The following is a 60,948-nucleotide window of genomic DNA, read 5'->3' as shown; positions in this document are numbered from 1 at the left end:
CTCACAGCATTAAAAGTACGGATATTTACTCCCTATAAGTCCCCTTACACTCTTCCTTCTTGCTCTAATCAGACTGATAATGTTGGCCTTCAAATGTTACTTGTTTATCAGTCTACGAAGAGGTTACTTCTGTTCTAGTATAGATACAGGAGACTTTATATCAATAGATTCCAGGGAGGTAAGCAGCCTGTAGTATTCGTGCAGGACTGTATGTAAAAGGTATATGTAACCCAGAATGGACAGAGATGTCACATTTGCTGCCTCACAGAATGCAAACGTGCTCAAGCATGGATAGAGCAGACCAATTGGTAGGAAGGCGAAAGCTACACGTACCATAGCATGGATAGTGGATGCAGAATAGAAGCTACCAGGAAGGTGTCTGTATCCAGACAGACTGAGATTATAAGTGGGACATAGTTTTCAAATAGTGTTGCCATTAGAGATCAAAGGAACAAGTTCCTGTGGTGTGCAATATATCAATGCTCACTATTATAGTGGAAGCAACACTATAGCCAGTGAAACCATGAGTGAGGCTGCTTTGAAGATCCTACCCTGAGAAGGAAATCTCTTCTTCCTACCACCCCTTCCACTCAAATGGCCTACATAAGAAGAAAGATCAAGTAATGGGCTAAACGATGCCACCAGCATGCGAGGAGGCACACTTCACAGAAGACAGTACAGTAATGTACGAGATATAAGATGATTGATAGGATCACTGCATTGTCTGCTGGCAAAGCCAGGAGACAAGCATGAATGGTTTGGTTCCAAATTCTGATACTTGTTCATCTCTTGGACTAACAGTTTATGCTCAACGTTGGAGGCGATTGCCTAGGTTTTACAACACTTCATCTGAGCACACCAATTTCTAAACCTTCACCATAAGGATGACATGTTCATTTTTATAGCAACCCCTATCTGGTGCAGGTACATTGCTGATAATAGCACCTGCTGTGCTGCAAGACCAAGTACATATGCAGGTACGTTTCTAAACTTCAGACATAGGAAAGGCTCAGCCAGCCTTACATGAATGTACTATTCTAATCTTGCATAGGGACACATATCATTGCAACGAGTGCTTAACGCACTGAGCTAACTTCTGAACCATTGTGGCACTCAATTTACCAGTATGCATTTCAAATGTGGCTATTGCACATGATTAACATAATTCCCACAGAAAGGAAAGAATGCTACAGGAGTTGTGCCGCAAGGCACACTCAAACTATATATACCACAGTGAACACAGAAAGCATTACATGATGAATTGATTGAGGTAAAATGTACTTTCCAAAACAGACAGGCAATAGGTTTCGAGCCTCGGCACCATGCAATACAATAATCTTGTGTGTGCTATTTAAGTCTGGTGAACAAAGGAATCTTACTTCTTTAGATCAGGAGCCTTGCGGGGCCCCCTCCAAGGTGGGGGCCCTGGGCAAGTGCCCCTTTTTGGCCTCCCATAAAAACGTCCCTGTCTGGGGCGTCACCCTGCCTCCCTATTGCACCCAGCCATTTTAAAAATATTCAGCTGGCTTATTTGTTTTTATCAAAATATGGTCTTTTTTTTGGTGTTTTTTTCTCCTAATTTGTCTATTTTACTGTATTATCGCTGTTTTTTTAAGTTGTCAGTCGACGAATCCATGCCTTACATAACTCTATGATTGTCTTTTTCAAACTCGTATAATGCCAATGTATAGTTACGTTGGATTTCCAGCCTATAGAGTGAAGTGGAAAAGCCCACGGGGAACACCAGCGCTTATGGAACCCGACACGTGACTAAGCAGCCCCCGCCGCAGCCGAAGGATGGCAGAGGGGAGGCAGCTGGAGTGGGCGCTGGTTGCGACCATCAGAATGCTTGGAATACAATATAACGTTGATTATTGCCTTCAATCCCAGGATCCTGACCGATTGCTGAGCCCTCCAAGTCTCACTCCAAGTACCAATCTTGTGAAGGACGCTGGCCCGGGCGTTATAGCCTTTCATCTTTATCAACTGAAATGGGCCCAAACGCTTTGGGGGCTCTACTTAGCAGCTTTTCTCCAGTGGGCATTTCGAGCTACAGCTCTCCCCCTGGCTGCCTTTCTTTGTTCTGCTGTGTAGGAACGGCCCCTGATAATGGAGTTCAAAGTGTGGCTCATGTAATGCAACCCAAATGATACCAAAAAGGGCCATCAACGATCTGGACTTTACATTGGGCAACATATTCTCTGTTAGCATCTCTGGAACACACACCTGCCTCACCCAGCATAAGTCCTGTATCTGCGCTGCACTGAATTAATTATTCTTAGCATATAAGATTGATGGTGCTCCAGGGAGGCAAAACAACATCAACTGAAAATGCTGTTTGCCACATTTTTCCGCCACCATGTTGCATTTGGGAACCTTAAACCACCCCAGATGAATGCATGTTTATGTTACCATGTCGCCTCTTTGGTGATGTTACTTACACCAAGGCCTTGCCTTCGTCCCCAGTGGGGTGAGGAGATGAAATGGCCGGACAGTGCAGGAGGGTGACGCACTGACGCTGCAGGCGCCACTGTCTCTTTAATGCTCACTTCCGCCCCTGGCGAGTCTCTGGACTTTGCTGTCCCGCGGTGTTGTGATTTGTAAGGGGCAGAGTCCGGACTTTGATTATTACTCAACAATATGCCATGTGTACTGCCCGATGGAAGCGAAGGGAACCGTGACGTCTGCTGAATGAATATCAAGACTCTCGGACTTTGCTTTGCGAGGGGCCCGGGGATATCAGAACGTCCTTCCTTAGGGCAGCTGCGTGGCCGGGATTTCCTTGAAAGCACCGCGCGTGCTCTGGAGAGCTTGCTGTCTCACACCAGGAGCCCCCTTGCTCTCACCCTCCCCCCTGGAGTTTCCCCGGCACCTCCATTGCCGTCATGGAGTACCTAAAGGCAAAAGAGTACCTCTCCCCGTCGTCCTTAATCAGGTGAGTCGCTGCCTGTCTTCGAGTGGGGAGGAGGGGGCTTCTATGTGTTTAACCACATGCCTGACATTGGAGTCCTGCTTCAGGTCAGAACACTTTTTAACAGGGGTGTTGCTAGGTCTGGAAAAGACTCGGGGCTACGATAATGTTGGAACTGTCTGGACTGGGGGTTAGCTAGCCTTTTGGTTTTAGCTCCTGAGATTCTATCTGGGGCTACAACCAAAAGACCGGGGGCTATAGCCCCCTTAGCCCCCCCTCCTAGCAACGCCCCTGCTTTTTAAGCACCTCTGTAAACTAAACTCCCTCAGGCCTAGCTGATATAAAGTCCAAGGGGCTGATTCGCAACCCCATTGGAAAACGCTCTGTGAATCAAGAGTACATAGATATTGGTCAAAGATGGTATTGGACCAAAACTTCATGCGTTAACAGGAAGATCACAATTCTCATGGGTGGGTAGCTTATTAACTTCAGAGGGGATTGCAAATGGCAAGTAGAGAGACTCTGCTCCAAGTCGTGAGATCCCCCCACTGTCTGAGTCTTGAGGAGCCTGTATTTGACAGTAGACAATACAAGTAAGCCGGTCTAGATTTAACGGTACTGGTAAAACCGTACCGGCACCGTTTTCCGGACCGGCTTACTACGAGTTCTGCGGCCGTATGGTGTTACACCAGTCAGGTCTGACCTGGCGGGCGTAACGCCACCAGACACAGACAGACGCGGAAAAAACACTGGCACCGTTACCGCATGGTGCCAGTGTTTCTGCGGTCCCCATTCCCTGGGGAAAGGGGAGTAACGGAATGCCGGCGCCGGAATTACCACACCACTGGGGCTGTAATGCCCCAGTAATTCCGGCAAGTCTGGCGGTGGTAATTCCCCACAGGTCCGGCAACAGCCTGCCGGTTTTACTGGCACGGCTACCGCTGGCCTCGTAATGTGACCCATTGTCTTTATAGCCTGCCCTGTCGCGAGAGAGGATGCCAGAGTCTCCCCTCTGCTCAGAGTGAGTATATTGAGTGCTGTTCTTGTTGAGAGGGAATCTTTTCGGTTCTTGAGTGTACTTCTAATTAACTGAAGTAGCCCCCAAGCCTCACTGCCCGAGAGAGTTCTTTCCTGAGAGAGATCTTTCCACTTTATCCTTTGCCTTAGTTTAACCCATCCGCGTCACATCGTCAAAATGTGGAGTGAGCTCGCATTTCCTGAAATAGGCCTAAAGCTTGCTCGTGGCCTCCTCCGATTTGAATACTCAAAATGGTCACTCTCCATTCTGAGAGGGTCCAACAAAGTGCTATATTCTTATGAAAGAAGGCCCCCGGTACATTCTGTAGGGACCACAGTGTGTATTCATGTTTCTCCTTTGGAAAGGTTGCGCTAATTAGGAGAACTGGAGAGCTGTACACCCAGGGTCCCTCATCAGAGCTTTATTCTTCCCCTATAGCAAGGTTTGGCCACCTGCGGTTCTCCACATATTCTAAATTGCAACTTCCCTAATCCCCCACCATTGTCTATAGTGGATAGGGCTGATGGAGTGGAATGTCACTTGTGATTCATGTCTGATAGAGTGCCCAGGGCAGTGTGCCTTTTATTTAGGGACTTCTGTCTCTTTCCCACCCTTCAGAGTACCCTTGACCTAGATGGGACGCTAAGCAGGGCGCTGCCTCCTACTGAGAGTGCACCCTGTGTCATTTGACCCTTGGCGATGCCCGCTTCGAGGTGGAAGAATGCGTGCCAGCCTGACACCTCCATCTGCAGCGGCTGCGGTAGTTATTGCCCCGCCCCTTGTCGTGTTAGGAGAGAGCAGCTTCTTACTATAATCTCTTCGAGAGAGCACTCACCCAGATCCATTTCTATCTGCGTGTTCCCCATGTTCTCCTCATCTTTTTAGAAAATGATCAATAGAGTTCCTCCCAACTCCAAACCCAGTACTCAGATGGATCCTGTGTACTGCTAAGAACACAATCACTCCCATCAAACATGATTGTTAATTCACACAGTTCCGGACACATTCCTTGCTTTGAGCATGGCACACCCTTTGTTTTGCAGAAGCATTCATATGGGTAGGTAGGGTGCCCACATGGGCTTCCCCTCCTGGAGAAATACTCCATGAGGAAAAGTCTTCCATTAAAAGCCAGGTTTCTTGTATCGACCTCCTTCTGCAGAGATTTGGCTTTTAGAGATGGGCGCCCAGAGTAGTCATGTCTCATGGCAGAATTAAACAGCCTCTACCTTCCCGAGACTCCCAACACAGGCATGTTCTTCAGCTGAGAGAGCAATGATCACAGAGCAATACTTGCGTAGGAAGCACCTTCTAACTTGACATTCTCCGAAAACCCTTCTGGGCTCTCAACTAATACTGAGTGAGCACTCCCAGAGCTCACTGGTGTCTAGTCTCATTCTCAAGGCCAAATTAAACAGCATGAGCTCCAACAGGGGCATGTCCTCCAGCAATGCTCATGCCTCAATACTGGCTTAAGAAGCACCTGCTAACCTGAAATCTTGTTAAAGTCCCGCTGGGCTCTCAACTAATATTGAGTGAGCACTCCCAGAGCTCACTGGTGTCTAGTCTCATTTGCAATGCCAAATTAAACAGCATGTCACTTCTTGAGAGTTCCAACAGGGGCATGTCCTCCAGCTTAGAGAGCAATGGCCATGCCTCAATACTAGCTTAAGAAGCACCTGCTATCCTGAAATTTTGAAAAAGGCCCACTGGGCTCTCAGCTAATTCTGAGAAAGCGCTTGCAGGGGGCCTCCAGCCATTCTAACAGTGCCCTCAGAGGTTTCTTAGCTCTTGCTGGAAAGACCTCTGCCAAGATCTCCTATCTTTCTGCATGAATACTCCTTACGGTGCCATTGCTTTCCGAGAGAGTGGCCCTCAGGGAGTCTCCACCCAGGGTATCACATCTGTCTCGGAGAGCACTTCTAGGATATCTCCACTTGCTGCAAGAGTCTTCCTATAGAGTATCTGCGCGCTAGGCGAGACTCTCCTCAGTATAACGGCTTTCTTCCCCTATCACCACTTATGCAAAGTTCTAGCTCTTCCTTGTCCCCTTGACGGGGAACCCTTGGTTCATATAAGCGGTAATCAGGAACTGCTTCATGCAGCTGTTGCACATGGCTATGTATACAGTTATGTGGTCTCTTCCCAACAATAAACACCTATTAATTTCAATGGATCATGACTTCCTATAAGGGCGGCTGGGAGAGGGCGAAGTGGTTGGCGACACCCATCTCCCCTTTCACTAACTCACTTTGAGGTTCTGATGCCTTTATATGTTGGAGACCTGTAATCCCTGTGGCACTCTTTAATTCCCCCTCCTCTTCACGCCCCTCCCTCCACATGTCCTTGTCAAGCCCCTGGGCGCCACAATATTTGAATCCACAATGACGTGACCTGCAACCTTTTCAAGTGGCAGAGAGGGAGAAAAGCAACTAAACAACCCCTACTAAGACCTAGGTAATTCGGAGTAGACCATCGAGGTTTGCATACCTGTCTCACCCCTACACTCCCACCAGCCTCACCCAATGCAGTCCAAGTCCATCCCTCTCTTTTCTTAGTAGCAGAACGTCAGTGACCAGTAGAATCTCCACACACACGCGCCGTGTTACGCTTAAGTACCTTACTGCACGATGTCACAATCCAATGTAATCCCTGTGAATTGGCCAAGTAGCCATATTGGCTAACAGGCAAATTGATAAGTGAAGAACATCTGAAGTAAACATAATGAGAAGACTGTGAACTCTCTTTTGAATGGGGTTTGTGAGGATGTGCGGGCGGTTCACCTACCTTGTATTTTTATTTAACCATGACTTTCTAAATATCTATCATGTCCAATGCCTGCGATCTGGTGCATAGAAGCTCCATGCCATTCTAAAAGTCATCAAAGGCTGTATCACATTCTTACAGGTATCCAGAGCTGCTGTGCATTTGCAAGTTACTGATAAAACATGGCCCCCCTCCCTGGGCAGTTATATTTCCTATGTTATTTCATTGTTTTGCTTGCTCACTACTTTTAAGGAAGGGTCTAGAACTGTGCTGATCAACACCACTCAGTCGCTCTGAAAGCTCATCCAGCCAAACCTTTTGCCAAGGTATGAAGTGACTAAGTGGATAGAGACCACTAACCTGCTGCCCGTCACTCAATCATTGTTCAGGAAAGGCCTGTTAACATCTGTTAATTCCAGGGTTGTCTTGCAATTTACCCAGAAGGTAGTCACAAGGCCATAAAACCCTTTATCTAGCAATGGTGGACTTCACATCTGCTTTTGACATGGTAGAGAGGGAGAGGGTGTGGACAAAGTTGTATTCATGGGTGATAGTTAACTATGATAAGGACCCTTTATTCTGAGACTATGGTGAGAGTCAGATTAAGCATGAGGAGAGAGGTCACAAAGGAGGCTGAACCCAGGTGTGGCCTAAAACAAGGTTGCATTTTGTCATGATGGTTTTTGACCTATGTGTCGCGGACCCCCTAGAGGAATTATCTGTACCTAAGATATCCCCCCCTCCAAGTTAGGCTCTGTTCATATTCACTTTCTGGCTTTTGCCTATGACCTTTATTTTTCTACACTATTCAGAGTGGTTTAGAATGGTCCTTGGACTGCGTGTATGCATATCCCAGTTTAAGCTTTCTGACGATCCATGAAAATAAGTCGCTAATCCATTTTTTGAGCGGTCAAAACCATTGAACACATTGGTTTTTGGGCATTCTGCTTTGCAGGTAGCCACCCAAAGTAAATTATTGAGAACAATTATTCACCCCATTTTAAGTTGGAAATCATTGAAGGCCATAGACATCTGTCAAGGCCATTCAGTAAAGTCTCTCCAGCAAGGGTTGGACATTTATTGAAGATCTACTGTGCTTGTATATCTTAAATGTGAAAGCCAAATAAAGTGTTAATACTACTACCTATGCGTCTCCTTCATGCGAAGGACTTGAGCCTATCACTTGAACGAGAGTTGTCCCCCCACTTTTTCCTCGTTGCCTGCACACATCTTTCTTTAGATGAGTGTGCCACCCTACAGTGATTTGAAATATTACCCTGATGGGATGAAGCCTAGCATATCCTCTCATCCGCTTTATTTATTCTGATATGCAAAGCCTCTGGTGCACACAATGCAGCCACCAAATCCTCCAGTGACAGGTGGAGGACCTTGTACAACCCCTCCAGAAAGTATCAATGCCGATTCCACTCGGGCTGGAGCAGTCAGACAATCAATTGCAGTTTTGGGGCTGGAGCAGTCAGACAATCAATTGCAGTTTTGGCCAGGTAGTCTTTTGAACTCTATGTTCAGCATATTGGAGATTATTCCCATACGCCAAGTTATTGTAGAAGAATTATGTTGCGTTCATGTTGACTTGGTACTCCTAATCCAGGTCTCCTTCATATCCATTAATAAAGGAACAGTGGACCAATGGATAAATGATGACAAGATACTATATGTATAGGATCACACTTTTTCACCATTACAAAATATTTATTTCATTTTTAAGTCACAAATAGTTCATATTATGGGTCACAGAAAACACTCACACAACTTTTTCCACCTCTCAAACTTCTTTCATAACGCATACATACCTTGTTCATACTAAACAACTATCCTTCACATAGGTGCCCGTTGTCACCATAACAAAATACAAAATGTATTCAAAATCAAAACTTATTTGTTTTACAGATGTGTCCCTCTATATGAATTTAGGGGATATGTGTATGTCTGTCGACACGTGTTTCGGTTGCAGTTCACTGTGGGTACAGAATATCTTGCCCCAGTCGTTTTAGCCAACCTTCCTCAGGACGGAGGTGTTAAGATGGATTTCTGGACTCTGACCTGGAGGGGCAGAGGTTCAGAAGGCCAGCCTAGTTTCTTGTTGTACTCTCTGAATCTTTTTAAGTATTGGGCAGGATCTTTCCAAACTTTAAGATGAGAGTTTGCTTCAACATTGCAAAATCTCTCTCAGCTTTTGACATTTTCATAATGGCACTACAGCCAGAATGGGGCAGTCTGCTAAGCAACCAGGCAATTTTATCAGCATTGTCAACTTGTTGAACTTCACATGCATACCCAAATGTATTCAGCCAGTCCATAATATCATTATTTTCCTAATACACACTGAGCCGATCCTTAGGAAACCTTGGATGAGAAGAGGACTCAGATCCATGTCCAGGACCCTTGGATCCATTGGCAATCTGAAGCTTGGCCAGTTCCAACTGGTGATCCCTGTATTTCTGTTTTTCTGCCTGCTCTATCTTCAATTTGGCCATGTTAAATTGAAGCTCCTTCTGCCTAAATAGCAGTTCTTGTTTCTTGAATTCAAGCCTGGCCTCACCTTCAGCACTGGCAGAGGAAACATTAGACATTACATCATCCAAATCCTCATGGTCTCTATGAATCAGTGCAACAACAGAACTTCCAGTTCTGCCAGTGAGAGCAGCCTCACCTCCTTTTGCACTGTCATCAGAAGCTATGGCACTAAGCTGAGCTTCTTGCCAGTCTATGATTCTTTGGATCATTTCATTTTTTTTGCCTTGAGCAGAGATACCTCTCTCAGCACACATCTTTCTCAATGTTTCTGATTTAGAAGCATTCAAAGTTAACAAGGTACTTGTTTCCATATTGTTGGATAGGGCTATGGCCTTTTTCAGTTATACTACAACAATTCACTATGTGTCCTGGTAGGAATAACTCGAAATGCCTTCACTAGTATGCAACACAGGATACCTTCAGTCCTATCCCACCGCTGCCACCCATTTGTTAAGATGGATTTCTGAACTCTGACCTGGAGGGGCAGAGGTTCAGAAGGCCAGCCTAGTTTCGTGGAACAGGGTAACCTCTGGACAAGCCAGACCAATCTGGTTAAGCTATGGCAGGCGGTCAAGACTAAGTCTCAGGAGGGGTGAGGGTGACTGAAGGACCTCAATGACAACACAGAGCAAGGACACTTACACATTATTCTAGACAGGTTTTATATAAAAAAAATATAGACACATTTATTACAAGGCCTTTGTAACATAGACCATAGCAAAAGAATCACAGTAACACTAAGTAAACCAACAAAACACTATCAATAAAATGTATATACAAGACCATTGGGGTCTAAAGGGTTAAATGCACAAAATATGTCGACAACCTAGAAGGGAATGAAACAGGCAGTGCAGATAGTCTTTAGGCCCAGTTCAACATCAGCAATTCACCTAACTAAGAGACAGTCCAAGCCCTAAAAAGAGAGGAGCCTTGTGCTCAATAGTACATGCAATGCAAACGCATGCGGTTGTTCCAATGGGCAGAACAGGGTCTCTTCAGGGGTCTCTAGCAGCTCAGGAAGGTGGGTGAGGCAATGCAGAACACGTTTCCACTATTCAAGAAAGACCTCCACTTGAAGGCAGAGGCAGTTCGAGAGTTTGGGATGGAGTCGCTATTTCACAATAGCAGTGGAAAGGATAGGGACCCCCACGGGCCACTTGTGCATAAAAATGGGCCTTTACGCTAGTGGCCACCGGTTGGGGTATTGAGTACTCACTGGTCCCCGACGCAAGCGGACCCAAACTTCGGCAGGTCAGTCCACTTCGCTTGCAGGTTCGAAATGTGGCAAAAAGGACATCTCGGCACCTTTTAGTTCCTGAGATACAGCGATGATTCCCAAACGGGACAGTGCTGATTTCTCCGCTCCGGGTGGATGAATCGACCCAGTTTCACTGCAGCAGGCTTCAGTGGCAAAAGGGTCACAAATGCAGCGGACTTACAACGGACGTTGCCGCAGCAGGGCAACACGGTAACCGCGTCTACTCTGGTCCTGGCGCACTCGTCTCACTTCAGACCTGGGAATGCCAAGTCTACGAAATTCGGTGTGAGGGTGCCGTGGATACAGAGCTAGCAGTATACCAAGTTTCGAGGGCCTCCTCGAAACAGCGGCAGTGACAGAGGAAAGCAACTGGGTAAGCTGGTCAGTCCACTGGTTGGCCCAGGGACACTTCAGAGAAAGCTTACTTGCAGAGTTTGATGAAGGTTTCAAGAATAGTTGGTCCCACTATTCCAATGGGTCGAAGCGTCTTCGCAGACCTTCTAGGACGACCAGATGCAGAGGGGTCCCACTGGAGGACAGCGGGCTCAGAGTGCCAAACCTTCCAGTGGGTCACCAGTGGTTCCTCGACTCGGCTTTTTGTTGCAGGATACTTGGATCCTATCCTTTGTTCAGTGAGAACTCAGGAGATTGACCTGGTAGTGGTGTTTAGTTCCCTTCGTGCCAAAACGGAGAGGACCCAATGGGATATCTGCTCACAAACACACACTCCATACGTGGACCAATCACGGACCACAGTGGTCCCAGTCATTCATGGCACTCCAGACTCTCTGGCACCCACAATGTGTTTTGGAACCAGACGTTCCAGTCCACATCCTGGAGGCACACACACAAGGCATGCAGAAGCCCGCGAAAGCATTGGGATTCGCGGGAAAGTTCATGACCAAATAAGGACTGACCCTGGTCGACTCAACTTGGGGAAGGTGAAGAGGCAAGATGGCCAAAGGACAGGGCAAAGAACCTCGTGGCATGGCCATTTTGGAGCCAGGCCACCTATTCGTGCCAAACGCGGTTAACATGGCAGGAAAGGGTTAGAAAGAATGCGAAAAGGTAGCTGCCACCAGTCCTGTCCATGACCCATTTGCACAAATCATAAAAAATTCAGCGAGAGTATCTAGGGCCTTTGGAAATGACTATAGACCCAAGTGTGCTCTATGGTAAAATACATTGCACACTGGTTACATGTTGCACCAAAGTTGCAACATGAGGAAAGGACTAAGGGAAACAAAGTCTCCCAGTACTGACTGTCTTAAGGGCATGTCAGTTTCTCCATAAAAAGTGAGCGAATGCCCAGAGGAGTGCAGCTGAAGGCTGTGCTTCTCAGGCAAAGTCAGTCAATGGTGTCTAAACAGCAGCAAAAAGTTTGGGGGTTAACACATTGAGGGAAAATTATATACAATTATGAAATATTTCCTAACAGGAGGACAACTGACAATTACACGTTGCCTCTATGATGGATGGGATGAGGTTTGTGACCTCCACAATAGTTTCAAGTGGTGATGCTGTTATGGTAGAGTCAATCCCCATTCAGGTTCTCTCTCTCAGGAATTGGCACAGTGTACCCTATCCAAATCACTGGCCATCAAGCTAGTGAATAGTAAAATTCAAAGAGTCTTAAATTTCTTGTTGCGGCACTAGGGTTGTGTAATCCCTCTCGCATAGTAAGTTTTCCAGTCATGTGGAATTCTTATAGCTCTTCTTCTCTCGGCATCATTCCCATACACTCGCACCGGTACAGCGGCCCGCTACAGAGTTCCAAATGGATTCGTGATTCACGCTCGTGCTTGCCGAATGATGCCGAGAATGTCCCTCAGAATTTTTTACGTAGGAATGACAACAAGAAAAGCGAAAATTCGCTGGTCGGAACACAAGTCAAACATTAGACTAAAGAATGACCGCTCACCAGTAGCCCAGCATTTTTTGAGGGAATCACATTGAATAGCCTAAATCAGATTTATCATTTTGGAACATGTAACACTGTCAAGAAGAGGAGGAAACATGGCAAAATTATTGTTACAATGTGAATTATTTTGTATTGACCGATTGAACTCCATGCACCCGACAGGAATGAACGTGGATTGGGATATGAGCTGTCATCTTTAAATGGCCACAAGGTAGACTCTCTGAGAACCGGTGACTGTACTTCACGAATACTCGGCTGACATTTCTGCCTTCGAGCACCCAGAACCATAAATTGCAAATAGACGATAAAATGAGAAAGTAACACATTCAGAATTTTCTCAACAATAGAATGAGATATGCACTAGTCCGCATTCCACTATGAGGCGAACAACGCTACTTTACTGACGCTAAGTTGGACAACAACACAGAATCCCAAATTGCAGATTCACTTTACCTGTAGCAGAACAATGAAATAATAAGTAATTAAATAGATTTACAAATTGTCACAGACAGCAAACTGAGGAAAGATTTTATTCACCGGATTAACACCATCAATTGCGATAACACTCCAAGATGGTGCCCTGAAGAAAGAGGAAACACAATGCAAGCTGTATTACCCATGAGCCACTACCGTTTCCCGGACAACAGCATTGTCAAGAACAACACGGACAGAGAACTCTCGCGTCTGGTCTTTAGAATACACGGAAGCTGTTACTCGGCTTGTTGAACACGATGTACGAACGCTACGCCAAAGAAAAAGAATAGAAGGCATTGAAGTATCAACATTCTGTGCGTCAACACGGACTTGAAGAAGACGAACAGCTTGAGTCCTATATTACATACCGAGTTCAGCATGTAAGTCATCAGGGAATTGATTTTCCGACCGCACCGCGGCATTTTTGAAAGAATGCTATCGGCATCACGCCATTTAGAAAATTCCCCAAGACAAAATATTTCAATTATTTAATCTATACACAACCACTTACAGATGTGATATCCATTCGAGGCAGCAAACAGAAGTCACGGAAATTGAAATCAATATAATAAGACACCAGATAACCATCCATGAGTGCAAATCAATATACATCATTAAGTCCAGAACCACCTTGAAGACGGTGAGTAGACAGAACTTTATACCTTGTAAAATCAGAGATTACCGTGGAGTGAGAACCAGCGCTTGTTGTTGAGCGACTGTGTCCCACTCACGGTTTTAAAAAATTGAAATTATGACACGTGTTAATAAAACATGCATTTCTCTACTAGGTGGCAGCTTAACATATTGTTGTGCCCCAGATAACCCAAGAGTGTATTACACTCCACCGAATATTTCCCAGTCACAAGTGGACATGTAAAGGACACAGGTCAGTTCTTTGTTTTCAAAATAGAATTAGCTACTAAATGAACAATATTGAAACATAATTCAAGACTGATATCGATTTATTTTCTTTATTTTCAGAGAATTAAAATTGGAAACTGTACCTGATGAAGGGCTAGTCCCGAAACGCGTCGTACAAATTTACGATTCCAAACTGAGAGACATTGGTTTACATTGAAAATGAAATGAATTTTCAGTTTGTTATATACAAAAAAATGATGATCAAAAGTAGAAATTGTTCACATGTAAAGCTTCAAATCAAATTATGTTCTCTTTAAAGCTATTTTGTAATATTTTGTTTCAAATTCAAATGTGCATTTTTTGAAATATACATTTATATTTACTTAAATGATACCATTGTGGCATCTTTAATCAAATTAACATTATACTTGTTCTGTTGAGACTTTCTTTATGGTTACGACTGGCGGTAGTCAGACAAAAGTGTGCCCTGTGTTAGCCCACCTATTTCTAGCTGGACCATCCTCCTTTTCATTTGTTATATAGGTCTTGTGGCCGAGACCCACACAGGAGCACCTGAGTTATATTATTAAATTAAATAATCTAATATTGAACTCATGAATCAGTTATCCTGAGTGCACCTCTGCATCATATGTTCATCAGCAAGATATTCTGTACCCAAAGTGAACTGCAACCGAAACACATGTCGACAGACAAATATCCCCTATATTCATATAGAGGGACACATCTGTAAAGCAAATGAGTTTTGATTTTGAATATATTTTATATTTTGTTATGGTGACAATAGGCACCTATTTGAAGTATAGTTATTTGCTATGAATATGGTATGTATGAGTTATGAATGAAGTTTGAGCGGTGGAAAAAGTTGTGTGAGTGTTTTCTGTGACCCATAATATGAACTGTTTGTGACTTAAAAATGAAATAAATATTTTGTACTGGTGAAAATGTGCGATCCTATACATATAGAATCTTGTCATCATTTATCTATTGGTCCACTGTTTCTTTATCAATGCGTATACTCACCTGGAGGACCATAGAACCACACCAGGTACCCTTTTGATATTATATACTCCTTCGTATCCACGCTGATCCGTTATCAGATGTAAGTGGTTACTTTGAAGAGAACTGCGATGATGCAGTTAGCGGAAGTGGAATTGGCGATGAAACCCATATTTTGCGCTTTGAGGCCTGTGGGCGAGTACCGCTTTATAAAAACTATAAATAAATAAAATAAATAAATATGCACATATACACTGCATGTGGTTGCACGGCTCCGACACGTTGCGTATAGGAATTAATAACTATGGTAACTTGTGCGAGAGTCCCAGAGGGTATCACTGCTTTCTCAGCGAGTGCTCTGAGGGCATCAGGGCTGACGGAGACAGAGCTCATTTCCACTTTGTGAGGGTTCTCCTGAGTGTATCACTTCTTTTTGAGAGTGTGCTACTCAGTCTGCACTTGATTTTTGGCAGACTGCTACCCATGGTGTCATTGCTTTTTAAAACAAACATTGGCAAAGCCAACAATTTAGGCTTTTGTGTAGGCATGGGATAGGCACTTGTCAGACATTGTCACGATTCTACTAAGTGGCCATCAAAAGGACACAGCCGGAAAATCGTGTGGTTACGTGTGCATAAGATACCACTGCCTGGCAAATGCCTATCTACTACTTAAGCACAATCTAGAACTGATGGCTTTGTCAATGCGTGTTTTCATCAGGACTTCAATGCAAGAAACAGATGTAAGGCACATTTGGTTTAGACATTTTTATTTCACCCGTAGCACATTTACAGTTGAAATTGAGCTATTAACTCTAAGCAGACTGCTTAGAAATAACTCTATCAGGCCAAACATTGATGTTACTGATTGATAGGGTGTCTTTTAGATGATGAGGGGTGGGTAGGGATGACCATAGGGTTTAGAATGTTAATGGGATGTGAATGGCACTGGCGTAACGGGGGCCCCTGCAGCCCATACGGTGCAGAATGCCCCATGCTGCCCATGCCCAGTGGGGGACCAATGGCAGTGTGGTGCGGGGGCCCCTCAGCAGGGCTTGCAAGGGTCCCCCACATTTTGCGTTACGCCAGTGGAATGGGTGTGTAAATAACCAAACAATGCTCACAAGCTGTGCCCCCCTCACATGTCACCCCCGTACTATCTGTTCTTCAATGCAATAGTAATTTATAAGTAATTAAAGTTTAATTTTAACTTAGAGGTGGTGCTTGTCACCTAACAACCAAAACTGAAAAGGGCTTCTCAGAGTATTGATGATCTCTCAAAGAGGGCTCCTGCAGGATGTCTGAGTGAGTGGGTGTGTGTGTGTGTGTGTGTGTGTGTCCGCAGGGTGTCACAACTTTCTGAGTCTTCTCTCCAGAATACCACGTCTTTCTGATTCCTCCCAGAATGTGATGCCGTGCTGAGAGAATCTCCAGGGCTGTCACCACTTTGTGAAGGGGTGCTACCATGGTCTCACTGTTTTCAGAGAAGTTCCCCTGCCACTGTTCTGAAAGTTTGTTTCCAATGAATCACCACCTTTGAGAGAGTGAGTGCTCCCACCCAGGTGGCCACTATTGAGAGAGTGCTCCCACCCAGGTGGTCACTATTGAGAGAGTGCTCCCACCCAGGTGGTCACTATTGAGAGAGTGCCCCCACTCAGGTGGTCACTATTGAGAGAGTGCCCCCACCTTGGTGGTCACTATTGAGAGAGTGCTCCCACCCAGGTGGTCACTATTGAGAGAGTGCCCCCGCCCAGGTGGCCACTATTGAGAGAGTGCTCCCACCCAGGTGGTCACTATTGAGAGAGTGCCCCCACTCAGGTGGTCACTATTGAGAGAGTGCCCCCACCTTGGTGGTCACTATTGAGAGAGTGCTCCCACCCAGGTGGTCACTATTGAGAGAGTGCCCCCGCCCAGGTGGCCACTATTGAGAGAGTGCTCCCACCCAGGTGGTCACTATTGAGAGAGTGCCCCCACTCAGGTGGTCACTATTGAGAGAGTGCCCCCACGTTGGTGGTCACTATTGAGAGAGTGCTCCCACCCAGGTGGTCACTATTGAGAGGGTGCCCCCGCCCAGGTGGCCACTATTGAGAGAGTGCTCCCACCCAGGTGGTCACTATTGAGAGAGTGCCCCCACTCAGGTGGTCACTATTGAGAGAGTGCCCCCACCTTGGTGGTCACTATTGAGAGAGTGCTCCCACCCAGGTGGTCACTATTGAGGGTGAGAGAGTGCTTACCAGTGCACAATCTACTGCAGACTACTCAAAGACTGCTCAATACGTTTGAATGTTTGTCAAGAGAGCTCAGACAAGCATTAGACTACACAAAAAATAGACTCTGGCCCTCAACAAAGTCTCACAATTACAAATCGCAATCTGTGACTCACAATAAATTAGTTGAGTAATACCTGTTGGCACATATTTTTTTTCAAATGTGTGAAATGGTGTATTGTAACCCGTTTATTGCCAATAACTTTAGTTATATCTTTCATCTTCACAGTGCACTATGCCTTTAAAGTATTGATATACCTAGTTTCCGGTCACAATCAGCTTGTTACCTCTCTTTGGGCGCGTACCCAAAACATGATTCCACTGCTGTCAGCACGTCTAGCACCTTTACTGGGGAGTTGTGCTTTTAAACTGTGCGCTAACTGTTACTCTTGAAGGAGAACACATACACATTTGCTTATAATTGGTTCAGTGTTGGTTTATTCTGTGGATAACAGTTGTTTGGTTTATCCTTAGTGTATTGATCCATCATACAATTGGAGATTTCTTATGTCCGTATTGTTTATCATACAATTATTTATCGTCATACAACTTCTCCAGATTTGATATTCTTCTCAATTGGCATTAGTGCTATCTTGGGATTCACACGGGGGAGGGTAGTCCTACCTGTGGTAGGTAGTAATTGCAATGATTCCAATGCAAATTCATTCGGCTGTACCAAAGCATTATGCAGGGCAAACACTTCTTTATGCCATATCATGAAACACCGTACTGTATACAAACACACACTCAGTATTGGTAAGACAATGCAGCTTTTTATATTGCTGTTACTTTTTTAAATAAAGTTTTTTTTAGATCATGGTTCTTTTGTCAGAGGGTGGCATAACTCAATCCCTCTGCAAAAGTATACAAATTAAACGGTCAGAAACAAAAAGGTGGACTAAATCATGTTCAAATACAATAGAAGGAGTCCACGATAAACATTACTTCATGTAAGGAAACAAACTGGTGTACAACAATGCAATATTTAACAAGTGCACAAATGGGTACACAGAACATGGAATATATCTAGAAACATGTTGGTATCCTATGTGTAAAATACAATCTTGTTCTGTTTACACAACCCAGGTGAAAGACTTGGGTAGGTCTACCAAAGCCAGGTTTAAGGGTGACCTGCTAGTAGGTCGACGTCAGGTAGGTTAATCATAGTCCAAAGTTCAAAAAAGTGGATCAAGGGTGCACCAAATGGTGCTTAAGTCCACAAATGTTTCGGCTTTGAGCGATTTGACAACCTTCTTCTGGAGCCAAGGCCTGGTCTGCCCTACAAAGAGTGAAGGGGGAGGTAGGTTAAAAGGTTTGTAAAAATGTACTGAGCAGTATAGTGTGTGAACTAGAAGTCACATAGGTCTATACACAGAAGCAACAAGTGAAACACAGTAAGTGTAGTATTCTCAAATCCAGTCCTTCACTGACCTTAACAATGGTAGCACCCAAAGTGAGCGTTTTCTGGCTTAAAAATGGAGTTGGGTAGAAAGATCATGAGGACAATGAGGTACGTGATTCCCAGTTCTGATGATTTAGTGCTGATGGTATGGCTCTGAGAAATGAAAGAGACCGAGTACCTATATCAATGAAGGTGCTTTGTGTCATTTGAATCAGGTCACCATGGTAGAGTCAATAGAACGGATAGATATCAAAAGGTTACCTTGGTGCCATGGTAGAGTGTGTGAAACGAACAACCCATTTCTGCAAGAATCACTGAATGCGGAATTTAGTAATCGGCTGTGCATGAAAGCCTCAAGTAGCGGACAGCGAAGTGCTGCAAAAAATGGACAAGCACAGAGGCGTAGATCGTTAGAGTGGGCCCGCTCATAGTGTATTATAGCTATAGGAGCAGCACTACTAGGGAGCGGGGCTGTTCTTACCTTAATCTATCGTCGTCTGGCGTACAGCAGAGCCGACTGTCTAGCAGCACAGGCCAGCGTGAATGGAGCCGTGCAGCCGTGTGTGGCTGCGCATGTGTACAAGGGAGAGGTGTCTGGCTGGCGCGCATGCGCACTGCAGTGCGTCATGACGTGGGCATGGGAATGGATGCTGAATGGAGATGAAGACCCCGCTGGGAAATGCGACGTGCTGCCGAGAATGGGGAAGCGCTATGTGGCCGCCGGAAGGGTTCCATACATGGTGACTGTGTCCACCATCTGGAAGGAAAGTAGGACAGGGAGTATACAATCCTAAAGTTGGGGACCACAGAGTGGTATGTGGTGGCCTGGTGCCTAATATGCATGGTGGTGGGAAGGTGTGCGCTGAGAGGTGGATCTTGGGACAGGGAGGAAGGCACAAGACCTGTCTCGAAAGGTCTGGATGTTTAAGTCAGAATGGGTGATAAGGCCAGAAAGTGGATGCAGCCTGAGTAGTACAGTGGTGCGTACAGAGAATGGAGTGTGGGGTGCAAAATTCTATTATTCAATTATTCAATTAGGCGGGCCAGGTGGGTGTGCCTCGTTGAGTCCTGTGGTTATGGATTTGAGCTTCAACATCCACCAAGATTCTTTGAAGTTCAATGCATTTGAGATATTGCAGGTGTTAAGTACTTTGTCCACCACCCACCAAAGCATGTTGTCTGGTCCATGCTGGAATTCGAGGTAATGGGACACAAGGTGTGGTTGGTGTGGTTTTTACACCGAATTTTGGATCTCTGCTCGCCAATTCTTTTATGGATAGGTCTGTAAGTTTGGCCCACGTATCAAAGGCCACAGGGGCATTCGATGATGTAAATGACGTTTAGTGATTTACAGTTGGTGAAGTGGCATAGTTCCCATTCCTTGCTCCCTATGGTGAATGAGTTAGTTGTACTAGAGGCCAAACTTTCTTTATCATGCCTTTTAGTTGTGTTGTGCTAGGACCAAATGTTGTGACACATGTGATGATCTCTTCTTTGGAAGGGTCCTGGATATTAGGTGACAATAATGTTTCCCTGGGTATAAATCTGGCCCTTTTCTGTGTGTTTTTTAGCAATTTCTTGGGATATCCTCTTACAGACAATTTATTGTGTAGTGTTGCCGCATAGGTTCTAAATTCTCCAATGTCTGTGCAGTTCCTTCGAACTCTTAAGAATTGACCATACGGTAAGTTGTCCCGCAGGTTTTTTAAGTGGTGGCTGTTATAATGTAGGACGGTGTTGGGGTCCGTCTCTTTTTTTAACATGGTTCACTCCAATTTATTGTTTCTTGGTCTGATCGTGAGGTCCAGGAAGTTGATTTCCATGTTGCTATTGTTCATGGTGAATTTGATTTCTTCTGTGCGGCTATTTATCCAGTTGAAGAAGTCAACGAGGGTGTTGTTCTCTCCTTTCCAAATGAAGATAATGTCATCTATGTAGCGGTGCCCCAAAGTGATGTTGTCAAGAAATGGGTTGGTAATATGTAGTACGTAGTTATATTCATATTCTGCCATAAAGATGATGGCCATGCTCGGGGAGAAAGCTGCGCCCATTGCTATTCTGCATGTTTGTAGGTAGAAAGTGTTGTTGAATTAAAAAAAATGTGTTAGTGAGGCCCAATTCCAAGAGCTCCACTATGAAATTAATGGGCACTCTCTTTTGAGTCATGTGCTGAGTCAGGTGATGGTATCTTGGTACATTCTTGTAACAGAGTAACAGCTAGCGCACAGTCTAAAAGCACAACTCCCCAGTAAATATGCCATTAAAGTAATACATATTGTGGCAATAAGCCACAAGACTGCGGGCCAATACCGCCCCAGGTAATGCCCCCGGGGCCGTAGTTATAGGCTCGAGCGTAGCCATGGGGGAATTACCTGGGGGGGTATTGGCCCGCAGTCGAGGGGCTTATTGCCATTAGTACCCCGGCCCGTTAGACCGTAGAAACGTAGTCCGTTTTCCCTTTCCATGGCAGCAATCGGGAGCGGGCGCGCTGGGAACACTCTGTTCCCAGCACGTCCGCTCCCGAGATAAGAAGGAAAAAGAAGGTAAGTGGGGTGGGGAAGAAAAAAGAAAAAAAACGTACCGCGGTCGGTTCCATGTAATAATGTCGCCACAAAAAAATCGCCATACAAAAATATCGCTGAAAAATGGTTGCTTTTTGTGGCGACATTTCTTCATGGAACATGCGGGGGACACCCCCAGAACCCCCAAATGTATTTATTTATTTATTTATTCTTAATTTTTTTTTTTTGCCCCTATCGCCACATATATGGTCACCTAAATAATATCGCCATGACATTTTCCCGGCGATATTATTTACGGCGACCATTTATGTGGCGATATTAATACCTGATACCCCATGGTCTCTGCCGGGGGACGATGGAAGCCTCCACCCGTGTGGAGGCTTGGAGCGGGGATGGCCCAGCTCCGAATCTCGACACGGCTGGAGGTTTCCATCGTCACCCGCCCCCCGCCAGAGACTGCGAGATAGAAGGTAAATGGGGTGGGTTGGGAGGAGGGAGGAGAGAAGAGGAAAGGGAAAAAAAAAAGTCTTACCTTAGTCCCCGGCAGGGGACGAGGGAAGCCTCCAGCCATGGGGAGGCTCGGAGCGGGGATTGCCCCGTTTCGAGCCTCCTCATTGGCTGAGGGGCCACGCCCCTCGCCGGGAACAAAGTAGCCGGCACGCACGGCGTGGACGGGAATACCGTGTAGTATGGATCACAAATGAGCCAATCCCTACACAGTATTCCTGTTCAGCCACGCGTCCCGGGTACTAATGGCTGAGAAAACTGACATACACTGCTCTGTCAGAATACCAATTTGCTATTGCTGACAAAAATATGGAAAAACTCTCCCTTTCCCAGATTTATTTGCCTTTTTTTTTTTTTTTTACTCCAACTCCACCTTTCCTTAAATTCCTTCAAACGTCCACATGTACCCTCCCTTGCCTTCCAGTCCTGTATACACCCCCAGGTCTTTTTCCTTCTTTCTGATTCCCCCTATTGAATTCTTCTTTTCCACACATATTTTGCCTGACTTTTTTGTCTTATCAGCATCTTTCTTGGTAATTTACCAGGAAACCATCTGCCGAACTGCCTTTTTTGTCCAGACATTGTAATGGGTTTGTCTAATGATCTTGACAAAGCTCTATCTTTGGGCATTGCCCTCTTGCCTTGTGTGCCACTCTGGACCCGGCTTTGACCTGGATTCCACCTACTACTATGAAAGAGTCTCCTCACCCACCCCCTCACTTAAGGGGCTTATCAGTGTAATTTGTTGTGACAGCTGTGATGAACCCTTTGAAATCATCACTGAAACCCTGGTATTGACTTCCTCTCATATGGATAGGGGAAGGCAGGCACTACCTGATCCTGACCCTGGGGTTGGTATTATGAGAGAGGCTCATGTTTGAGGTGTCAAGTAATGTAACTGCTAATATCCCCATAACATCTTATGTTTCTGACAAACTTAAGTCCAACAAACAATTAAAACAGTATAGCCATGGAAAGTTTAAGCACAATATGGACTTCAATTCCTATAACACCCATGTCACTGGGGCGAAGAAGAGGAGAGAGGAATCAGTGTGGAACAGGAACAACCTTAAGCTAAAGATGCAGACTAGTTGTTTAAAAAATCATCAGCTGGGCGGCAGATTTAAAAATGGTGCTTTGTAGGAGGTTGTCGCAGTCCGAATGAAGGAGAAGGGGCGGAAAGCTACGGAGGACGCAGTGCAGGAGACGAACTCAGAGGCAGAGTCAAAGATGCGAGCCATGCTGAAGGAGAAAGACACAGTAACCCGCCTGGAGGCGTTGCATAATGGAGGAGAAAGACTCTGGTTAAAGTTAGCTGCAGCAGGACCGGGCGAGACATGGTCTTGCAGAATGGCAAAGGTTCCATTGGCGGTGGAGCGAGAGACCTATACGGAAACCAATAGAGACTCTATGTATCTGGGGAAACTGGCCCGGCAATGGTTCTTAGTAACAGATACACGTTAAACCAGTGAGTCAACCAAAGGGTGTTGGGCGCCCCAGGTCGTGTTATAGTTGAAGGACACTTGGGGGGGCTATTTAAATACCGACCAAGTAGAAAAGAAGGGCTAAAAGGGTACAATTCTCCTCACATGCAATGTCAGTTTGGGGAAACCTGGAACCTGCATTGCCACCAGCCAAAGGTCTTCAAAGAAGACACAGAAGGGCAAAGAGGGTGCAATTCCCCTCATGTGAGATGTCAGGGAAACCTGTCACCCACATTGCCATAAGCAAAGAAACAGGCAAATATTGCATAATTCCCCTCATGTGACATTTCGGTGTAGAGAAACCTGGAACAAACATTGCTACGAGCAGAGAGACAACAGCTGTGCAAAGTAGAAAACCCTCCTGGCAGGTGAGTAAACCAGGAAAGGAACAGTTTTGTGAAGTAGAACCCATTCCTGGCAGTTGAGTAAACCAGGAATGGAGCAGTTGTGTGAAGTAGAAACCATTCCCGGAGAAGAAGGAACCAGAAAATAAACAGTTGTGTAAAGGAGAATACGTTGTCGTAATAAACGGTATTGTGGAAAGAAAAACATTTCCTTAAACTAGTGTACAACAAGAGACATTTGTTTTGCTATTCTGACGAAAGTATTCTATGAGGGAGACACTGACTTTGACCTCCTGAGGAAAACCTTCCATGAAAGAAACACTTATTTTACCATCTTGAGAAAAATATTCTATGGAAAAGACTGTTGTTACCTTCTCCTAAATAATAATTTTAACATCTTGAGAAGAATATTTTATGAAAGAAACAGTTGCATTGTTTTTGAACAAGTGTTCTATGGAAGAGACATTGGGCCTCATTACGAGTCCGGCGTTAACCGAGGCGGTAAAACCGCCTGGTTAACGCCGGACTCGTATTACCATTCCGCCTCCGTGATTCCCGGAATTACCGGGGCATCACAACCCCGGTTTACCGGGAATCACGGAGGCGGAATGGTGTAAATCCCCATTCCCATTGAGTCCTATGGGACTCAATGAGAATCGGGATCATGGAAACACCGGCAGCATCTTGTAATGCTGCCGGTGTTTCCTCGTCCGCCTGCAGGCGGGCGGTGTTAAACCCGCCAGGTCAGACCTGGCGGGAACATCACCTCCCGCCTGCAGGGGTCGGGATCAGGCGGTCCGGAAACAACGGTGGCGGCGGGTTTACCGCCACCGTTATTTCCGGACCGCCACGGTCGTAATGAGGCCCATTGACTTTGCCAATTGGAGGGAAGTGTTGGTTGAAAGAAACATTTTCATTGAACCAAATACAATATTGTTGGAACAAAACTCTTGGAAAAGTCTTCCTGAATTGATTCAGGGGAAGGGAATCAAACCCCGGACTCAAGGATTACTTTGTTGGAATTATAATTTTGAACTTCTGCACATTTTTGTTGAACTGGAAAGAGATACATTTACCGTACACATTTTGGTTGTATATGTAATTGTGAGGGCACAGCATATTTGGACACCAGGTCAATTTTCTTTAGCTTTAGTTTGATAGAAACATTCTTGTTCGGATAGGGACAGACATACCTTCATGCCACCCCCTTTTTTATATTAATAATCATGTCAAATGTTGAGAAAATCAGACCTTTGTTTCTGTCTCTCATTTCGCCCCCTCACACAGCACTGTTTCAAGTCACAGACCCTTCTGGGGGTCAAACACGCCAACGTATGTCACCATGTACTGAAAAAGAGCAGTAACTGGTGGCTCAGTGCTGGCAGAAAGTTCTCTCTGCAGCCTTCATGGAGAATGATAGCAAAAACTCACATTTTGCAGAGAGAAAACTCATCAGGATTCTACCTTCTGCTGAGAGTGTTTGACCAAATATGCAACATGCAGAGGGCCCACTAAAGAGCACACAGGGCAGTCTCACTGTTTAGCAGGTAGAGTATTTTACAAAATGGAACCTCTATCTGAGAGAACACTCAAAAGGGACTCTCTTCTTCCGGATTAGAGGGCTCACCAAAGTCTCCAATCTTGCGACTGACAGAGAGAGCTCTTTCACAGCTATTTCACTTCCTACTTAGTGTCAGCAGGCTCTGATGCACAGTAGCCAAATAAGTGAGAATGCAGCATTCAGGGCAGTAATGAGTGATAACAGTCTGCCACCCAAGTTGATAGGCTGGATTGAAGCAAGGGCTTTTAATACCTTTAATACCTAGTAGGGTCTCCCAAATGGGATATTTTTGCTTTTAGCACCTTGAGGTGCGTGCTAGCAGGTTTTGTTCTGTAGAGGAAAAAGGCCATGCAGAGCGTGCTGTAAAAACTTTCGTGCAACCATAGAACTACATTTAAGATGGCTGCCATGGATATAGCCACCCAGCTGAAACCCATCATCCAAATCAGGGGCAGCCGGGATCATGGAATGGCAAAGATGATGGCTGCGAGGTGTCAAAGGTTAGGAGGTAAGTGTTTTGGGGTTTGAAGGTGGATAGAGAGCCGGGGAGGGGAGCTCCAATGTCCTGCCACAGGGGGCGAGAGGTAAGCAGGGAATTGGAGGCCCCAGTGGTGCCCATAAGGATGTAATGGGGGATTCGATCAGTAAATACAGCCTGCGTCCCTGGCACCTGGCTCGCTGGCTCCAATCTCCACGGTGCTAATGCTAAATAATACCCTTCTTCCCTTGATGCCTCTGGCTTGGCTGTCCTCAACCTTTGTAATTTATAATGTTGTTTTTTTTGCATTGCAGGTCTGTCTCGTCTGTCGGTTCAGAGATAACAAAAAGGGTGTGGACGGCTTCTAGCCCCCCTCAAAGACCGTTCCGTGTGTGCACGCAGAATCGCAGCACAAAGAAAGGGGTCACTGCGGGCACGTTGCGGGAGCTTATGGCAAAGGTGAGTGTTGAGAGAGTGGTAACATTCATCCGCTGTTGTACTTTCTGTTCGGTTAACCAGAAAGCCGTGTCACTTCCCAGCATTCCATGGGAACATTTGATATGAAATTATCAGTACGAAACAGAATACCCGGAACCTGCAAAGGATCTCTTTGTGCTTTTTAAAATGTCTTATAATGCAAAATGTCATTGATGTTAGATGCCGACTCTCTCTGGCTCCTATTCACGGTTGGCTTGCAGTCCTTCTCCTTCAGATTGCTTCAACTCTTCCAGGAAAACACCACTGGGTGGTCCCATGCATAGAGTCCTATGCTGGCATAACCTCTCAGAGTATGTTCTGGTTGGTCCTTGAATTGTAAACCCAACTACAATGATAACCCATGCAGGTTCAAAGTGTGGCCCTTCATTTGATTTAACCCATTAAGTACCAAGGACGAGTATGCGCGTCCTTTTTGCATAGACTTGCATAATAGCCTGGATGAGGTAGCTCTTTGATAAAAACGTTTTTTTTTGCCAGTGCTGTGCATATGAAATGTACATAAGAATGCACAATCTAAGAAGAATTTTAAACTGAATTGTATTAGGGTGTGCTTGCTGATGTAACTGTTGAAGAAAGACTCATGATGTGTTACATGTGCCAATGACACAGTGGGGGTCATTACAAGGTTGCCAGTCCGGAAACAACGGTGCCGGTAAGCTTGCTGGTACCGTTGTTTCCGGACCGGCAAACTACGCGTTCTGCGAGCGGGTGCTTTCAGCCCGCCAGGTTTTACCTGGCGGGCTGAAAGGTACTCGCTTGCAGACCTTGACGGATGCACCAGCACCATTCATGAATGGTGCTGGTGCATCCGTCCTCCCCATTCCCATTGAGTCCAATGGGACTCAAACGGGAATGAGAGTAATATTTTCCGGGGCCCGGTAATGGGCAATTACCGGGAATGCCAGGGCCGTAATGCCCTGGTAAGTATCCATTGCCGGGCGCCAGAAAAAAAATTACTCTGTTTTTACTGGCACGGCTACCGCCAGACTCATAATGACGCCCAGTATGTCTATTTGGTTTATTTGGTTTCCATTCAAAATGTATTATTCTATTATTAATTCTTAGGTTGACTACTCGTAATATTACAGTAGGACACCCCTCTATAAAACAATTTTACCTTACCTGCTCGCATCCTCAACACGTACCGCACTGCCACAGATGAACCAATAGCCACCCCCCCCACTTCCCCACCTCTCAGCAACGTGAACAAGCTGACTGACCTGAGACGGCTCCTCTCGTGTCAGTCAGTTATTGTAATTCTTTATTAGTAAAGCACCTATACACATGTGAAGTACTTCAAAGTGCAAAGCGTGATTACACGTAAGCCCAATAATGAGAAGCAGTGGGGCCCGACTTCCGCTGCCCCGCCCTCTCTCATTATGAGGGGCTACCTTTGTTGCAGAACCCAAAGGGCTCTGCAAACAAACAAAAAAATGAATACTGGGTCGATGCACCTCTGCTCAGAGGCAGAGAGCACAGACCGCTGTGCAGATAAAGTACACGGGTGGACTGTGCTTCCTGCCACTCCGGTGATGGGGTGGCAACTCCCGCCCATAATGGCGAGCTGTGTTGATGTACCTTTTCCTATCTGCTCTCCTAGTAATGGATGTGATGTCACAAGTGTTCTAGGAGTAGAATGTGGTTTGAGTGTTCTCTGCTGCATGTTCCTTGAGTGACAGTTGGTGAGAGAGGGTGGCCGTTGGATGTTCCCCAGTGTACCTATGTCCTGTAGCCTGTGGCTTGAACCTGTCTAACCTGTAACTGAATAAAGAAGATTCTTTTTATACATGGATCGTCGTGGTATCTGTGGACTAAGCTCCCCTGCAAGACAAGCAACCACTGATTTCATGAATGCTCTTCTACAGGAAAGAAACAGCAAACCAAATCATTCATGTATTTTTACATGAATCCAAACGTCCATACTACAGAGGAATAGTTTGGTGCAGTTGTCTTTGATAACCTCCTGCCAAAATGAAAAATGGGTTCCTGCTGATCGCATTCTGCTCTCTTTGCTTCTCCACCTCCATCTCCAGTTATGGTTGCCTGTCGATATTCTAATAACATTCCCCCTCTAGCTCATTCTATCTCTACTTTTGCTCTTTTTTCCTTAGCTGTGTGTGTAAAATTAAAAACAGATCCCTGCTGATCTCCTCCTGCACTGTACACATCTTGTATCTCTTTCGCGCTAGTAGGCAAATGTCTGCTGATGCACAAGGCAATCCCGTTCATTTGCTCTTTCACCTTCAGGCAAAATTAAGGAATGGATCCCTGCTGATCATATTCTGATGTCTATATTGTTGACCCGCCTTCCACGTTAAACAGTGGATCTCTGCTTAAACACAATAGCAATCACCTTCATCCTTGTCATCAAATATTAGGAAATGGATCCATGGCGACCAAATTCCATGCTCATTATATGTCGCCCTTCTCCTTTGTTAGGGGATGAATTTTTGCTGATCCAGAGCTCGCTTCTGCTTTGTTCACTTGCTATTTATTTATTTTCTGGCTTTTGTAATGTGCCACACTGAGGAATGCTGCTGGGAATTGCCAAAAGGGATCCTGCAGCAGACTTGTACAAGGTAGGCAGTGAGCTAACAAGGTAGGGTATGGATTCAGCTGTACACTACCAGCTGTAGTTTGGTAACCATTTACAGTACAGATGAGAACATCAGTTCTTAAACCAAACAAAACAATTTAACGGCTTATATTGTCTACAGCAAATTATAAGTGTGAATGGTTAGGTCTTGTGTGGATGGTAGGAAAGTCAGGACTCATATTTTGATAAGCGGTAGCTTCTTCTACGACTACCCAAATCTTGATGTTGTGGGTACTGTACTGAGAAAAATCTAATTTAAAGGAGTAATAGACCTTTTTCTGAAGAGCTGGGACTTAAGATTTATTCTACATTCAAGATAATTTGCTTCTGTTCTCAGCATAGGAGGTAAGGTGGCCAAGATATTTCAGCCGACAACTGATAGTGACTTTCCTCCATTTTGCTGTCTTTTGTTTGTAGTTGGGACAATTCTGTTTCCATGGAATATCTTAGTTCTCTCCTTGTGGTGTTTTTGATAATACTTTGTGTTAGGTACTTTTGTCTCATATTCCACTGGCTGTGATGCTTGATGCATAGGGGGTTAATTGTCTAGAGGTTCTAAATTGCATGGAGGGGACCGCCAATGGGTTCACTTTCATGCGGTTTGGTCCCATCTGACCACACAACTGACAGTCTCTTTCCTCCTTCCCGCTGTCTGGTGCATGCGGTTGGGCTGATTTCTTTCTTATTTCCCTACATGGGCTCGTAATGAGGTTCCTTGCCTGGTTCTGGGGACCACTCAGGAGGCTGGATGTCACCACAAGCCAGTGGATGAGTGGCCCAGGGCTTGCATGGTGAGAATGCTCTGAGCACTCTTTCTTGGTCCCTGTCATTTGGCAGAGGGCAATCACAGTTGCCCCTCAGAGGCAAATTTTGGGGGTCTGTATTCTCCCTATTCCACCACTGTATTAGGGCAGACCAACCCTGAAAGTGTAGATTCTGCCCAATCCCCCTGCAAGACCCTGTAGGGCAATAGTGGAACATCCCCTCCTCTATTGAGAGAGCCTAAAGCTCCCTTTGAGCAGACCCACACCTCCTTCGGAAACAGCCTGCTTTCTCTTCAAAGAAAAGCGCTCTTTCCACTCGACAATGGAAGTCAGTGCTTACATACAGTTTCATGTTCATCCTGCAGTGCAAATGAGCAATTCCAAGGATTGCTGGGTGCACAGTGAGCACCTTGGTCCTTCTGACACAATATTGCCAGTTTATGGCTTTCCAACTGCTGAAGTTTCAGCACAGGAAACAAAGTTACCAAAGCATTACTCCACTGGAAGAGATTTGCACGCCAGAGATGCAATATGTTTCAATTTCTCCTCAAGCACAATGGACTATGTGAAGCAAAGTGCTCGGGAGACTTACCGTGGCTGGTTCCTGATCCTAAATCAGACCCTGGTAGCGTGAAGCAACAGCTTATAACAGACAGCTCCAGGGATGGTCTGAGGGGGAGCCTACAATTCAGGAGGCTGGACGTGCCTCACATAAATCAACTTGGTTCAGCCCTTTGTGCCCAAAGCAGCCCAGGTTCACTCAGGGAGAACAGTCAGTCCCACCCTTCTTCCACTTACCAGTCATAGGTGCAGACCCTCACTAGAAATACCACCCAGGCGGAAACAGGGAACACAATACAAACGCATCACACTGTAATTGCTCAATGTGGGTTGTAGGAGCAGGAGTCTCACACTTGGAGACGGATGTTGGAAGATAATGGAAGAAGATGAGGCTGGAGAGATGGAGGAGAGTAATGAGGTGGGAGCAAGGAAGCGAAGGAGGAGGTGGTGAGCTGTACAATGGGCAAGGAGGAGCTAGTGACATAAGAGGATGAGGGAGGAAAGGATGAGGAGATGAGGAATAGTAGAGGAGGTGCTAGCACCCAAAGGAGGATGTTTGCAGAAGTAGGTGGTAATATCAAGATAGGAAAGTGGAAGCCCATAGTAGGTGTCAGGAAACAAGGTGTACGAGGACGTGGTAACAGCCAAGGGTTAGACATATGGATTAACACAAGGGCCCTGAAGTGATGCAGAGGAGGTAACATCAGGGGGAGATAATGATGATACAGTGATGGATAGATGAGGTCGTAGTGAAGGTGGTATGAAGGAGGTTAGCGTTGTAACATCAGCAGAGGAAGACAATACCCTGCTGATGGTAATTCCCAGAAGAGGAGGTGGCTTCCAGATAACAACAGCAGGTAGTAAGACCACAGAAGACCAGGGGGTAATATCCAGAGTGGTGAAAGCTAAGATAAGAGCACAAGGTGGAAAGGAGAAGACCCGCATAGACTAATTCCGTTTACCGGCACGTTTCCGGACCAGCAGTGTACAAGTTTTGTGGTGGGGTCAACGGATTTACCAGCAGCTCCGAGCTGCCTGTCATTCCGTCACCGAGCCACCAAAAAACGCCTGTATTACAGACAATTCTTCCCAATGGGGAATTCCCACCCTTCCTGCCAAGTGGCAGGAACGGTATTACCTTTTGCCTTTATCCTGCTGGGTTTACCGGCGGGATACCGGCAATCCTGTAATGAGGTCCAGTGTCAGAATTGAGTTCCATTTTGAGTGTACAATCTCTCGACCCTGGGACAAAAATAAAAGTACAATGTAAAATAAACTCTTTTTTTACTTCATGCTGCATTGCTTTCAGCTGGGTTGCAAGTTGGCTATCTAGTATGATAGGTCTTCACCCATTCAAAATAAGTTGCTTGGAGGCTATGTGGCCTGCTCATGGCTACTTAAGGGAACGGTGCAGTGCAGAGCAGTTGAGTTGAATGCCAGTCGGAGGCCATCTCACTGAGACTGCTCTTAAACCTATCTTAACAGAGTAAGGGCTGATCACGGTTGGCCACAGGCCCAGTGGAAATGCATGCTTCAGAGAGAGCTACTTGACCTTCCTTTGAGTGTTTTCGAAGGCGTTGCCAGCATTGGGGGTCCAAGTAGTTGGACATTCCTTCTTTTCTCCCACTTCCAGGAGCTACTCTGCCAGGGCACTTGGGCATAGTGTTCCAGTGCAGGCCTTGAGGGCATGGTTGCAAGGCTTTCTTGGGGATGCCATGGAAGGGTGTGCTGGTATCAGGACCACAGGATGGCGGACACCCCAGGGATCTCAATCATTCAAGCTGCATGCCCTTCTCAGGTTCATTGTGATGAATACTTGCTGGCCCACATTTGCCTCCATCTTTCCTTCTCTGCTGTTAGGCAATGGGAGGCTTTTGATCAACGCCTCTAACATACTCATTTCACCCACATCATCATCAATGTATCGTAATCAGCAAGAGCAGAAATCAAATCGATTAAAAAAACAGACTTTCAGAGAAAGTGGGCCTTGGAGGTGGGTCTTGAGGCATTCTGGTAAAGTGGTTTAACCAACTCTTTAAGGTCTTATTCTTTGTCCATGTTCGAGTTTGGGCAATAAAGACCCGCTGATGTAAAACTGTACCCTCACCAACTCTTGTTTTTGTTCATTGATATATTCATACATTTCCAATACCCCTGTGTTCTCATATTACTTGATCTCTCTTCTGCCTTGTACAAGGTCAACCATGCCATCCTGCTCAACCATCTCAGTGATAAACTTTCTATCACCGATCAGGCCCTGGCTTGGCTGACCTCTTTCCTCTCCAATCGACCCTCCCAGATCATACTTGGGTTCTTCCTCTCCTCTATCTCTATCTCTACCTGTGGTGTTCCCCAGGGGTCTAACTTCTCTCCCTGGCTGTTCAACCAATACCTGGCACTTCTTGCCCACCGCATTGCCATCCTCTGCCCCAACTTTCAATGCTATGCGGATGACACTCAGCTCATTTTCAGGCTCTCTTCCGCCACCTCTTCTCCTTCTCACATCACTGATGGTCTGTCTGCTATCCAGGAGTGGTGTGCCGCCAATGACCTCTGCCTTAATGCCAGTAAGACTGAGATTCTCCTCATCGGCACACCTGCTCCCTCCTTTCCTGTCGCTCTCTGGCCGGCTTCTGTTGGCCCTCTTCCTGCTCCCACCTGTGAGGCTAAAAACATCAGGGTCATCTTCGACTCCACAATCTCATTCTCTCCCCACATCTCTGACATCTCTAAGAAGTCACACTACCAGCTGCACCTCCTCAGAGGCATTCTTCCTTTCCTTGCCTTTCCCCAGAAGCTTACTGTCTCTAGAGCTCAGGTTCTCTCTAGGCTGGACTACTGCAACAGCCTCTTTCTAAATGTGCCTGCTTCTGCTCTCCGCCCTCTGCAACCCATCCAGAACAAGACTATGTGACTTGGCCTTGGCCTCAAGCCCAGCGATCGTATCACTCCAGGACTGAAATCTCTACACTAGCTCCTAGTGGCTGCAAGGTTTAAGTTCAAAACCCTATGCATTGCCCCCAAGGCCTTCCGGGACCTTGGACCTCAATACCTTCAACTCTCTCTTCCTAAATATCTTCCTTCTTGAGCTCTTTGCTCATCCGCCTCCAACTCTCTCAGGGCCAGTCACTTCTCCAAGCAACAAGTTGGTGGTAGATCTCTAGCTTCGGCTGGAGCCTCCCTCTGGAACAGCCTCCCTGCCTCCCTGAAACTTGAGGAGAACCATCTCTGGTTCCGGAAGCACCTCAAGACCTTCCTCTTTGCTTCTGTTTTCTCTCCTCCTCTGCCCTGCTGAACTCCTGACTGTAACTGCACTTGTCACCTGGCTACCCTCTGATCTCGGGCCCAGGTCCCCTCCCAGCAGTTGCACACCTGCACTGCCTCCCGGGCAACACCTGCACTTGGCGGCTGTTTCTGTATCCCTACAGTCCCCTACCAGCTCTTGACACTTGATGTCTGCACTCACCCCTGCACTTGCCACTAGCTGGCCGCACTTTTACCTATTGTTCTTATTTACTGTTGATTCAATGTATTGCACTGCCCCTTTCCCCATTTCCCCCTGTACTTTTCTCTTTTTCCCCTCCCCTGCACTTGCATAACCTCAATGTCACCTGGCCTAGTAGGATCGTTGTCTTAGTCTTCCCTCTGTTCCCCCTCCCTTGCCTTGTCGCGCCTTGAAACACTTGTGTATAGGCGCGTTATAAATGCCATATCATATCATACAATTTTTATTGTAATCTTTTGCATGGCATTCTTACCATTTAGCAACAGATTTTGACCTATTTTATATTTAATCATGTAGTCATTATAGATTTTGAGTGAGGCAAAACAGGCAAATAGTTCAACTGCTGTAATCCACAGTCTTTTCGTCCATGTCTGTTTCTCTCTCTCTCTGCCCTCTGTTGTTTTTGCTCCCTTTTTTCTTGCTCTCTTCTCTTTCTTTCAACTCTCTGATCACTTTCTCACACCTTTCTCATTTACACTTTCTCTTGCTACTCTCTATCTCTTTCTTCATTGTCTCCTCTATCTCTCCCTTCCTTTCTCTTTCTCCCTTATCTCTCTCACTCACCCCTTCACCCGCTCATCTTTCATCTCTCTTCTCTGTCTGTCTTCTCTTTCTCCTTCTATTTCTCTGTTTTGATCTCTCTTCTTGTCTTCCTCTCTTGCTGATTTTACTTACACACTCTCTGACTCTCTCCCCCTCTTTCTCTGTCTCTCTGCCCCCCCCCCCTCTCTTTCTCTGTCTCTCTTCCTTTTCCCCTCCCTTTCATCTCTATTCCCTAATCGAATCCTGAGTTGGGAAGCAGGCGCCTACTGATCTGTAACATCCGTCTCCCTCTTATTTTAGGCAATGGATGCCCTTATGATTTCTGGACTTGTCTCGCTGGTGCTGGATGAAGACGGGACACTGGTGGACAGTGAAGAATTCTTTGAACTGGTGGATGACAACACAACCTTCATGCTCTTGGAAAAAGGGCAAAAATGGACAGCAGTCAAGGTCTGAAAACCCCATGGATTCTGCTAAGTGTGATGTGAGGAGGGTCTAAGATAGGAGGTATTGGGAGAACAGCAGAAAAGGTAGACGTGAGAAGAAGGAGAGACAGAATGAAGCGAGATGGAGAAGGGGAGATATTTAAGTATGGCTCCTTCAACTATAGTGCCTCTTCCATGGAGTGCAACATTAGTTGCTAAATGTGTTTCATACTATTCAAGGCAGGGACCACATGGTCCTTAACACAAGTCTTAGTTGGGGATTGTTGGTAAAGATTTCCATTTATGGGTTATTTTCCCTCCAGTTGTGTACCTCCTTACTTTTTGCTGTTGTCTGACCATATTAGCCTAACATTTGCCAGTGGAGCCCAGGCTTCTGCTGTATTCTGCTGGGCTTTTGCTCATTTTGTTATGGGGAAACTGACATGCCCTTACGACAGTCAGTACTGGGAGACTTTGTTTCCCTTAGTCTTTCAATTTTGTTGCTTTTCTTTAGTACAATTTTTTCAGTGGACAAAGTACCTTACAGTACAGTACAGTGAACTGGGGTCCCTTTTTCATTTTATTTTTAAGGCCCTAGACACCCTCAAAGGATTTTTGGTGAATGTACAAGTGTGCCTTGGACAGAGCTGGTGGCAGCTGTTACTTTTTATGTTTTTTCAACTCTTTTCAATGGTCTATACCGCGTTTGGCCGAGGACAGTGGCCAGTGCCTAAAATGGCCATGCCACAAGGTCCTTTGTTCTGTCCTTTGGCCGGGAAATACCTTATTTGGTCATGCAGACCCCTGAACAAAGCAAATCATAGTTTGTGGGCTTCTGCATGCCTTGTGTGTGTGGATGCCAGGATGTCTGGTGTCCTGGGATGACTGGGACTACCGTGGTCCATGATTGGTCCACGTCTGGGATGGCTGTATGTGAGCAGATCTCCTTTTGGTTTCTCTTCGTTTTGGTGTGAAGGAGATTTGGGACAAGAGAAGGCATCTTACACCCATTCCAGGTCAATCTTCTAAGTTCACACCAAACTTAGTAAAGGAGGCAAGAATCCTGAATCAACAAAGCAGATCCGTGGAACCGCTGGAACGTTTGGCACCCTGAGCCCGCTGTTGTCCTGTCGGAACCCCTGTTTTTGATTGAACCTAGAAGGTCTGCAAGGGCGGTTCGACCCATTGGAATAATGGGACCAACTATTCTCGGCATCTCTAACTTAACCTGTAAGCAAGCCTTTTGGAAGTGTTCCTGGACTGCCCAGTGAACTGACAAGCTCATACAGGACCTTTCCCTGGAACCGCCGCCTTCTCAAGTTATTACTTGAGCTGTTGGAGACTGTAAGCCCAAGGTATAAGGCACTCTTCCGCTGAGTTTCATTAACTTAGCATTCCTAAATCTGGAATTAGGACAGTACACCTGAACCTGAGCCTATGTGGTCACCCTGTCACCCAGTTGTGGTGATGATCTTCGTGGGTGCCTTGCTGTTGTGCCTCCCTCTGTACCCCCCGGCTCGTTGCAGCATAACTGGCCTGATCCCTTCATCCGGAGCGGAGAAATTGGCACTGTCCTGCCACAGAATCATTCCTGCAACGCAGCCCCTGAAAGCCGCAGAACCGCGCAACTGTAGGATTTGAACTTGCGACTGAATTGGACTCAAATGCCGAAGTTTGGTCCGGAGTGCGCTGAGGGTCGTTGAGTACTTGCAACGCCCTGTCACATCCATCCATTTTTACGCAACTCAACCGCAGCCTGAGGGCCACTCTTCTTTATCGAGGAAGCATGTGCTAACAAGCTATTCCCAACTCTTGGATCCTGTTATGCCCTCTTGGGGAGACCCTCCTCGAATAGTGGGAATGTATTCTTCACTGCCTCACCCGCCTTCCTGATTCGCTACAGCCAGTGCTTAATTTGTAAAAAGATAAGTGCCTGTGCCCAAAAAATATTGGCCCCAGAATGCTGGGCGCGGCGCCACCCGCAGTGCAGGCACAGCGCTGCTCGCAGTGCAATCGCGGTGCCACCGTCTGCACGGTCGCCCCGGCCACGCCAGTTCAGTGCTAGACCTACCTAGATCGGCCCACCACCAGCCCATCACACTGCTGCTGCTCCATGTCACGTTTGGCGCTGCAGCAACTGCTGGCACAGGCTAGTAGTAAATATGCAACTAAGACATGTTTCTCCTGTAACTGCGCCTCGATGCCCCCGGGCTGTGTGAGCGCTTTGAAAATGCAAATAAATAAAAAGCATTCCTTTTCAGTCACTGTTGCACTGTAATGCATCCCCTTCACCTTTCCTTCAAGCATGAGCATGGTGTTGTATAACTTTGAAAAAGTCATTTCTGCAAGACATTGTTGTGAAATCAACGGCCTGTGCTACTTTTCCACCTTAACACATATTAAAAAACTAAATAAGTTTTGTCAACCAATATTCAGGAGCCAGAGGAGAATGCATATTCGGATATCTCCTTCCCATTGACATGTTCTTGACATACTTCACTAAACTGCGGGGTGTAACAGACACCCACCTCCCTATCTGAGGATTCCTATCTGAGGATTGCATGTGCTCTCATTCGGAGCACATGCCCGGAGCATATTGTACCCAGGTTAAGGGGCCACATCTGGTGTATAAACCACACATCAGGATATAAAACATATGATGGTATTATGTAAAAAAATGACAGCAAAAGACGGTTGAGAATTATACACGAATACTCAACTAGTGCTTTTATTTATGACGACAGATTAGTGGGCATGTGCACCATGTTTATCCCCGTCTAGTTCCATGTGTGTATCTTTAAGCCTGAAATGGCTTTTCAGAAGTTCGTCTTTGCATGGGCTTTTCTCGCAAAGTGCAGCCGGTTCGGTTTCGGCCCAATACGTGCACCGTTCCAGTTCTCCTCGCTGAAGCTCGTATGTGAGCTAATGAGGCCTATAACATTAAAAGGAAGAACGGAAAAACCCAGGCAAAAATGTACAGTTCATGTTTCGCTTAGATGAATGCTATCCAGGGTCGGACTGGGGCATACAATTGTCTCAAGTTGGGCTCGGCACCAATGAAAAAGTGCCCAAAGTTGCAAACGACAATTAATTCCTTTTGTGACAGACACTAGTGGCACCACGCTGCCGCCCATGCCCCGCCCAGTCCTGGGCTTTGCCCTGCCTTGCCTCAATCACTTAGGCTACATTCTGTGGGGCCACCACCGCCACGGCCATGCTGAGCCTCATGATGACAAAAATAGGCGTGCGGCACCGGCACAGCGGCCCCACGGAAGGTAAGATTTTAAAAGAAAAAACGTATATTTGGGCGGCTGTGGCCCATCACTTTCAAAGTGACGGGCCACAGCCACCACTCAAAATAAGGTATTTCTTTTAAAACTTACCTTCCGTGGGGCGGGGCCCCGGCCACCGGCCCCACGGAATGTCAGGTTTTCAAAGAAAAAAGTAAAAAAAATACTTTTGGTTACAATCCACGGGCCCGGCCACCCACGGCAGAGACATCCGACTCAGTCTGTGGCAGCCGGCAGCCCCATGTCACAGAAAGTGGCCTGGGCCTGGCACTGACTGCAGTCAGCAGCACACTGCACACAGGTCACACAGACAGAAGCCCGGGCGCAGATGGGCCTTTGGTGGGGTTCTGACTCCTGCGCAGTCAGGACACCACTAGGGGACCCTGCCGCCACCCGGTCCTCGACCTGGGCCTTCCTTGCCAGATCACTTGACTGTGACAGGCTCAGGCTGCACCGCACGCAACAACAAGTGACTTACCTGCTTTGCCAGCTGGGACTTTGTCTCCTGTCGGGGCCTCAGGGGGGGGGGTGCGCACACTGGCACCTGCATAAATGAAAAAGCAGGCAGAGGGGGCCCCAGGAAGCAACTAAGCCGCAGTGCAGCAGGGCAGGCTCTCTCTCTCACAAGTCAGGACCGACGATGCCACGCCTCAACACCTTCACTTCACAGTAACCCCTGAAATGAAGGTGGCGCTGTGCTGCCTCCTGTGGCAACAATAACACGTCACCATGTAATTTCACTGGCTCAGAAGAACAGACAATGAAAACTGCACATTCTGTGTTACTATACAGAATGTATCAAATACTGCATAGTAACAACAGAATGGTAGTTTTCATTGGCTGTTGTTTGTAACAGTTTGTTGTTCATTGCTATTGCTGGCCCCCTCCCAGGCCCAGCCAGCCATGGCCTGCAACCTGCAAGCACGAGAGAGATTGAGATCAGAATGACAAATCCCAATGATTTATAATCGAAGCAAAGCGAAGTGGAAGAACAAACAAAGCAATTGCACGTGCACTGGCCCTGCATGAGTTCTGGTGCCCAAAAAAAGAGTGCTGGTGTTGGGCACGGGCAACCACCCCCACAAATTAAGCACAGGCTACAGCCCCATGAAGAGCCTTCATTTTGACTTAACCGTACAATCACGTGTGCCAGCACCGAAAGTACTTTTGAGCTCAAGACTCCACTCATCTTAGGGACTGGACTGCCTCTTAGTTAGGGTTTGAATTGTGAAGGACTGCCACAGAGATATTTGCACAGTATAACCCCTTTCTTTGCAGGTTGTGGAACTGTACTAATTAATATCCCTGTTGGCCATTGGTTGATGTATATATGTTTGCTAGATAGGCGTTGTGTTGGTTTTGATATTACTGCTGAATAATTATTTTGTGTTTGACTTAAAGGGCCTTTAATAAATGTATATATACTTTTTAATTTACACCTGACTGAGAGAAATGTGTGGTATTGTTTGCTGTGTGTGTTCATTGTGGGCTTTCGATCACCCTCACTCACCCCTCCTGAGACCTAGGGGGTCATTACGAGTTTCGAGGTAGCCATGGCGCTATGAGCGCCATGGCTGCCTCCAAACCCGGGTCCGGGTCCGGTCTGATTGAATGGGGACTTACCGGGACATTCCAACCTGTGTGGACCCGGTAATTCCCCATTCAACCAACCATTCCACATTCCCATTTGAGCCCCCATAGGGCTCAATGGGAATGGGGAAGGTGCTAATTACGGGCCCGCAAATAGCGGGCCTGTTATTAGCACCCTGGTCCCGCTAAGGGAACTCGGAATTGGGCGGTAAGGGTTTACTGGCACTGGGTTCCTTACCGGTGACCATTAACCCGTACCGCCGACCGTTTACCCGTACCGCCCAACTCGATATGAGGCCCCTAGTCTTGACTGCCTCCAATGCTACTGTGATTGGTCTGGCTTGTCCAGAAGGTTACCCCGTTCCAAGAAACTAGGTTGGCCTTCTGAACCTCTGCCCACCAGGTCAGAGTTCAGAAATCCATCTAAACAAATTGGTGGCAACAGTGGAATAGGATCGAAGTTACCCAGTGTTGCGCACTGATAAAGGTACCCAGATTACACTTACCCAGGACACAAAGTGACCTTAGTAGTAAGATAACAGTAAAGGCTAACGACCTATCTTAAAACATGGAAGCAATAACAAACATAACCTTGAATGCTTCCAAGTTGGAAACACTGAGAATGATGTGTACAGAGAGAGGCTTATCTGCTCAAGGTACAAAGAGTCAAAGGATCCAAGGGATCATGGATTGGCAAGAGGTGCAACTCGATGCCATTAACTCGGATGAGAGTGCAGAAGATGGTGGGGCTGCTCTCACTGACAGCTCTAGCAGAGCTGTCGCTGCATTTATCCATGGGGGCCATGAAGAAAGGGATGATGTAGAGTCCCAAGTTTTATCTTTCAGCTATAATGCTAAAGCCATGCTTGAATTCAAGAAGCAAGAATTGCTGTTTAAGCTGAAGGAGCTTGAGTTCAACATGGCAAAGCTGAGAGTTGAGCAGGCAGAAAAAAAGAAGGACAGGGATCACCAGTTGGAGCTGGCCAAGATTCAGGCTACAACTGGCTCCTCCAAGGGTGGATCTGGGTCCTCCTCTCATCCAAGATTTCCTAAAGATCTGCTCAGTATGTATGATGAGAAGAATGACATTATGGACTGGCTGACTGCATTTGAGTATGCATGTGAGGTCCAAGAGGTTTTGGATGCTGACAGGATTGCATGGCAGCTCAGTCGACTACCCCATTCTGGCTGCGTGCCATTATGGAAATGTCTAAGGGCCTCATTACACGGATGGGGCTGAACCATGGCGCTATTAGCGCCATGGTTCATGCCGGTAAAATACTGGCACCGCCTTGGTGGAAAGGGGAATTACCGCCCTATTCCAAGGTTGGCGGGCAGTAATTCCCCCTTCCACCATTGCCCTTCCCCATTCCCATTTTTGCCCCATAGGGCTCTATGGGAATGGGGAAGGCGCTAATTACGGTACTGCAAAAAGCAGGCGTTAAATTCCCCAACCCACAAAGGGACCTCGTAGTAAGGCGGTAAGGATTTACCGGTACCGGTAAAATACCGGTACCGGTAAACCCTTACCGCCATCCGTGTAATGAGGCCCTAAGACTGATCATGTACATTTTGCAAAATTGAAGCAAACTCTCATCTTAAAGTTTGGGAAGACTCCTGCACAATACGTGAAGAGATTCCTTGAAAAACGTGACGGGCTGGGTTGAAGGCTATAGGGTCACCACCTTTAACAGTATGATATGTTTAGTCATGCTTTAACATATTTCTCCGTCTTGTTCCCCTGAGCGTAAGCAGCACTTGGCTGATTCAAAAGAGGTAGATCCTTAGAAGCTGGCTAGTGCAGCCGATTTGTGGGTGTCACACAGAGTGTCCCATAAGGACAAGACTACTCCTGGTAAGCAGGAGGAGGGAAAAAAGACCAAAGATAAGGAGGGTGGGAGATCTGATGAATCTTCCTCCCAAAAGAGCCACAAAAAGAAACACAAGGTTAAGTCCCAAGAGAATTTTCATGGTAGTGGGAGTTATACTCCGAGACAGAACTCTGGTTATAGTAAGCCTCCCTATGTCCCAAGACCCAGTGGATCTTGTGTGGCTTGTGGAGCAAATGACCATGTGAAGGGGACCCCAGATCTAAGGTGAAAACCTTGTGTTTCCACTATGTGAGCCTGGCCTTCCCTTCCTATGAGGAGGAAGAGATCACAGGGGCATCCTTCTCCTCAGACTTCTTCCCCAGTGGGTAGTCCTAGTTTCCCTGGGTTACTGGGAACCTATGGTCACAGAGGCTTATGCTAGCATTCCAGACAATACCAAACACTACTTTAAGGACAGTGTGCTAATCAATGGAGTAGATACTCATGGTTTTAGGGATAGTCAGGCCAGTAGAACTGTGGTGAATTCCACTTTGGTAAACCCAGAGGAGCTTGCCAGAGCTCCCGTGATGCCTACCAAGTTAGCTGATGGCCCCCCTCTCAAGTTCCCAGTAATGCCTGTAAATCTTACTATAAATGGTACTATGGTCAGGATTCCAGTGAATATACAGAGGCAAGTCCCAAGTAAGGTCCTGCTGGGGAATGGTCTCAGAGACCTAGGTCTTGTGGGTGACACAGCAGAGAGACCATGCACAAGGTCACAAGCAAGGGCCAAGACCAAAGCCAAGCTCAAGTCAAAGGGGAAACCCTAGGCTAAAGGAGTCAAGAAAGACAAGAGAGGGAAAGAAAACATTCCCCCTAACTCAACTACCACTGAGGTGGAGGTAGTTGGCCGAACACCTGAACCTGACGAGGAAGAGGTGTTGCCTGAAATTCTTAATACACATGACAATCCTGAGCTCCAAAGTTTATTGGTTGAAGGTGGTCCTGATAGGGTTCAGTTTAGTAAGGGCCAACGTGGGAGCCCATCTTTGGAAGGCCTAAGGAGACAGGCCTGTTCCCAGCTTGAGGGTGAACCTCTTGGGAAGCACAGGATTTATTGGGAAGGTGGGCTCCTGTACACTGAGCCCACAGAGTCTACAGAAGGAGGCCATAGGAGGCTGGTGGTCCCCCTCATGTAAGACCCTTCCTCGTGCAGAAGGCACATGAAGTCCCCCTTGCCGGTCACCTTGGCATCAAGACAACCAAGCAAAGGTTAGCCATGCACTTCTACTGGCCCAAGATAGGGGTCCAGATAGAGAGTCACTCCGGGAGTTGTTCCACATGCCAGTTATTTGGAAAAATTGGCACAACAATCCATCTCCATTGGTACCACTCCCAGTTGTGGGGGTACTATTTTAGAGGGTAGGGATTGGCATTGTTGGTCCTCTTTATCCTCAAACATCCTCAGGCAATAGGTTTATCCTGGTGTTGGTCGACCATGCCACCAGGTATCCTGAGGCCATTCCATTAAAAACTGTAACTGCCAAGTCAGTTAAAAATGTTTTACTTGGCATATTCACTAGGGTTGGCTTCCCTAGAGAAGTTGTGTCTGATAGGGGCAGCAACATCATGTCCAAGTACATGCAAGCCATGTGGAAGGAGTGTGGGGTTACTTACAAGTTTTCCTCAGCATATCGCATCCAAACCAATGGCTTAGTTGAGAGGTTCAATAGAACCCTCAAAAACATGATTGGGCCTGTGGAAGACCCACAGAGGAGAAAATGGGATCTCCTTCTTCCAAGCTTATTGTTTGCCTGCAGAGAGGTACCTCAAGAGTGGGTTGGCTTCAGCCCCTTTGACCTTCTTTTTGGTCACCCTGTTAGGGGAACCTTGACTGTAGTCAAGGAGATGTGAGATATGCCTACTCCCCATATCACTACCAATGTAGTGGACTATGTGCTAGGTCTAAGGAAGAGAATAATTCTCCTGATGGGCCATGCTAGCGATGAGTTGAAGGCTGTGCAAGCTCTGGTGAAACACTGGTATGACCAGAAAGCTTCCCTTGTCAACTTTACACCAGGCCAGCAAGTCCTGATCATTGCGTCACAAATTGGGGTTGTCGTTGTCTGCGAGATTCAAGTGGAGGCTTTTGAATAACTTTGCAAAAATGAAATCCCCCCAATTCTCTATACGAGGACCATGCCAATATGCTTAAAGAAGTACATCTGGTGTCCATTGCTTTATATGATAACAAAATGAAAAAATATGCTGAAAGCAATACACTCGAACACTGATGATCTGCTCTTAAGGCCTGCATAGATTAAAAATAAAAATGGTCAGAATTTGACTGGTGTCATACTACTGAGATCCTAAGTACATATTCCAGGTATAGTGAAAGCGCAGTTTTTATAACTAAGAGCAGGTGTACCTTACTCTATTTCCTTGCGAGAAGGTTTGTGATATATATTTAAGATTTCAACCTAATCAATTTTTGACGAATGAAAAAATCAGGCATTGGTATTCTAATAAAGTAGGTACCGTAGTGGGTGCTTGTCGTTTTTGCGCGGGCTCAACTCAGATGTAAACCCTCAACATTTGGTCATGTTCTGCGAGTACTTTGAAGCAGCCAGAATTTTGAATTTTGGTAAAGACAATATTGGTAGCACTGTACTCTCAAGCGAATGGCTCTGGTCTAGATGCATGTGGGGAACTAATACTGCTCTTGTCCTCCCGCTAACTCGATTAGTGGCTATTATTAATGAGGGACTCTTAGATAAATTGAATTTACAACAGATGTTAAAGGAGTACATTTCTAGCTTGTGATCCTACCTGTTTATTCGTATAATGTTCTTAAGTTAACTCACATCCTGTAATTGTGCATTGTGGATTGTTGTCTCTGGTGAAATAGATCCAATTAGTCTACATTAATTCATCTCCCAAGATCATCAAATACTTCAAATATTGTACTGGTGCTGTATACCATGCTCATGTTGATTTAGTAGATCTACCTAGCATTCACAGTCATGTTTAGCAGCTTGTTGTGATGCAAACTGTATAATTTTCATCTGTTTTAAGTGGTTGAACTATTGACTACACACCTCTTTTTATACTGCTGTCATGTAACTTTGCACATTTGTGATTTGCACGAGAAGCACGATGATAGTGCAGCGTACCTTTTAATCTCACATGTAATGTATTGTAGTTTTATTTGTTTTAATGTATTGAGATAAGTTGTGTTAAATGACTATGATGAGTTTATGCTGTATAACTAACTTGGTGGAACTTAAGGTTGTAAAAGTTTGTTGAGTGCATGGAACGGTTGGATGCATGGAACGGTTGGAGTGCATGGAACGGTTGGAGTGCATGGAATGCATAGAGTAATCACAATGAATGGCGCGGACACAACGGATGGAGTAGACGCAACGGTTCGAGTGGTGAAACGGATCGAGTGATTGAATGATAGAGGAATCAAACTGACAGAATAATGGGAACAAATGGAAGTGTATGGAACAGATGGAGTGTATGGAACAGATGGAGTGTATGGAACAGATGGAGTGCATGAAACAGACGGAGTACATGAAACAGACGGAGTGCATGGAACAGATGGAGTGTATGGAACAGATGGAGTGGATGGAACAGATGGAGTGCATGGAACAGATGGAGTAGATGGAACAGATGGAGTGCATGAATCAGACCGAGTACATGAAACAGATGGAGTGCATTGAAGAGATGAGTGCATGGAACGGATGGAGTGCATGGAACGGATGGAGTGCATGGAATGATAGTAACAAATGGAGTGGATAGAACGGATGGAGCAGTTAGAACGCATGGAGTAGATGTTACGGATAGAACTGCTGAGTGCATAAAATGGAGGGAGATCATGGAACAGATGGAATGCATTAAATGGATAAAGTGCTTGGAAATGAAGAGTACATAGAACCTATGGAGTGCATGTGACGGATGAAGTGCATGGGACGGTTAGAGTGGATGGAACTAATGGCGTTTATGGAACAGATGGAGTGGATTAAACGAATGGAGTGGGTGGAACGGATCGAGTGGATGGAACAGATGGATCAGATAGAGTGGATGGAACAGATGGAGTCAATGAAATGAATGAAGTGGATGGAACGGATGGAATGGATGGAACGGATGGAATGGATGGAATCGATGGAACAGTTGGACTGGGTGGAATGGAACGATCAAATTGGGATGGCGGAACGGATGGAGAGGATAGAACAGATGGGGATGGCCGAACAGCTTATGTAGATGAACGATCGAATGATAGAATGAATGGAATGACTAATAAACCAAATAAAGAACAAGGCAAAATGTGTAAACAGACAAAGCCGATTGAATAGACTGAGTGAATAAAACAGGTTGAATAAATGTTTCAGATGTGCGCTCGATCTCAAACACCTACTGGAAACCACCATATCACATCACCACGCTTACTCTCTTCTATACACCACCACTCAACTAGAACACAGCGATACTATGACACATTCGGTATAGCTGTTCTCATACCAACCCCTGTCACATACTCCCCATCATCCTAACTAAACACAGCTGGCTGCACACCCGCCAGCCTAGGCATTCTCCTCAGGCCTAACGCAGCCAGAATCGGTCTGGGTAACACCCTGCCAGAACGAACACATACTCCTGATCTCCCAACCACCAGACCTACCGCTAAGAAGTAGCTATCATACGAGTGCCACACCTACTGCACACATATCCGGTGCTCACACGCACCTTATGACTCTCTCTCTCTCTCTCTCTCTCTCTCTCTCTCTATACTGACTTGAACTACGGTTCCCGAGAGCGTTCAACCTACCAGCACCTTGAGATCATACCAATGGTACATAAGGCTCTATATAAATGCAAAGTAACATAACATAACATAACATACCATTAACCCTATAAGGCATAGAGCTTTACAGGATAAATGTCCAGGCCCTTACTCAGTAGTAGAGCCACTGAGCGAGGTTAATGATTTAGTGGACCTTGGAAGGGCTGGACAGGCTCCAAAAGTGTTCCATGTGAATAGGCTGAAGGCTTTCATCCGTAGGGTTGAAATAGCTGCACTGCTGTTGGATTCAGATGTAGAGGAGGAAGAGTCAGAACCTCTTCCTGATCTGTTCCAGGGCAGTCCTTCAGACAGTTCCATTGAGGGTGTCAAAGTGGCCCCTCACCTGACTTCTGTTCAGCAAGATGAGGTGAGAAATTTGCTGAGGCAATTCTCCCCCTTGTTTTCCCTAGCTCCTGGTTTGACACCTTGGTGCAAACATGATATTGATACAGGAGATAGTGTACCTACCACAAGTAGGGGATACAGGATGTCAGATAAAGTGAGATCTTACATCAAGACAGAGGTCAACAAGATGTTAGATCTTGGGGTAACTGAACCCTGTAGTAGCACTTGGTCAAGTCCTGTGGTTCTGGTTCCAAAAGCAGGTTCCTCTGAGGTGAGGTCATGTGTGGATTACAGGGCTCTGAATGCTGCCACCAAGACAGATGCACATCCCTTATATAGAACTGGTGAGCTGGTGGATACCTTGGATGCCTCCAAGTACCTCAGCACATTTGGCCTCACTGCAGTGTATTGGCAAATAGCCCTAGCAGAACATGCCAAGGAGACGACAGCATTCTCAACTCCAGAAGGCCTTTACCAGTTGAGGGTAATGCCATTTGGGTTAAAAAATGCACCTACCACTTTTCAGAGGGTTGTGAATCATGTCCTTAATGGGTTGGATTAATTCTGTCTTGCATATCTGGATGATATAGCAGTTTTCAGTGCCACCTGGGAGTATCATGTGAAACACCTTAAAATTGTGTTGCAGGCTCTTCAGAAGGCCCAACTGCCCATAAAGGCCAGCAAGTGCCAGATTGGTCAAGGTTCAGTGGTCTACCTTGGGCATGAAGTAGGTGGAGGGAGGATTCAGCCTCTACCCAGTAAAGTACAATCAGTACAAGACGGGCCTACCCACACTACACAAACCCAGGTGAGAGCCTTTTTAGTCTCACTGGGTATTACAGAAACTTTATGGAAGTCTATGGTAGCATAGCTGCCCCTCTGACTGCTCACACTACTCATACGAAATCCAAGAATGTCTCTTGGTCTGAGGAGTGTGGGAAGGCCTTCGATGGCTTAAAAGACTCCTTGTGCCAGACCCCTGTTTTCAGGGCCCCTGACTACAAAATACCTTTTATTGTGCAGACAGATGCCTCTGACATTGGGATAGGTGCTGTACTATCACAGGTAAATGAGAAAGGCAAGGAACACCCGATTGGATTCATAAGTCACCAGCTTAAGCACAGAGAGCTCAGGTGGTCCACAGTAGAGAAAGAATGTTTCTCTGTTGTGTGGGCCCTAAGGAAGCCAAGGCCCTACCTCTATGGGACCCACTTCACTGTGCACACTGACCATAAGCCTGTAAAGTGGCTCATGAAAATGAAGGGAGAAAATCCTAAGTTGCTCAGGTGGTCCATAAGCCTACAAGGGTTTGACTTCACGATTGAGCATACGCCAGGTGTCCAACATAGCAATACTGATGGGTTGTCCAGAATAATAACTGACCTGAACAAGAAGCTCATCCAGGGTGGATAATTTCCCCCTGTCCTTCGTCTGGGATGGGCGAGTGTTAGGAAAGATTTCCATTTATGGGTTATTTCCCCTCCAGTTGTGTACCTCCAACCTTTTGCTGTTGTCTAACCATCTTAGCCTGACATTTGCCAGTAGAGCCCAGCTTTCTGCTGCACTCAGCTGGGCTTTTGCTCATTTTGTTATGGGGAAACTGACATGCCCTTAAAACAGTCAGTACTGCGAGACTTTGTTTCCCTTAGTCTTTCACTTTTGTTGCTATTCTTTAGTAACCTTTTTTCAGTGCACAAAGTACCTTACAGTATAGTGCGCTGGGGTCCCCTTTTCATTTTTAAGGCTGTAGAGACCTCTGAACAATTTTTGATGAATGTACAAGTGTACCTTGGACAGAGTGGTGGCAGCTGTTTTTATGTGTTTTCAACTCTTTTCAATGGTCTATACCGCGTTTAGCCCAGGACAGTGGCCAGTGCCTAAAATGGCCATGCCATGAGGTCCTTTGTTCTGTCCTTTGGCCATCTTATCCCTTTGCCTTATCCAGGTCGAGCAGGCCCAGGAAATTCCTTATTTGGTCATGCAGACGCCCACGCAAACTGAAGCTTTTCCGGGCTTCTGCATACCTTGTGTGTGTGCCTCCAGGATGTGGGCTGGAGCTGTCTAGTTCCAATACGCATTCTGGGTGCCAGGATGTCTGGTGTGCTGGGATGACTGGGGCCACCGTGGTCCATGATTGGTCCATGGCTGTGATGGCTGTATGTGAGCAGATCTCCTATTGGTTTCTTAGTAATGGAGCGAAGTATCCTGAATCAACAAAGCAGATCTGTGGAACCGGTGGTGACCTGCTGGGAGGTTTGGCACCCTGGTCCCGCTGTTGTCCCGTCGGGCACTCTGTTTGTGATCAGACCTAGATGGCCTGCAATGGCACTTCGATCCATTGGAATAGTGAGACCAACCATTCTCGGCACCTCCAACTTAACCTGTAAGCGAGCCTTTTCGGAAGTGTTCCTGGATCGGCCAGTGAACTGACCAGCTTGTACGGGACCTTTTCCCTGGAACCGCTTACATCTAGAGTTTTTACTTGAGCCTTTGGAGACTGTAAGCTCTGGGTATAAGGCACTCTTCCGATGAGGCTTGTACACATAGCATTCCTAGGTCTGGAATTAAGAGAGTACGCTTGAACCAGAGCATACGCGGTCACTGTGTTGCCCAGCTGTGGTGACGAACTTTGTGGATGTCTTGCTGCTGTGCCCCCGTGTGCCCTCAGACTCACATCAGCAGAACTAGCCTGATTCCTTCATCCGGAGCGGAGAAATCGCCACTGTCCCAATACAGAATCATTCCTGGAACACAGCCACTGAAAGCCGCAGAGCCGTGCAACTGCAGGATTTGAACCTGCGACCGAAGTAGACTCGACTGCCGAAGTTTGGTCCGGAATGCACCGAGGGCTGGTTAGTACTTCCAACCCTTACCGGTGGCCCCTGGTGCATCCATCCATTTTTACGTACGGCACTCTTCTTTATCGATTTAGCCTGTGCTACTGAGCTATTCCCAATTCTTGGATCCTGTTCTGCCCTCTTGGGGAGACCGTCCTCGAATAGTGGGAACTTATTCTACACTGCATCACCCACCTTCCTGAGTCACTACAGCCCCTTGAAGAGAACCTGTTTTGACCTAACTGCACCATCGCGTGCGCCAGCACTGAAAGTACTTTTGAGCTTAAGGCTCCACTCATCTTAGGGACTGGACTGCCTCTTAGTTGGGGTTTGAATTGTGGAGTACTGTCACAGAGATATTCGCACTGTATATCCCCTTTCTTTGCAGGTTGTGGAACTGTACTGAGTAATGGCCCTGTTGGCCATTGGTTGATGTATATATGTTTGCTAGATCAGTGTTGTTTTGGTTTTGTTATTACTGCTGAATAATTACTTTGTGTTTGACTTAAAAAGCCTTTAATAAATGTATATATATTTTAAACATACACCTGACTGAGAGTAATTTGTGTTATAATTTGCTGGGTGTGCTCATTGTGGGCTTTCGATTACCCTCACACCTCCTGAGACCTAGTTTTGACCGCCATCAATGCTACCGTGATTGGTCTGACTTGTCCAGAAGATTTCCCTGTTACAAGAAACTAGTCTGTCCTTCTGAACCTCTGACTAAGACTGTAAGGAATAATTCAAAATCTGTCTTATTCAGCATTCATGTATTGTTCGCTGGGACCTGTCATGTTAAGGTTGGTAAGTTTGTGATCTGAATGGTCATCCCACCAGTGCATGCTTCAACAGGCAAAACTTGATGATAACTCAGGCGATTATGGAGGGTGTGTGCGAGGCACCGTGCCCTAATTGTCTAATCCACCAAATGCATCGCCGAACAAAGTTCTATATGTGAAGAAAATAAATTGCGTCCTGAAATAACTGTACAACAAATCAAAGAAGATGATACAACATGGCTTTTATTTAAAAAGTGGAGAGCACAAAGCTCATCCTATTGAAAGAAGGCTGAATCATTACAGAGAAGCCACCCATCTTGAGGTCTCCTGTTGTTACCTACTGCTAAGCCAGTGGCCACCTACACAAATTCCCACGTCCATGTACGAGTTACACGTAACCCCTCTCACGTCTCATCAATCGCTCTGCTGAGATGTGTCTGCATGGTCGCTCCCATCTTGTTGGAGATAATGTTCCACCCTCGCCTTAGTAGTGCCCTCTGGTCCATTCACTCCTGCCATGAATGCTTGAGCCCATCGAATTACTGCAGAAGTTGGTCCCCCCAGAAACCTCCTCGCACACCCTACCCTGCCCTTCCCACACCTGATTGCAAATAATGAGGCCACTGTGCATGGGTGTTTGGCAACATGGCCCATGTGTGTGATTCCGGTCTCCAAAGGAGGAGTGACAACACTTGCTAAGTTTTCTGTCTTTTGCTATCATTTTGCATTTGTTACTGTGACAATCTTTGATTCCATGCCCATAGCGATGACTACCGGTGCATTACATTTTCCTCTTTTGTTCCTATCTCTCCCAGAATGGGGTCCTCTCCTATTCCCTGAATAAGGATAAGCCACGGAACAGCAAGGATATCGCACGCATCACTTTCGACATCTACAGGCTGAACCCCAGAGATCTCTTTGGCAGCCTGAATATCAAGGCCACCTTCTATGGGCTGTACTCCATGAGCTGTGATTTCCGGTGCCTGGGCCCCAAGAAGGTGCTGAGGTAAAGAGCACTGCATTTATTATATGTTATTTTATCCTAGGTTCGGGATAAGGGGAAGAGGGAAGAGGGGAAGCGAAGGAGTGCTGTACATCAATAAGTGCACCATGGCCACATTAGATGGCTACCGGGACACCGGCCTTAGACCATGACATGTATCATTGACTACCACTGAACAGCCTCCCTGCCTCTCTGAAACTTGAGGAGAACCATCTCCGGTTCCGGAAGCAACTCAAGACCTTCCTATTTGCTTATCCTTCTCTCCTCCTCTCCCCTGAGGATCTCCTGGCTGAAACTGCACTGGTTACCTGGCTACCCTCTGATCTCAGACCCAGGTCCCCTCCAGCCATTTGCACACCTGCACTGCCCCTGGCAACCCTTGCACCCAGGGACTGTTCTGTATCCCTACAGCCCCCTACTAGCACTTCACACCTGATGTCTGCACTTACCCTTGCAGTCGCCACCAGCTGGCCGCACTTTTATTTATTGTCCTTATTTATCTTACCGTTAACCTATGTACTGCACTGTTCCCTCCCCTTTCCCCCGCACTTTTCCCCTATCCCCCTCCCTGGCGTGATCTCAATGTCACCTGGCCTGGTAGGATTGCTGTCTCTGTCTTCCCTCCCTTTCCTTGTTGCGCCTTTAAACACCTGTGTATAGGTGCGTTATAAATGCCATATCATATCATATAACTGAGGGCAGCAGGAAGCAGTTCACATTTAGAGTTAGTGGGGCACATGCTACAGTGCTGAAACGCGGGACTGAGGTGGAACCTGGGGTGAGCTGCATCAGATATAAACCTTTCTAGTGCATAGATAAGGGAGTCTGCTGACTGCAGGAAGTAGACACAGCATTGCAGGGAACAACTCCACTGGAGGCATGCCAATGGCTGCAATGCAGGCCCAACAGGGTTGCAGTGCAAAGGACGCTAAGTGGGAGGGTATACCTGGGCTTAATAGAACTGCATAGAAGAAGTGCAATGCTAGTCTGTTGACTGCTTTTTAGAAGGAATGTTGGTATCAGTTGTCTAAATAACGCGTCTGAACCCAGACACTGAACGCTAAATGGAGTCATGGAACCAGTCTTCTAACCACTGTTGGGCTTCACTGATGTTACTGTGTGCTGTCCTCTGTCTCTGCCAGGATTCGCCAGTGGCAGGAGCTGTGCCTTGGTTGCCCTGCACACATTGCTCCACATCAACTCGCTGCCTGGGCATCCCAATCCCTAGTCCCGCCGCTGCCCAAATCGGGCATTGCTGATTTGTCAAAAAAGCATCTATCCCTGAGCATTCTTTGAAGGGCTGCTTGCACGGGTAACAGGTGTACTCCTGTTCGAGTCTGTGAGTGGCTCATATTCCGGGGTCGTCTCGCTGATATGGCATGCCATTAAACAATAATCTCCCTGGGCGGCCCTGAGAATGTAGCCAGCACAGGAGACACACCATGGTAGATGTTCCCATGGCACCTTTGTGCTTAGATCTGCTTTGGCCTCTTTGCAACTTTCAAACACTCCTTCAGCAATTAAGAATGTTGGGGCCTTGAATGATTTATTAACAGATAAACAATTTGGATATATGAGCGTTAACAGAAACCTGGTCTCCATGACTTCACAACGGTTTTAATGAAATGTTGCCTCCTGGTTTTCCAAGCATAGAGTAGGTAAAAAAGGGTGTAAATTTACTTTCGCACTTTCTGATGTCTTCATTAGTTCTGAGATCCAACGAAAAGTATTTTCTAGCTTTGAACATTCAAAGCGTTCGATTACAACTGATGAAAATGTTTCTGCTGTTGTGACAATTGTGTGTCTGCCACTGAAGCACTATGCCCTTTTGCTGTCTCACTTTCAAGGGTTATGTGAGGCTCTTCAGATTATAATTAGACTAGTTATAATCGTAGGAGATTTTAATGCGCATGTTGACTGTGAAACCTCCTCATTTGCACAAGAGCTCCCATTCTTACTGGGTATTTTAGGTTTTATCCAACGTTCTTCAGGAGCCACCCATATACTGGACCATTTAGATTTTATTTAGATTTTAATATGGACTTGGGACTTGGAAGACCCTATTTTATTACCAGTAGCTTGGTCTCGTCCTGTTTTGATAACGTTTGCATCTAACACTGGCCAAAGACTAAGTCCCCAACCAATTAAACTAAATCTACATGTTAAGAAGTATCTTATGTCAAACACTGGTTCCCTGAGCACTCTCTCTGATCTATAGACAGAAACTCGAATGGGTCATTCCTCCTCACCTTCCTCTTCACCAGCTCTAAGGGCTTCCATAATTTGGCATTTCTGTCAGGTGAGTATTTTGTTAGGCGGGTTAACGCTTTACAACCATTCTCGCCTCTGGATCCCAGTCCAGTTAGATGCCTGATAGAGGCAGTAGCTGATTACAGCAATCATTACTAATGCCTCCCTTCAAAGGGCTATAATACCCTCAAGCCTGAAAGAGGCACCAGTTCCCCTTTATTGAAAGAATCTCATCTCGCGCCTGCGCTCCAAGAAAATGATGAGTCCATTTCAAACCTGCCCCTCACAGGCAAGATCTTAGAAAAAGCAGTAATCTGCTAGTCATCCAAATATTTGGAACAAGATGATGTTTTGGCAGCCAGTCAGCTCAACCTTCGGCCTCCAGGACCCCTGAAACTGCTGCCCTTCATATGAGGGAAAAGTTGCTCAACCTGGGGGATGACTGCCTGCCTTCATTTTGTTCGATCTATTACTGTCATTGAAAGCCATGGCCTGTGGAATCCTGATCCACCATCTGAAGAACATCATGGGGATTAAAGGGTTAATGTTAACCTGGATCCAAACATTTTTGAGAGAGACAAGTCAAAGAGAGTTGGGTAATTAAACATCACCTGGTCTAGTGCAGAGTTTTGCAGTGCTCCCCTCTCTTTCAATTACTATTTAATAAGTAAATGTATCCCCTGGCCTAGATGGTGGAGAGAGTTAGCCTACAGTGCGTGCTGTATATCGATGACAGCCACCTACCGATTGACCTTCACAGTAGTTCTGCGGAGGCAGTGACGGACTGCCTGGGGTTGGTAGGGCAATTCTGGATGGCCAATTGGTTACATCTCATGGGTTCTGCTCGTGGGCTGCACCCCTTTCAGTGGTTTGCCCTTCTTATGGTCGGAACATCGGAGCCCATCCCCGGTCCTGGCGCAGGCGGTCAGAGTGTCATTTTTAACAATTGGCTGCACTTTTTCCCCCCAAGCTCAATGCAGTGGTGAAGGTTGCTCATTATCACCTTTTAAACATCAGAAGAGTGTCCCCCTAGCTAAAGGAAAATCACTGTAAATTGTTAGTTCAGGTAGTAATGATGTCTAGACTACAGTACTGCATGTCGATATACATAGGGAATTGTAATAAATCTCTAGTTAAAATTAATTCGGACCATCCTCCCTCTAAGGAAACATGAATATGTTTAGCAGCCCTGATATGTTTAGGCTGGCTAGTTATAAAGGATGCAATTCCATTATGAGTCCCATCTCCCATCTGAAAAATCCTCCATGGGGCTACACCAACGTATGTCACTCATCTTCTTGAATACTATGTGAGGGCTCGTACACTACAGGCAAGTACAGCAGCAAACCTAAAAAAAGGCAGGCACAAAAGAGAGTGAATGGTTGGAAATTGAAAAGCCCCCAGAGTGAAGGGGGGGGCACCTATGGAACACTCTCCCTCAGAACATCAGAGAGAGCCCTTATTTGAAAACGTTAAGTACAGGACTACTTGACTATATGATATCAAAGTTTGAAGGCTAAGCGTCTTTACAATTTTCTCATTGCCAAGATGGTGTCGGCATACAATCTATGTTTATCGTGCTATTTTGTTTAATGTATTAGTCTTAGTTTGGCATTACCCCCAGTCTTGTCTGTGACTGAGCTGCTGTATTTATCCTTGAATCTATATACTTTATGTAGAACCATTAAGCTGTTTTTCCGCTATATGTTTTGCAGTTAATAAAATGTGTAAATCTTGTAGTACTACCACTACGATACCACTATTTCTACTATAACTACTATCACTGCTATACTCACTACAGCCGCGAAGAGCACCTTCTGTTATATTACGGTGTGACATAGGGTACATTTGGGTATACTGACATAAAATGTGGAGGCTACACTTATACATGTGTGGTATTTTGTGGCCTGCTTTTGATATTTTGATATTGCACTATGGTATTGTAAGGAAGGAAGTGAAGAACAGAAAAACCATTGTAGCCAGTTGCAAACAGGGTCACGTTGGCTAAGCTGAGATCAAAGCTAAAGCATGCAGCTGAGTTTGAAATGGGTAAATGTGATGGGTTACATAGGTACGCTACATGCTGCTTTGGAGCTCTAATGTGGATCCACCGAGGGTCCGTGGGGGGGTCAGAGTTTACCGTAGATTATACTGATTGCCTCGTACACTGGTGTCTGGGTATACCTGGGGGTGAGGTGTGGCGCATTAGATATACCCAAGCACACCAAAGTGATGCAGTGGAGTACACAATGGCCAACCATTCCCTGCACTATAACTCACAGTATGAGTCCTGTGGCTGCACAAACCACATAAGGTGGCCATCTTCTGGTTCCCCACACACACATCCTTTGCATTGCTTTGAAGACCTGGTGCTGATATGCCTAGTTTTCCAACTAGTAGAATTCAAATTTTATCTGCTTCCAATTTAGCCCACTATGCCGCGTCCTCCACTATTATTCTTTACTTACCCACCACACTGTGCCCCAAAACCAGCATTCAAATAAAATGACCAATAGCAAACAATCATAAAGCAAAGTCCACAACCAACAACCCTAAACCATATCCCACAACAATACACACAACTCCCTTTTTCATCCTTTAATCCCCTCTGCTATCCCATAGTCATTGCGAATACACCTGTCATTGCAGGTTAGTTCTATATATGGGCCTCCACATCCAGCAGTTAATGAACCTCTGCAATAATGGAAAATAGCTGATCCTTGAATAGGTTCACTCATCTAGGAGGGTATATGGTACAGTCCGTTCACTTCCATTCATCTGACCGCTGTTTTCATTTCACAGGGAGGTCCTGCGAGTGATCACATCTGTGATGCAGGGGGCCGGCCACATTCTGCTCACGGCCTCCGGGTACCTGCGGCGTCTGATCGAGGGCCCGGAGCATTGGCAGCCCTCCAGGATCAGCGAGTTTGAAGACTGAGCAGCAGCAGTGGATCTAGAGACTTGACCTTCTCTTCACCTCTGGGTAGAAGATGGAGTGGTGTTGTGAATATTCTTTTTAATCGAGACCCAACCAATAGATTTATGGCTGAAAATACTTTAGTTCTGGAATATTCAAAATTGTGTTTGAATTATTTAGGCCTCAACATTTAGCGCTAGTCTGCTAAAATATCCATGGAAACGGGGCATTCCAGGTGAGAAAGGAGCATGCAATGGCCTTAACTAGTAATTCTTACTGTCTCCTCTCTTCTTGGTGGGATTGGAGAAGAGTAGCATGGCTTACACACATCTCTTGGGTCAAGAGAGTACAATGGACTATTCTGCACTGGAGCAGTGGGATGGCTTCCATTGTTCCTGAGTGGATGTGTGGAGGAGAGAACAGGATGGCATTGGCTGATGTTTCTTGGGTCTGAGATTAGATAGTATGTATTGGTCTCCCCTATTCAAGGTAGAGTACCATGACCCCCAATTCACTCTACTTTCCAAGGTTTTACCAAAGTCCCTTTCTGACACTGATCAGGCCTGTGGCACATAGCCTGACACTGTTAGGTAGCTTGCATAGCCCTGGAAGAACGCTTGTCTCTTGCACCTCATATTTGTCACATGTAATGTGTGGTAGACTGGAGTGCCTAGTCATGATGCAGCTACCAGTGTGTGTGAAATGAAAAAGCATAATCGGTTGCATGTTGTATCTTTAAAATGTTGTGCTGGTGTGCTGTAGTGATGGCACAGACACTTTTTAATAGCACTTAATTAAAAAGCAAATAAATAAACCTGATTCCAAGTGACATAGACTAAGCAGAGAGGCTTGTGGGTGCCCTACTTTACTTCTTCGGCAGGGAAGACTGGGTAGAAGCATCTGAGGTGAGGAGGCTGTGTCCTGGTCATTCCCAAAACAAATGTATTCATGGGTCCAACAGAAAAAAAAAACATCAAGCAGGGGTGCATATTCCCAAAACGTTTAAAACTATCATAACTTAACAGAAATAGCTAATTTGTTGTCCAAAGCAAGAGACCTTTGCAGAGAGGGGCGGAAAAGGGACGGCATGTAGTTCCACACCAAGGCTTTCATTCACTGAGCGTTTTCCAATGGGGTTTTGCCATTATAAAACGTGTCTGTGAATTAGACACTAACTCTTTGTTTGTGACCAATCATTATGTGGGCTTTGCGACTATGTTAGGTGATTAAACCGTATTTCCTGACCGTATATGACCGTATATGTGAAATGTTTACTTTAGTGGTCTAGTCATTGTGTGATAATTTAGGCTTATCGTGTATTTAGGATTTTACACGTATTACTCAAACACCATCAATGTTATGGTGGGTTTAAAAAACCATTCTACCTGGAATGTCAGAGTAGAATATATGTACAGTGATGTATGTGCATGCTGATAATAGCACGGGCGTAGGACATCGGGGGAAAGGGGGGACAAATCTCCCCCACAATTTTAAGTGGGGGGGATACAATAGCATTTATCCACCCCAGTTTGTGTCTCTCTCTGCAGCGTGTGAAATATGGTCTGCAGCTCAGTCTGTCTGTGCAGTGATGCATGCAAGCTTCAGACTGTCTGCAGGCTGCAGCGGTGGGTAAAACAAGAACTCTGGTCACTCATGTGTGCCCCCCCGCGCCCGCGCATTTGGAGCATGCCCAGGCCAGGGAACAACATACTGCACGTGCCCTGAGTGCGCAGTGCACTGCTGCACAGCCTCAGGCAGCTTCTAGAGCGAAGGAGATTGAAGAAGCAGGCCAGGCAGCGACGCGTGCTCCGAGTCCTGAGAGACTGACAGCGTGTGTATCGAGGTGGAAGAGAGAGACATAGTGAGACTCTCCGACTGCTGCAACTCGACCCCTGAGAGACATCAGCAGGCTCAGCTTAGCAAGTACCGTACTTTTAAGGTACGTCAAAATGGCCCGTAAATCCTCTCTGCCCAGGTTCAGCACCTCAAGTCCGTGAGTGCAGAGGGTAGATGAGAGGGGCACAGCCTCTGCTCCATTTGCACACTGCTAAGTATAAAAACGTTGCAGGCTGATTACAATGCAGGGGGTTAATGCGCTGCGTACACGTAGTCCCCATTCTTCTGGGTCTCTGTTTATCAGCACCCCATGCCTCGTTCCTGCACCTCGGAACACAAAAAAACACATAGCAATAAAGCAATAGCAATAAAGGTCTAGCGCTGCTGCCTGGTTTTAAGGCGGTGGGCAGGGGCGCGGGGCCCGGGGAGCTTAAGCATTGGTAAAACATGGCCCACCAACACTAATCACTGTGTGCTGCGAGCAGTAGGAGTTAGAGATGTCTGAAACAAGTGGGTTGTGAGAGGTGGGAGGGCCGGGCGTGGGTGGGAGACGAGGTATGATCTCTAGAGGTTCTGCGTTAGGGGGGAAATTGGTAGACCAGACTAGCCTGGCTTAGTGGTAGTCTCCCAGGTCACGGTGCAGAGTGTGTCTCATTCTTGCCTTAGGGCACTCGCAGTGGATTTTATATTCCATAGCCATTCGGTGTATGGGGGGCTCTATGCTAATACTGAAAGCAACAATACACTATTAAAGGGTGCACATCTCTCTTAAGAAAACATGGCACGGTCCATTTAAGTACAGCAGCAGCGCAGCTCACAAAGGCTAGCACTGGCCCGTTACAATTATGGTTGCAGCAGTTCTGCTGAGACGTCAGACTGTTGCCCCATTAAAATACTAAAAGCTCAGTTGAAACATGCAGAACTGTCTCGGAAAGACTATATGGATTCTGCTCACAAGTGCCGCTACTGTGCGTTTAAAAGTATATCCCTGCTCTGGAAATCCCATTCAGGTGAAGGGTTGGAAGAGGCGCATGCTGGGCGTACCACCGCATTTGTGTCAATTTTGACTCTTTGCACAACCCACCCACCAAAATTTCACAGAATGTACAAAACAACCCAGGTGTTTCCTCCAATCTAAATGGCTAATATGTGCTATGAGATAAACACAGTGGTTATAAATCTGATTGGCCAGAGAACCTACGGCTGGGGGACATCATAAGGAGCAGAATGTGATGCATTCCATGTTGGGTAGGTGGAGCAGAATGCGATGCAGTCCATGTTGTTAGGTGGAGCAGAAAGTGTTGCATTCCATGTTGGCAGGTGGTGCAGAATGTGATGCATTCCATGTTGGTAGGTGGAGCAGAATGTGATGCATTCCATGTTGGTAGGTGGAGCAGAATGTGTTGCATTCCATGTTGGTAGGTGGCGCATAATGGGATGCATTCCATGTTGGCAGGTGGAGCAGGTTGTGTTGCGGTGTGAAAAGCAAAACAAAATATCGAGGCTGAGTACCCCAAAAGGAAATACACCAAACACAGGTTTCAAAGGAACATGCAAAGCACTTTATTCTCTATCGAATACAATTACAAAACAGTGCAAAGTCAGATAGCTATCGGCCCTCAGTACAACACAACGAACTCCAGCGTGGTTCAGTGTGTTCAGTGAGAGACTGTACATTAGAATGCATTTGCTTTTTATACATTTTGTGAGTGCTATGGCCAACCCCTCTTCGGATTAATATTCTACTTTCTAAATCACCAATTCTAGTGTTTGTTGCCGAGTCTCAAATAACCGCATCTAACTGGTTTGTTCTTTATTACATGTAACAATAAGTGTATGCATTAACTGTGTATTCTAAGTTTCGTATTGTAGGCCTTCTTAAACATTTTTTTTTTATTGATTTAGCTGTTATAAACAACTTTTCAATATACAAACTCAACGAATTTTACATATAAACACGAAAAACATAAGAAAAGGAAAAATTCATCTTACAATATACAGACTCAATATACAGACTCAAGCAGCATAGATATTGTTTCTGCTCAACAAAAGGATAATCCAACATATAAGTAATACACTACATAATAAATATGAATTTGTTAAGATAAGCAAATGTAAAACAGATACAAACCACAGATAGTTCACTAACATTACCTTCAACTAATAAATTTTATAAAACCAATCACATAGTTATCACAGTTCACTGTTTTAGCGCTGCCTGAGACTTGAACTTCTTCTCAAATAGCGTTATCCAAATTCAAGGACAATAAAAAAGCGGTTAATGCAATCTGCATGAGGTAATTATTAGAACACAATAAAAAGGACCAACGCATATCTTGGTCAACAATTTCTAAAATAGACAGCACTTTTGAGAAGTGCATTGTTCTTTGAGCGATTAATTGTGTACAATAGCAAATTAAATGTTCCAGAGATTCAATAGTATTAGGATCCATACAGAATCTACATGATATAAGTGCTCGTGATCTCAAATGCCATCTTGCTTGGACTTGATAGGTGGGCCATAAGTCAAAACGTGCCCTCAAGAAGCCTGTTCTTAGTATAGCCGAAGGAAATTTTAAAAGATAAACCTCGGGGCATTTCACTGTTTTAGGCCAAAACAGAGACTTACATGGTTGACGATACTTTTGGCATTTATCGATGGTATTGATCCAGTCTATTTGGTATATTATTTTTTTTGACTTCTCAGGATTGGTCATTAACTTATGGATTGAAATGTTTGCAGACGCTAAAGATTCCAAACAGAAATCAATCCATAGTTTTACAAAATTCTTGTCGGTTGTTAAAATATAATCACCAATTATTGATAACATATTCGTTTTTTGGTTTGCCATTAGGCATTTACGAAAACGCATACAACAACGCCAAGTGTAGACTGCATGCATGGAGATGAGGCCTAATTCATAACGCAGCCAGGGGCCTGGCACACACTGAGGCAGATTAAGCACTGCCCGCCAAAACTCTGCTTCAAATCTGTCAAAATTTAGATTGTTACAATTCAGGAGTGTTTCCGCCCCATACAAAATTGAAGGTATTGCTTTCATGGTCCAGTAATTATAACAAGTTTTATTGTGAATTTCCCGAATTTGTGTAATATAATTTTGGTCTGTAAAATAGCTGTAGTCAACTTTGCCTCCATGCGCTCGATCTGGCTGCATGGTTTGATGGAACCTCCAAATTCAATCCCCAAATAAGTATATGTTTGCACA

At 45.9% G+C, this 60,948-nt stretch overlaps 1 protein-coding gene across 1 annotated transcript; it reads left to right on the top strand.

Moving 5' to 3' along the window:
• The first annotated feature begins 2,623 nt into the window (after window positions 1-2,623).
• CIDEB (cell death inducing DFFA like effector b) lies at window positions 2,624-57,134 on the top strand. The gene is made up of 5 exons (XM_069614857.1): window positions 2,624-2,935; window positions 25,640-25,784; window positions 34,093-34,242; window positions 50,531-50,721; window positions 55,771-57,134. Exons 1-5 carry the CDS (start codon window positions 2,886-2,888, stop codon window positions 55,904-55,906), a joined length of 672 nt encoding a protein of 223 aa, XP_069470958.1. The 5' UTR covers window positions 2,624-2,885; the 3' UTR covers window positions 55,907-57,134.
• The last annotated feature ends 3,814 nt before the right edge of the window (window positions 57,135-60,948 follow it).

This window comes from Ambystoma mexicanum, chromosome 9 (assembly GCF_040938575.1).
Source record: "Ambystoma mexicanum isolate Mex_15411 chromosome 9, UKY_AmexF1_1, whole genome shotgun sequence".
In the NCBI taxonomy this organism is placed as follows: domain Eukaryota; kingdom Metazoa; phylum Chordata; class Amphibia; order Caudata; family Ambystomatidae; genus Ambystoma; species Ambystoma mexicanum.
This window is presented reverse-complemented; position numbering and strand designations above follow the sequence as displayed.

Bases quoted from the DNA above. Each gene is read 5' to 3' on its own strand.
- CIDEB (XM_069614857.1), top strand. From the start codon at position 2,886: ATGGAGTACCTAAAGGCAAAAGAGTACCTCTCCCCGTCGTCCTTAATC. The intron at 2,936-25,639 runs GTGAGTCGCTGC...TTTGCATTGCAG, and splicing joins TCCCCGTCGTCCTTAATCAG to GTCTGTCTCGTCTGTCGGTT. The intron at 25,785-34,092 runs GTGAGTGTTGAG...CTCTTATTTTAG, and splicing joins TGCGGGAGCTTATGGCAAAG to GCAATGGATGCCCTTATGAT.